This window comes from Pleurodeles waltl, chromosome 4_1 (genome assembly GCF_031143425.1).
Source record: "Pleurodeles waltl isolate 20211129_DDA chromosome 4_1, aPleWal1.hap1.20221129, whole genome shotgun sequence".
Lineage (NCBI taxonomy): Eukaryota > Metazoa > Chordata > Amphibia > Caudata > Salamandridae > Pleurodeles > Pleurodeles waltl.
In genome coordinates this window covers 611,130,800-611,202,888 of record NC_090442.1, presented here as the reverse complement: position 1 = coordinate 611,202,888, position 72,089 = coordinate 611,130,800, and the positions used below count along the sequence as shown (strand labels likewise).

Genomic DNA, 72,089 nt, shown 5'->3' with positions numbered 1-72,089 from the left:
TCCTGTTGGGATGTACCTAGGTAGATACAATTATTACTGCCACCTGTTTTAGTAGGACATAGACTTTGCTCTGCTGCTTCTGCATATGTTCAGTGCTTATTAGTTCTGAGGTAAAGATTTGTCTATCAGTGACTAATTTAAGAAGGGTTTTGTAAATCTGCTTTTTTAAACAACTTTATTTAAAGTGTTTACATTGGAAAGGTCACCGTTAAAATTTGGGTCACTGATTGACTGGGATATGAGCCCTGGGCAAGCAGCAACCCCAATTCTAGTCGGGTCAAGATCCAGGCAAACCCTAAATAAATCTGTGTTCACCCTCTGGTAGCTTGGCACACAGCAGTCAGGCTTAACTTAGAGGCAGCGTGTTAAGTATTTGTGCATTACTTCAAACAGTAAACCAGTGAAAACACAAGAAAAAGAGCTTCCACACCAAGTTAGAAACATAGTACAAAATGTAATAAATGAAAGAAAACCCAAATTAAAAAAAAACTAGTGGGAAGAACAGGAGTGGTTGAGTTTCAAATTTTTAAATAAAAATAGCACCAAGAAGCACAAAGCGGTATCAAGGACATCTGGTTGCGCAGGACAGGAACAAAGTCACAAATTCAGGCTGACTGCAATGGGGCCTGTTGTATCAATGTTGAGGATACTGTCCACAGGACTTGCGGTGGGAAGGCCAGTGTAGAGGATGGATTGTTCAGTGTAGGTGATGTGTCAGTTCCAATGAGCAGTGAAGATACGATGCCGAGCTTTGGCTTCATCATCAAGGCTGCCGTAAAAAGCATTGTGCAACAGTGGTTCAGAAGGCGATCCATTGAATCCAAGAACTGGGGATGTGATGGCGATGCAAGTCTTTTGTGACAGGTCCAATCTATGCAGCAGCAGTTATGTGTCAGTCCAGCCCAAGGATGTGTCACTCAGGTGAGGAGATAAGTCTGTTATGTTCCGAGATGCATCGTTCAGAAGAGAAGATGCGTCGGTTCCGCTGAGAAGCATTTTAGGGCCACTCCCAAGAGTCCAAGACTGGGTTGGCACCACCTGGCAGGGTACACATACAGATGGCAGAGTTTAGGTGCAGAGGCAGGGTGGGTGGAAGTATCTTATGTCTATGAGACTTCAGATTATGATTTTCAAGTATTTTGCTCAGACCTGGAAGCAGCGAGATAGGTTTGTAGTTCCCTGGGCAAAAAGGGTCCAAGTTAGACTTGTTTTAGTAAAGCCTTTATCATGGGATGTTTCCATTCCAAGGGTACCATTCCTGTGCTTTTGGGAGATTTAGCATTTCCAATATAGTGGGAAGGATGTACTGTGCTACTTTGGCAAGAATCCTTGGTGGTGCAGGGTCCAGAGGAGAACCTGGTTTCACTTTGCCAACTACAGCTGCCAAGCTATCTGTGGTCATATTGGAGATTTCTGCAAAGGCATTATTCCTATTTTTCGGATTGTGTCAATTGGGAGCAGGGCTTATGTTTTAGAAGTTTCTTGAAATGTTAGATAAATGTCGGTAATTGAAAAACAATCTTGTTTATTCTTTGCACCTGGATACAGATGGTTTGAATTTGTACATTTACAGTTATAGGATAATCACCTCCATTCAATGCATTTTAGTTCAATATGATCTACCTAGGTCAGGGACTTTTAAACATGTGGAGATTGAAGACCTCATCAATCAAATGCCAATGCAAGAAATGTTGATGCTTGCACCCATGCTGACTGTTCTTTTTTCATACTAAGTCCCGTCAACAATTTCTACGATACATCAAATCCATGTAATTTGCTTTCTGTGTGATTTAGCTAGACTGCAGATAGCTTGTCTGTGGAGATTGACAGGGGCGTAGCTTTTGAGAGGAGGGTGTTTGGGGTGCTACACCCCCCAAATAAATGTATTTTGTGACAAATAGTTGAGTACAGGTGCTTTCAGTTGGGTATGTTTAGGTGCCTGTCAGATTTCAGTAGGTATTTGTACACACAGACAAAAATGCACACACACTCTCTCTATTTGGAAAATCTTCAAAGATTATGGTTATTTCACAAAATAATGTGCTTTCTCTCACTTAGTGCCGCTGCCTATCCCCATTTCTCTTTCTTCCACTGCCCCTTAAGCCCCTCTTGTGTGCCCTGAATGTTGTCATATATATTTTAACATTATGTGCCAGCGTGATTATTGGGAAATCTGGAGCTCACACACCTCCAATCTTACTGACCAAGCTATGCTCTTGTAGATTAGGGTTTCTCTACTGATTACTGCCACAGTTTTATAATTTAACATTTTTGGATAGTATCCAACTTTCATCACACTCCATCTAAACTGAGGTTGTGGCATAAGAAAGCAGTTGTGGATTACCACCAATTTGTTTGCCCTGATGCAGCTTAATTACATGTGTTTTGATAACTGTAGGAAATCTGCTTTTTCACATGGCTCAAGTCCTTTTGCTTTGCTGTGTTAAACAGTGTTGGTATTATAACTCTGCATATTAAGAAAGAGCCAACAAGCATATTTGTCAAATCTGGCGGAGTCAGAGGCCCCTCATCACATTCTGCAATGGGACACCATCATGTTGCATTATGCCACTGAGCACTTTGTCTAATTTGAATATGAGTTGCAAAAGTGTGTGATTCATTTATACAGTGTCTTCATGGGAGAGATCCATGGGGAGAAAATGGATGATTTGTTTGGTTATACCCCAAATCTGTCTATCACATTTGCACTGGAGGTGGTGATTCTGGCTCTGCAGAATAGCTCAAGTCACAAAGCACCTGGTCCAATGCAATCCCAATGGACTTGTATAAAAGCTATTTTAAGCTGTGGGCACCTATAATTCTAAATGTCTTAAATGCAGCAATGAGTCTAGGAATCCCTCCCTCCTGGAAATCTGCGTGCATTGTTCCCGTGTATGAAAAGGGAAACCGCAGTGATCCCAAATCCTATTGCTCGATTTCATTCCTAGACTCCTCAATGAAAATCTTGGGGCGAATTGTCTTATGGCGCATTGAGGAATGGGTTAGAGAGCATGATGTGATGAGTAAGGTGCAGTATGGTTTTAGGAAAGGGTTGGGAACACAGGAGTAATGGCTGAACTTACTTATGTTGAGTGGTAAATATATGCAGGTGAAGAGGGGTACTCTTTATCTTGCCTTGATGGACCTTAGCTGTGCTTTGACAAAGTAAATTGTAGTAAACTATGGGAACGTTTAACCTCGATGGGTATGGAGTCCCAAATCATGGAGCCGCTCTGTTACTTCTACTCTGGAACAAATGCTTCAGTGAGATATAGGACCCATGGGGATTGCACGGAATCTTTTAATTTAAAAAAGAGGCGTGAGAGAGGGTTGTGTTTTGGCCCCCACTTTGCTCCTTTTATATACAAATGGTTTGCATAACTTTTTGGTGGATAGATGCAATCATGTTCCTAAAATAAATGGAAAGAGTGCGCCGTCCCTGATATATGCGGATGATGCAGTGCTTATGGCCCGTACTATGAAAGGTCTCCATGAGATAGTTAAGGCGTATGTTGACTTTATGTCGGATTTAGATTTAGAGGTCAACAACAGCAAAACCCACTCCATGGTCTGTGGCAAACCATTGAGCAAAGTAGGGGCTTTGGTGATAAATGGCCAAATCATCAGCTGTGTGCAGGAATTCTAGGTGTGACTTTTGATGACAAAGGAACATGGAAGCCCTGCATAGCGAGGCGATGTGCACGATTCAATGCCTCTGTAGGGGCTACTTTTGATTTTGCAATAAGAGTGGGGATCAAGCCCATACTGCCTCTGCCTGAGGTGTATAGACGTAAATGCCTCACTGTTCTTTTGTACGGGGCACCACTTTGGGGTTATTTGGGCAGCATAGCTGTTCAGATAGAGGAAAATCACTTCCAATGTTGTGGCTACGTATGGTCCCTGATGTGTTGCTGTGTCGGGGTGAATTCTTTTTTTAAAGGGGCTTTATGTTGGCGAAATAGTGTAAAATGTTTAATTTATTTAATATTTTTATCTTTCAAATTAAGACTGCAAATGGAATTGGAAGTTTTATGATTTTAATATATGAGTTTTATTCTTTAAATGTATGTGTTTAACATTTCATGTATTTATGTGATTTATGGTAATTATTTCTCAACCGAATAAAGAAGAATTGATTGATTGAATACAAAATAATAGAAATAGAGGTTTAGCTGGAGTATTTTTTTGTTCTTTATTTGGTACAACAACGTCCCAAACTTGCAAAGGAATTATTTGGGCTACCCTTTTCTAAAGCTTTGAGTTCTTGGTAGTCCTAATGCCCAGGTGACGAAATACAGTGTATTAGTAAATTTCCATTGTCACTCTGCTGTCTGCCCTGCATCTCACTTCTTAGTCTCTGGCAATCAGGCACCACTATCACCATTACTACCACTGCAGTCACCACTACAATGTTCTTGCGTGTTTATGTGTGTAACAACACTGTGCATTTGGCAGTGTTGTGTAGGTGTATGTAAAGAGAAAAAATAATGCAGGGATGTTTCAGAAATTATATGTGTTATCAAAAAAGGACAGCCCTGTTGGCTTTGCCAATGCTTGTTGAACGTGAGGTGATGTAAGACTAATCTAGCCCCATTAGGATGGTTCACTGAACTGAAAGCTTGTCACTGACAATTGAATTGATTTGAAGGTCACATAACTGCAGCCTAAAAATCAAGCCTTTCATACAAATTCAGCAAATCGAAGGACTAGAAATGGAATAATAGTAACATTTGTCATGGAAAGTGCGGTAAGAAGTGGTGTCTAAAGGCCATATGTAGCAAGCATTTTGCATGGTGCAAACTGCGAGAATCGCAGTTTGATCCATGCAAAATGCACATCGCGATGCACATTCACATTTTGCGAGTCGATACCGACTCGCAAAATGTGAATGCGACTCACAAATAGGAAGGGGTGTCCCCTTACAATTTGAGACTCGCACCGCAATGCTAAATTGTTTTGTGACTGCGAACGCGGTCGCAAAGCAATTCGCAGTTACCACCAGTGTCACACTGGTGGTAACCCATTTGCAAAAGGGAAGGGGTCCCCACGGGACCCCTTCCCCTTTGTGAATGATGTCAAAAATGTTTTTTCAGAGCAGGCAGTGGTCCAATGGACCACTGCCTACTCTGAAAAAACCAAAACCAAATGGTTTCGTTATTTTTTTTGTTTTGCAACACATTTTCCTTTAAGGAAAACGTGCTGCAAAACAAAAAAAAAACTGCTTTATTTAGGCAGTCACAGACATGGAGGTCTGCTGTCTTCAGCAGGCCACCATCCCTGTGAGTGCAGGAACTCGCTATGGGGTCGCAAAATGCGACCCACCTCATTAATATTAATGAGGTGGGTCTTTGCGACCCCACAGCGATTCGCAGACGGTATCTAAGACACCATTTTGCATCCGCATTTGCGATTCGGAAATTGCGAGTCGCACCGACTCGCAATTTCTGAATCGCAAATGCGGAAATTGCTACATCTGGCCCTAAGTGTGTTATGTCAACAATCAGATACTGTAATAGCCTCTACCTACGTCTACACAAAGTTACTTTGGGCAAATTATAGACAATCCAGATTTGACCTGCATGATATACATTGCCGGATTGTAAATGTTGCGGCACGGGCAGGATGCAAGGTCTTCCTGTCAAGCAGAGAACTGAAGTTAAGGTACTTTGCATTTTGGTTTAAAATATGTTTTTGCCTGACAGAAGAATCCTGTCTCTGCCACTACAAGCCACACATGCATGAGCCTCTGGTCTAACTCTCTTCTACTCTTAATCCTTCGCAGTAAAGATTGTCCTCTAGGAGGTGCTCCCTTCACTTCCTCTGCCCTCTGTTATGCAGTAAGCTTCCCTTACACATGCAAGTCACCCCCTCACGTGTTATCTTCAGGATAGCCCCAGGCTTATTTATAATATTAAATTCTGTTGGTTTTCAGTTCTGATTCTTTTAGCTATCACCAAAAGATTTTATTCAGATCGTTTAAGTGTTCATAGCAACAAAATGCCTGTATGTATGTACCTGCCGTCTACAAGAATAACTCAAACCAAATCACAAAAGAAAGTATTTTGACTTCCAAAGGTTTTTGTTCGCGATAACAACCACAGATATTTCTCTTAAAGCCAATTCCTCTGTTCACCTTCCTGGTTCCTGTGGAGCCGCTTAATGTGACACCTTAAACGCAGTGCAACATGCCATCTTAGCCTCGTAGCTGCGTGAGGCAAGTGTTTGCAAAACAGAGATGGCTGACCCCTTCCGCCGCCCAACTAATCATGGAACACTGATTGGCAGTCCTGTATGTTTTAGCAAAGTGCTCATAAATGTACATTATTACTGTTACTGTCAGAGTTGAAAAGCACGGCTGATTGCAGAGGGCCCATGACTGCCACTGCTTCATTTGTAATTGCGCGACCAGATGTGTTGATGTCATTGTACCTCTAAACTGTTGCCCTTCATCCCGTCTTAATCTGCTTCCAGCTTTCTCAATTTGCTTACTTCCATCTTGACATGTTTTCAGCACCATTGCATAAACCTGCAGCCTAATCCAAACTGCTTTGCTGATGGTTACTGCCCTGCGAAATAAGCGCGTGATATTACCAGCGGAGTAAGCTTTCAAATATCCGGCCATTATCATTATACGCTGGACAGTTTGCAAGAAAGCGTTTGGCGCGTGCCACCTAGAAACTCATCCTCGGTACGCTTAGCGGCAGCACAGGAAAGAGGACTGAACAAACACACTCTTCTTTAAAAAAAAAAAAAAAAACACTTTTATCCAGATCATCGACAGTCCAGAAAAAACAACCTGAGATTCTCAATCCAAACACTACTAAACGCTGAAATATGGAAATAGCAGACAGAGATCCCCCTAAATCTGTGATAGTGGCACAAAGTTCTTCTTTCTTAGTGGGATCAGTCCATCATGTGATCTCATTGTGATTTCGGACTCTGATCTCCTGAATTCTACTTTAAGGCTGGGGCAGTATTTTTTGGTTGGTGTCGTTATAAAAAAAAATAAAAAAAATGCACAACTGCGTTTATAGATGAGATTTTAGGAGTTCTTTGTTTCATCCTGTTAAGGGACATTTTAAAAGGATAGATAACCTGTGACAGTGAAATGTCTAAATTGCTATGTAAGTTATTTCATCATTGATGTGTGATCATCTTGCTCCTAAAAGTCACTTTGGGCCAGATTTTTTTAAAAAGTGGCATTGCACCCAATGCAGAGCCACTTTTCTTGTGCCCATTAGCGCACCCCTAACGCCACCATGTTTGCGCTGTATGTAAGATACAGCTCACAATGGCAGTAGTTAGGGAACTAGTGTAAAAACTCTTGATGCTAGCTCGGTGCTTTGCTGAATTAGTGTTAACAATTTAAACGCTAATCCTGCAAAGCGCACTGAGCCCCACTGTAAACAGTGGTGTGCCTCCTTTTAACACATGGCCTAAGCAAGCATTAAAAATGCCAAAAATCTCTTAGATTTCTTTGTGCCATTTTTTCAGGCTCCCTAATGGGGGAACACCCACGTTGCATACATTATTCCTGGCGCAGGCATAATGCAGCACAAAGGGTTACAAAGTGGCGCAATGCATGCATTGCGCCACTTTGTAAATTTGGCCCAGTGATTTTGGCTTCTTTGCTAATGTGGTGCAAGGAGGAGCTAGGGGCTCTTAAATGTGCCCCTTTGTATCTAAATACCTTAGGAGAACAGTGGTCTGTGCTCTAGAACCTTCTGTTTAAGACTTGAGGAAAACCCAAAGTATTCCTAAAGCTTCAGACTGAACTTGCTTCAATGCTACTGAAGCCATTCAATGTGTATGGCAGTCAAGCTGTGGATTCTCTCTTGGCTGTCATCAGCAGGAGTCTAGTAGCCGTGCTCCAGCTACTGTGGTACTGTAGAATCCAGCAAGGTTTGATGGCTACAGTAAGGCAATATGTTTCTGCACGAACAGATTGTCTCAGACATTTGAAAGAATTTTTCAGGATGATGTTGGAACACCAAGTTTTAATTCTTTATCCCAAATCCAGTGGGCAAATTTGTTCCATTATGAGCTGATGTTTGTTCCCAGACTTTCATGGAGTATATTTTCTTAGGCATTGTAAGAAAATTGGAGCCTTAGTTTAGTGGGTGAGTAATTATCTCAAGTAATAATCACAACCCTACTCGGGGTAAACGACAACAGTCACTAAATAAACCTGATCTCAACCCCTCTGGTAGCCAAGTTACAGTAGCAAAGTCAAAACATAGGACAAGAAAAATCCCTGCTTGACCTGCACATTAAGGTTGACTATGATGGAGCGCAAGTCTGATATAGAAACTCGATTTGAAATGGTCGAAGTTTTACCTTTGGACTAAATCTCTGAAATGGAAATCAAAATTCCTCAAAGATGCAAGGTAGCAGGCTGTGACCAATGAGGAGGACTCCATGACATTGGATAGCTGCTGGATGAGACCTCGGTGAAGCCGTTGACTTCTAGAGGAAAAGCACAGAGCAGGAGAAATTTTGAAATTTGCTCCCATAGAAAGCCTGTAGGTGGTCGGCACCTTCACTGGGTGAAGATTTCTACACTCTAACATAATCACTTTTTTGGAGCTCGGATTCTGACAGCAGGGCAAGGCTGCAGTCTATAATCAAAGTGGGTTTCACAAGGCCTGATACCTTTTCCGTGAGGTCCTGCTTAATTGGATTTGCTCCTGAAATGCTCTGAGAGGTAGCAACCTGATTCTTTAGCTAAGTAGCAACACACCTTTCTTGGAATGGTTTGGCAGGTTGATTCTGGTCCTCTGGAGATCCCGGGAACCAATAGGTTTCCAGTCCCAAACTCATGATATTGTAGGTCATGGGTACTCACAAACATTTTTCCAGGGACCAAAAAGTTTGGTCTGTGATGTGCCCCAGGGCCGCATCAATGCCAGCGGAATGGAGGTTGGGTGAGAGGGTTGGGAGCATTGTCAGTTAAGTATCGGTAGGCTAAATTGAGCAATATGAAACTAGAAAACCTGGGGTTAATGTTGGCTTCCCCAATTTCCAAATTGTGTAATCCTAGGCAATTGCTTGATTTCACTTCCCCTCCTTTTTCTTCATTATCATATTTGTGTTCATCGAAATCCGGGTCCGCACCGTACAAAGCTGCTCCTGTGTTTAATTTAATAAACTATAATGTTGTTCATGTATAATAGGAACCCAGGCCACTCAAAAAGTGCACATAACACCTGACTTGCTTGTTTAATTCCCTATTGGCATATTTGTCAGGATAGGGGTAAAATGTAATGTTTCTAAATTCATGTTGGAAAACTATCACATTTAAATGAATACTTCTCATTGTACTGATACAATAAATTATGCTAAGGTGAAATGGACTGCATGTTAACTTAACACACTTTTAGAATTTTGAAGTGACTGTTATATTTTTACACTTTTGCTGCACGATGTCTTTAAAAATTAACGTGCCTCTAAAGTGAAGCTCAGGAATCCCTGGTTACTTCCTCTTCTTAACACAGTTAACCTTGGAATAAGTGATTGCCTCTCTATGTATGATCTTTATATTGTTAGAGCTGAATCGAGTGAACAACCATGTGCTCCTGTTGCCCAGGGGGCCGCATGTAAAGGTCAAGGGGGCTGCATGAGGCCCCCGGGCTGTACTTTGAGTACCCATGTTCTAGGTGGAGTATATTGTGACACCAGCCAAGGGTCCAGGACCTTATGGGCAGTACTTTAACAGTAAGACTCACTCCAGCAGAAACCAGCAGAAGTGTCCAGGGCAGGTTCAGTTGGTAATGGTCCACTGGGCAGTTGCAGAAAAGGCCTCTTGTAGTTTGTTGTGCCCCTTATGACACTTGGAGTACACTTTTTGTCCTGGGTACAAGAAAGAGAGCACGTCCAGTCTTCTGGGCTCTTCTGGACACTGCTGAGGTTGTAGACAGCAGGTCCAGTTCTCTTCTGCTCTTCCACAGGTCCAGAAAAGTTTCTGAAGTGAATGCCTGAAGATGCCACATTTATGCCTGGGACCAGCCTGTGGGTGGAGGTGACTCCTGGCTCCTCCCTAGCCACAGTGGAAAAAGAGAAAAGAGCAACCATCTGTTATTACTCTAAACCAGTGGTGGGTTAGCTCCATTCCTAATGGGATTTTTACACAAATGGCTGGGTGAGCAATGAAGGGCCCTGCACACGTGTCAGCTAACATTTGCCCGCAAAAGACTAGGCCTCTGAAGATAATCAAGGTTCTGGAAACAGAGAAACAGAACACTTCCCTACAGCCATGCCTTTGTTCTGCTTTGGGAGCAGTTTTCAAACCATATCAAGGAGGGTATTCAACTTCCAGGTGACAGTTTGAGCTCATACAAATGGGACTCCAGAGATTTTAAATGGGGAAAAGGTAACTTTACCTTTTACAAAATATGTATTACAAATTTGACTTCACAAGTAAACTGAACTTGTAATAAATATCTCAAAAGACCATGAATACAATGTGTAGGTATTTCCTAGCTTGATATAACACCTAATATAGTATCCCATTGCTTAACTATGGAATGACCAACCCTTCTACAGTGAAAATAGCTCTTGGGGCCTTTTCACTGTTTACCATTAAACATTTACATGTCCTACTTTTAAATACCATGCATCCTGCCTTATAGACAGTAAGGCCTACTTAAGGGTGACTTTTCAATTTTGAAAAGAAGGCATTAGGCCTATCAAAAAGGTGTATTTTGAGAGGTTGAATTTTCAGTTTTAAGACTGTACAGCCAGCTACAATTGTCGGTCTGCAGACATTTTTGAACTGTCGCTTCAGTGGGTGGCACAATGGGTGCTACAGTTCACTCTTGATATTTAGCTTACAGGCTTTCGGTCACCTTTTCAGGGACTGATAGGTAAATCACCTATGCCTGTTGGCAGTATGCCACCTTTATCAGAGTGAAAGGAGAAGCACAAACACTTTACCTCTGGTTATCAGGAGTAACATTCACAGCATTCTACGGCCAGTTTCAGTGCATTTTAGGCAATGGAAACCACCACCTACATTGCCACATTCAGTTTTTTTTTTTTTATCATGCAATGATTGCCATGTTCAGAATATTACATTAGTGTTGAGACAGGACCACTCACTTGAAAAGCAGGATGTCTGCAGGGGCGATGGTATGCCCCCGACCTCCTGGAACATCTCTTGGCACTTCCTGGTGGACACAGAAACCCCAGCAGGTGTCCCAAAAGGAAAGGGGGAGTGGAAGAGAAAGAGACAAAACACTGCCACATATTTCCGGTCTGGCCAGGCACCTTGTATCTTCGGGGGTCAGGTCGTTGTTGACAGAATGATAATAGAGTTAGTGCACTCAACTTCCTTGAAACTGAATCTCTCTTTCTGATATGGGCACGGAAGCGGTAGAAGAACACCGGGATGCTCCAGTACTTTTCTTGGATAATAATAACTGTTTGCACAATTACTAACACAGCATTACCAAAAACCCAAAATGAATAACATAACAATAAGTACTAGGGCTGGCTTCACAGAGATTCATTGTTGCACACTACAATTAGAACTGTGGTTGCACTTATCATGTACAAGAAAGACAAAGGGCATTAATTACATCATGTATAACTTTTCTGCATTCATAGGGTTAAAATAAACGGAACAAAAACAATCCAAGAAATACAAATGTCCACTCTGGGTTTAAACAGTTAGGGTGGCACAGTTTGGTTTGGTTTCACTGTGTGTGTGAAAAACCCTTCAGAAGCAAATTCCTCAAACCTGAAACACAGGCATGAGTGACACAATTTAAATCCAAGAATTATGCTATTAGAGAAAGAAAAGTCATGTAAATGCTCTTTTAAAATTGCATTGTCACTTTTTGTAGTACTTGAGCTCAAGCAGATTTCCTGAAGCACAGTTAGGCAAGTAACTACAATAATAATGTAGAATGTTCAGAAAAGCATTTGTCTCTTCAAGATAAGCACTCTGCCAAAATACGAGGTATGAAATACACCAGCTGTTCTAGGAAAGAGCGGCACTCAAAGAACAAACTCCCCCGAGAATACTAGTCACTTAGCTGCAGTCTTTTCCGGAGTGCTGGAAGAATGCCTGGTGTCACCTGGTACAGGAACGAAGAAAATAATTGCCTCAAAAGTCCTGAATACGAGGATGACAGCAGCAGCTGGACTGCCAAATCAGATGCTGAGATCAGGAAGCAAAACAAAGCCAAGCAGGGAGGCATGCTTCACTCTGCTCTTTATAGCCAATCAGGAAAGCAGTTGAGCTTCCATATGTGGATGAGTCACCACACCCAATTAGAAGCACATGTCTACACACGCTCACATTAGCAAACAAGTATTGGTAAAACAAGCATTGCTAAAAACCAATTGTGTAACACAGCACATTATGTTTACTTAGAAACATAAAGGTTTAACCAAGAACAGAGATATGATTTAACCCTAATACCTGCGGATGCTGACAGATAACGTAGGAGGCACCTTGGGGATTCCTGACAGTCCTCCCCACCAAGGACCCTCTCAAAGGGCGGGGCTTGAAAGTGTGCCAGAGATGGAATTTTTAGTAAGACTTGGAGCATGAACTGTGGACGCGGGTTCCCAGGAATTGTCCTCAGGCCCATAGCCTTTCCAAGCCAATAAATAGTGTATAACTCCACGGACGTGCCTGGAGTCAATAATTTTGGCCACTTCAAATTCCCATTGCCCGTGTACTTTTACCATGGGAGGTGGTAGGGCATCATGGATATCAGGGGAATAGGGACAGAGTAACGACACATGAAACACGGGGTGTACCTTGAAATCATCTGGCAATGTCAGTTCTAATACCACAGGATTGATGATTTTGGCAATAGGAAAGGGGCCTAGAAATCGGTGGTTTAATTTTCTGGAATCTGCAAGATGGAGATTTTTTTATGAGAGCCACACCTGATCTCCTATCTGACAAGAGGGAGCAGGTCTCCTTCTTTTGTCTGCTTGTTTTTTTACTTGAACTTGGTTGAGTTTTAAATGGTGTTGTACTTGTTTTTGAATCTCCTGTAACTCTTTATGGTGTTTCTTTACTGATAGGCCTCTTGTGGATGTTTGGGACCCAGTTATAGGTAGCATTCTTGGGTGCAGGCCCAAAAAACTGTAAAGTGGTGATACTCCTGTAGCCATGTGGACACTGTTGTTACATACAAATTCAACAAGAGGTAAAGCCTTATCCCACTCAGTAGACCATGTGTCAATGTAATATCTCAGGATTTGCTCCAGCGATTGGTTGGCCCGTTCTGTCTGCCCATCCGTTTGTGGATGATATGCAGAGGACAAGCCGACGTCCATACCGACAGAGGAACAGAAGCTACGCCAAAACCGTGATATAAATTGGGGGCCACTATCAGAAACAATTGTGGTGGGCAACCCATGAAGCCGTACAATGTGTTGGACAAACAAATCAGAGAGCGTGGAAGCCATAGGGAGGCATTTTATTGGAACAAAATGAGCCATTTTAGTTAGGTGATCTACAACCACACACATGACAGTGTGTCCATTGGAAGCTGGGTGATCAGAAATAAAATCCAGACTTATGGTATGCCATGGGGCCACCGGAATTGGCATGGGAAGTTACAATCCTGTGGCTGGAGTATGTGGGGTTTTAGCCCAAACACAGGTAGAACAAGGATGGACGTAGCTTGTGACATCCTGCACAAGTGAGGGCCACCAAAACCATCTTTGACAGAGATCTAACTTTTTTTTCTCACCCGGTGACCTGCGAGGACAGAATCATGTCCCCAGTGTAACTCTGTATCCCGTAATTCTTTGGTAGGGACGTACAACTGATCAGCATGGTATAGTAAACCCTCTTTTTCATACACATCAATTGAACAGGGAACCTTGTGTTGGGCTACCAGTATTTTCTCAAGCAACTCTTAGGAAGAGCACACAGCCATGATTTTCTCTGGGGGTATAATGCTTCTGACCTGTTCTAGCACAACATCAGAGGAGAAACCCATCCTAGACAACCTGTATGACTTTTGTTGTATAGTACCGGGCCTATAGGTGATTACAAAGTCAAACTCTTCAAGAATAGAAGCAAGCGTAATTGACGAGGTGTCAGGGCCTTGGTCGCTTGAAAAAACTGTAAATTACGGTGATCTGTGTAAATAGTTACGGTGTGTCTAGCTCCTAGTAGGTGGTGACTCCTTCCTGGAAGGCAAGCTTGATGGCCAGAAGTTCCTGCTCCGCCACAGTGTAATTTTGCTCTGCGGGTAGCAATTTCTTAGAGAAGTAAGCTACTGGATGCAAATGCCCAGACTCAGGACCTCGTTGGGACAAGACACCACCCACTGGCATTTGGGAGGCATCTGCTTCCACAAAAACTGGCTGAGCCAGGTCGGGATGATGGAGAATGGATGCATAAGTGAATGTGGATTTAAGATGTTGGAAGGCTTTCTCAGCTTCTGTATCCCAGAGGAACTTAACCCCCTTTTGTAGGAGATGAGTTATGGGAGATTCCACAGTAGAAAAGTGGGGTATAAATCTCCAATAAAAATTTGCGAAGACCAAAAACTGTTGCACTTCCTTGATGGATCTTGGGGCTATCCAATCCAGGATGGCCTGTACCTTGGACCTATCCATGGACATTCCATCAGCAGTAATCACATATCCCAGGAATTCTACAGTTGTAGCGTGAAAAACACATTTTTCCAGCTTGGCAGAGAGATGATGCTCACAAATCTGTTGTAAAACCATTCCTACATGCCCTATTTGTTCCTCATTGGAAGACGAATAGATCAAAATGTCATCTATGTATACCACTACACAGATATCCAGAAACTCCTGCAGCACTTCATTGATGAAAATTTGAAACGCTGCAGGAGCGTTACACAACCCGAAGGGCATCATTGTGTACTCGAAGAGTCCGAATTTAGTTCAGAACGCCATCTTCCACTCATCCCCCTTTATCACTCGGATCAAGTGGTAGGCGCCCCGGAGGTCGAGTTTAGTATAAATGGTCGACTGACGTACCTGATCTAAAAGTACTGGGATCAACGGAAGTGGCTAACGATTTTTTATGGTCACTTTGTTCACTACGCGATAATCTATACAGGCATGCAACTCGCGATTCTTCTTGGGCACGAAGAACAAAGACAACGATACTGGTGATATTGAAAGATGAATGAAACCCTTAGCCAATAGATCATCTAGGTAGTCTTGCAGGCATCGATTCTCAGGCTCAGAAAGAGCATACACCCTACTACATGATAGCGTTGCCCCTGGAATCAAGTTTATACGACAATCATATGATCTATGTGGTGGCAGCTGGGTGGCCTTCTATTCACTAAAGACATCATGGAAGTCTTTATAGGGTGCAGGAATGGACAGTGTGTCGTCCGTCTTGATAGCCGTACTATGCGTGGACCTACAATGTAAGGGTGTCACTAGTAATGGTTTGTCTTGGTAACAGGAGTGCCAGCAATGTTTAGAGTCTAATGTCACTGTCCTTGCTGCCCAGTCAATTTTGGGATTGTGTAACTGAAGCCAGGGTATCCCCAAAATGGCTCCAAATACTGGGGTATCTATGAGGTCAAACTGAATTTGTTCTGTATGGTTGTTTGCACAAAGCATGGACAAGGGTGTTGTTTGATAAACGATAAGCCCGGAGGACAATTCTGAGTCATCCACGGCTCTGACTGGTTCAGGGGCGTCTTTTCTGACAGTTGTAATATTTAGGGTTTTAGCCAAACCCAAGTCTAAAAAGTTTCCGGTAGCCCCAGAGTCAAGCAATATGGGAATGACCTTACAACCTGGGGGGACAACATTAACATCACAGTAAGAGTTAGATGTTGAAGTACTGGACTGGTGGTATTAGCCAGAAGATGTGAGACCATATTGAAAGAAGCGCTCGATAAAATGGTCTCAGAAGTTATCGAGCCAGTTAGTTTTCTGACTGGTCAGGAAGAGAGAATTCAGGCCCTGTTGCCGCTCCAATGGCTTTCTTTGGAGCAGTAGGTTTGTTAGGACATTCCTGAGCAAAATACCCTGCCTTACCGCAGTATAATCACAGTTTCTATTTTTTCCTACATTCTTTCTCTTCCTTAGATAGTGGGCCCAGCACACTGCCAATTTGCATGGGCTCGGGTGTATCATGAGTGGGAATGGTGGACTCTTTTTTCTCAGTTTTGAGCACCACTAAGCATGTGTTACCCCAGAGTTTTTCTTCATTACGTTCACGGGGTGATCCAATCGTACCACTAGATCAATAAACTCGGAACACTCCATAAGAGGTTCCACAATTTGGAAGCAGGATGTCTGCAGGGGCGATGGTGTGCCCCCCGACCTCCTGGAACACCTCTCGGCACTTCCTGGTGGACATAGAAACCCCGGCAGGTGTCCCAAAAGGAAAGGGGGAGTGGAAGAGAAAGAGACAAAACACTGCCATGTCTTGCCGGTCCAGCCAGGCACCCTGTACCTTCGGGGGGCAGGTTGTTGTTGACAGAGTGATAGTAGAGTTAGTGCACTCAACTTCCTTGAAACTGAATCTCTCTTTCTGATATGGGCACGGGAGCGGTAGAAGAACACCGGGATGCTCCAGCACTTTTCTTGGATAATAATAACTGTTGGCACAATTACTAACACTGCATTACCAAAAACCCAAACTGAATACCATAACAATAAGTACTGCGACACTAGGGCTGGCTTCATAGAGATTCATTGTTGCACACTACTATTAGAACTGTGGTTGCACTTATCATGTACAAGACAGACAAACAAGGGCATTAATTATATAATGTATAACTTTCCTGCATGCATAGGTGTTGGACTTTTTGTTTTACGCAGGGTCATCCCCAGTCTTTTTGCCTCCTTCCTCCTGGTTTTTCTGACCTCTCGCTGTTGGCTCTAGGACTCTGAGCACTTTATCACTGCTGACCAGTGCTAAAGTGCAGGTGCTCTCCCATCTAAAGTTGATATAATTGGCTTATACCTAATTGGCATATTTAATTTACCTATAAGTCCCTTGTACAGTGGTATCTCTATGCCCAGGGCCTGTAAATTAAATACTACTAGTGGGCCTGCAGCGCTGCTTGCGCCACCCACTGAAGTAGACTTTCGAACCTGTCTCAGGCCTGCTAGCGCAGGGCCTGTGTGTGCAGTTTTCTGCCACAGGGACCTGGCATCTAAATTTACTTGCCAGGCCCAGAACTCCCCTTTTACTACATGTAAGTCACCCCTAAGATACGCCGTAGGTAGCCCTATGGGCAGTGTGCCATGTACGTAGAAAGGCAGGACATGTGCCATATTGCATGGCCTGTCCTAGTAGTGACAAACAGCCTAACTTGGTGTCTCACTGCTGTGAGTGCTGCCTTCTCATAGGATTGCATTAGAAATGCCCTGCCTTATGTGTAAAAGGTATTGTCTGATTTATGAGGGGTAGCGTAGGCGTGTTTGGTATGGTTGTGATGGTGATAATAAATGAGGCTTACTGGTGTGGGTGTATTTTTTATTACTATCACAGAAATGCCACTTCTAGAAAGTGCGCATTTATCGGTGCTTATGACTTTGGTGTTTTGCAGCTTGACTCCAATCCACGTCTGGGCAGAGTGACAGTTGGGGCTTTGTGCATACTTTTCAGACAGCCTGTACACAGGGAGGGTGGAGGTGTCACAGAGGTGCATCTGCATCCTGAATAGTCTTCCTGGGCTGAGAGAAGGGAGAGGCGGGGCACACCTGCATTTGTAAAGACTGTGCCCTGGCCTCACACAATAGGGTTGTTAACCCCCCACTGATGTTTGGAGCCTGTGCTGAAAGGAGAGAGGGGACACTCCCAGAACCAGTTGTAACTGGCTGGAACCTCCTCTCCCTACCATTGTAAAACACTGTAAGAACTGACTATAAGTACAGGGAAATTTTCCCCACAATTTGGAAACTCTTGGAATCATCATGGAACTGGACACCAAAGGCTGAAAGGACTCACCAGGAACCGCCATGGACTGCTGCTGCTGTGCTGACCTGTGACCTGCCTGGTCACTGTGAAGGACTTGCCACTTGCTGCCTTTCCCTTGTGCTGGCCTGTAGCTGGGCCCTCCACCTGAGGACCTTGTCTTAAGATTCTGCTCCCCAGGGGCAGGGTGCTGTGGCCCCTGACCCCTGCATCCATTTCTTCACGAGGGGTGCTTCTCCGTGGTTGCGGCTGCCATAGCGCTGATTGCAGCGTGCTTATGGAGCCTTGGGAGCTCATAGGCTCCTTGCCGCATTGTGCCCCTTTAAATAAGATCACCGTAGCGGCCCGGGAAGCTGGAAGAACACTCGCGCACCACATCGGGTGCAGGTGAGTGTCTGCTCGGGCCCCAGGAGGGGTCCGATCTTCTTGTAGCTTCACGACAGGACCAGGGGAAGGCGCGGGGAGTGCCCCCTTCCCCCTGGCCTCTGCGTTAGGAGCAGGATGCTCCTTTTCTGCTGTTAGGTAAAACGGGCATTATTGTGGCCCCCCCTTGGTGGAAGGGCCAGTGGAGGCCCAGGGGGCCCCCCAGAAATCGCGTGTCCCAGGAGGGGCCTGTCATCAAACCGGAGGGGGTACGTGGTGCCCCCCCTCCTGCCCTAAGTTGTTTTTGCTGGCTTTGGCCCCCCTCGTGAGGTCCGGTTGAGGCCCTGGGGGGCCCCCAGTAATCACGGTCCCCGGACGGGCCTGTCTATAAAAGAGAGGAGGTGCATGTCACCCTCCTCTGACCCCAGAGTATAAGGGAGGCCCCCGTTTTGTACTTAGGAGCGCCGGGGGCCCTATTGTTCACTGGAGGTGCCTTCATCCAACCAGGTACTGGTTAAAGGACCAAAATAGTTGCAATCCAAAGTTCTTCCTACAGACTTTTTTTTAATTCATATATTACCTACCTGCGTTTGCTGTTTTTACATATGTGTATGCAAATGTTCCTTTTAAGGACATGCTTGCTAATATGTTTTTCTAACTTGCCATATGTTTTCTAATGTTCCTACTATGGGCATTTTATGATATTCTTATGACAAGTGCTGTGATGTAATAACGTGTTTTCCTCCTGACTACTGCTTATGTTGCAGAATACTGAGTAACCTGTGTGTTATGTGTGACTACTGCTAGGTTGCAGAGTAACTCATGTGTAACGTTCCGACAACTGCTAAGGTAGCAGGATAGTACTGATATGTGATGTTTGGTCTGATAATTGCGTTGTGTACAATACAGTATATTTTCATATAATCTGGTGTTGTGTTTCCTTTGTGGTGGGGATATTGTGTCACATGTGTTGTGTGTGTTGTGCAAACGCTTTACACATGGCCTCCGGGTTAAGCCTGACTGCTCGTGCCAAGCTACAAAGGGGGTGAGGAGGGGTTATCTTGGACGTGTAACTCCCTTGCCCTGACTAGAGTTGGTAAGTTCTGCCTGGCTGAGGTGCATACCCTAGCCAACCAGAAACCCCATTTCTAACAATAGGGTTAAACTAAAAGGAACAAAAACAATCCAAGAAATACAAATGTCCACTCTGGGTTTAAACAGTTAGGGTGGCACAGTTTGGTTTGGTTTCACTGTGTGCGTGAAAACCATTCAGAAGCAAATTTCTTAAACCTGAAACACAGGCATGAATGACACAATTTAAATCCAAGAGTTATGCTAGTAGAGAAAGAAAAGTCACGTAAATGCTCTTTTAAAATTGCATTGTCACTTTTTGTAGTACTTGAGCTGAAGCAGATTTCCTGAAGCACATTTAGGCAAGTATGTACAATAATAATGTAGAATGTTCAGAAATGCATTTGTCTCTTCAAGATAAGCACTCTGCCAAAATACGAGGTCTGAAATACACCAGCTGTTCTAGGAAAGCGCGGCGCTCAAAGAACAAACTCACTGGAGAATATTAGTCACTTAGCTGCAGTCTTTTCAGGAGTGCTAGAGGAATGCCTGGTGTCAGTTGGTACAGGAACGAAGAAAAGAATTGCCTAAAAAGTCCTGAATACGAGGATGACAGCAGGATCTGGACTGCCAAATCAGATGCTGAGATCAGGAAACAAAACAAAGCCAAGCAGGGAGGCATGCTTCACTCTGCTATTAATAGCCAATCAGGAAAGCAGTGGAGTTTCAAAATGTGGATGAGTCACCACACCCAATTAGAAGCACATGTCTACACCTGATCACATTAGCATACAAGCACTGGTAAAACAGGCATTGATAAAAACCAATTGTGTAACACAGCACATTATGTTTACTTAGAAACATGAAGGATTACCAAGAACAGAGATATGATTTAACCCTAATCCCTGGGGATGCTGACAGATAACGCAGGAGGCACCTTGGGGATTCCTTACAATTAGACTAGCACCTTCCAGGTGAAATTTAATCCCAAAGTTTATATTGCGTTAGGCAAAGTGTTTTGCCGCAACTGATATTTCTCTTCAAATTGACCACACAAGATAGGTAACAGTTTTATAAACCCTTGTTTTGCATATTGCCTGAAACTACCAGAGGAGAGAGAGGTTTCTAACAAAACACATATCACAAAATTTGTGAGCATATTGGAGGTTATTAATGAAGCAGCAAACAAAGAGGTAATAACCTTCCTTTGAATAATATACAAGTATGTGAATGGGGAAAGGTGACAGATGTATCTTTGCTTACAAAATGTAGGCAATTTGGCAAGTTTCACATTAGTTAATGTAAAGTATGTTTGGTCATTCTGTAAAATGTATCTATCTGCGCCCCCCAACCTGGATGGGCTGTATTATAACTCTGGAATGTTGACTGGAAAACAGATGGGGAGGTAAAGGTATGGAAAAGAGGTGTGGCTGCAGTTAGGGCAGAATGAAGGGTTGAGAGGTGGGGCAGGCACTCCAGGACTTTGTATAATGGAGATATGACTGTCCCTCAGAGACAGGAAGAGCAGGGAGGGGTGTGGTGATGCAGAGGATGAGGGGTGGGGTAGGAGAGGTGCTGAGAGTGTCAAATCTGACAGGTCTATCACTGAGATATAACCGCCCACTAATGGTCTTTTGTGCCACTGGCACTAAGGGCTCTTTAAACTGCTCCTATCTATTTTAAACTTTGCAAGCTTCACACTTTGAAACTTCTGACATTGTCGTTGTGACCTGGTTGAATCTGAGTCAGTATATGCTTCAATGTCTAGTTGAACAAAACAAGTAATATAGAATGTTGTGACATACAACAAAGAAAGAGCCATCTATCTCAAAGGAGGTACTGGGGTAACCGAGGGCTCATGATTACTCAGAATTAATTTGAGTGTGCAACAGAGGCAACAACAGTGGGAGTAATCATATATTCCATGGTATTTTCCTTGTTCATGTGCTGCATTACAAATGGTATAACTCTGCTTACAATATTCCCATGGATGAATAGCAAGTTCCATCATTATTATGTTCTGGTGCATGAGACCGCTTGTCTCAGGTCATTATAGTGATAAACTTGTTGGCAGCTCCATTATCAAACTTTACCACACTCTTTACAGTGAGTAACTAATTACAACTGCATAAAACTCATTACATTTCAATTAAAATTGCTTTCCTTCCATGTTAGTTTCTCTTTACATGCTTCTAGAAGGGCAAGGATGATTTGTCTACAACAACACAAAACTTACTCAGCAAATCAGTACTCAGTCATTCAAATAAAAGCTGTCAGGAGCTTGGTAGTGTTAAAATCCATGTGTGATATTTCACTGCTATCCCAAAACATGCACTTCTCCCAGGACGCAGATGCACCATTACAATCTACGCTCTTCCTTCACCATCTTAAGTCTGCTCACTCTTCTTCCCATGTATAATGCCTCAGCATGTCTATTGTAGTTTCAAGTGCCTCTTTTACTCTCACCACTCATTCTATGTACTGCATGAACAGGTTCTGAGAAATAAAAAAGGGAACTGAGAGAAGGAGAACTTTAATAATCTAGTTCTAGTCTGCAGCATAATTAGGATGCTATGCCAGGATAAGCAAGCACATATTATCCCCTGTGTAGTAAAACACTATTTTGAAACTACAACAGACACTTTCCCTATCTTTTATCTCCTTGTTTGAGAGGATAAACTCACACAATTCAAAGTCACAGAATTTAGATGAATGTAGATGAATTGTTGCAACATCAAGGTAAACAACTGTCATAGAGCGCTCCTCATCCAACTCCCCACAGGGGAGTGCCAGTAGATGCGCCCTAAACAGTATGCCAAGGAACCCCCTTGGTTAGTACTTACTACATAGGTTCAGGCAGTCATTTCACCTTGAGCATCGTGGGTCCATCTATCACCAGTGAGCAGAGCATGGGTTGAAGCTGATCCTCATCTTTTAAGACAGTGGTGGAGCTGTGTATGTCCTTGGATTCTTCAACTGCAATCTGGAAATGTTCTTCTAAATATGGAGTCTTGTCAATTTTGCAATCAGCTTGGCAAACACTGCTACCAATAGGGCCACCAGAGGAGATGCAGCAGAAAGAATGTAATAAAAATGTGCAAATGCTTCTGATGGAATAGCCACTGCCGTATTGGACCGGTGCAGGGGAGCAGTGGTCCCAGCTAAGCAGCTTTGCAATTCAATGATTGCGATGTCATGCCTAACAGGTTGAGAAGCTAAACATAAAGAGAATGGATAAGCACTTAGCTACCACAGGGTGTTCCTTTTGTTTGCAGTAGTGTCAAACGAGATAAAGAAGTACTAGTTCCTAAATGCCTTTGTCCTGTTTACTGCTGCTACCATAATGCAGCTGGCGTTACATTATTAGTAGTGAGGTTTCACCTTCACTGCTCAGAATGTATTTAGCCAGAGCATGCTGTGTCACTAACGCTATTTATACACCGTACAATGCAACAGCAGCAGAGCAGTTTTACATAGGACGTTGTACATTATTGTCACATTCTGCTTGCTACGGTTTGGTGTTTCTCCAGTCAAATATAAAAACTGCGACGTTGCACTAACGAAGCTGAACTTCACTGTAAAGAAATAACTGTATCATTATATTTGGGAGACCAAATGGAGATATTTAGACAAAAAGATACCCAAAATTTTTATTGTTATTGTAAATGTGACAATTTCTATCACTTTTATAAGCTGTGAACGGGAGGATGAACCTACAAGAAACAGTAATAGCTGAAGAAAGACCTTCCCTGGCAAAAATGTTTCCTTTTACATGTGCCTGCTGCGAGAGGACTTTCTTAGCTACACTTCCAGCTTGGCCCAAACAAAGGCCTGCTTAAAAGGGGTATCAGTCCACCTTATGTATGAGTGTAATAATGGAAGAGAGCTATGGGAGCCTAAGACCTAGATGCCAAAACAAGAGAAGAAAACAAAGACACAGCATTTTATAACTTCACTAGTTCCTAATAAAATCCATGCTTTTTAAGGCAGGTTTTTAGCTTTGTCCAACTCTCTATTTAAGAGATGTGCTTGCACTGTAAGAATGCCAGATTTATCTGTCTGTATGAATAATTACACAAATATTGACGTAAGTGGCACTTACTTTTGAAATGCCTTTAATAGCTCTAGACATCCCAGTGTAAGGTGTGAGAGCACTTTACATCACAAACAGTGGTACAATAAACATACTTGTGTGCCTCAAAGCACAAGAAATGTTCCATAAGACACTGAGAGTTATAATTTATAAGGTGTAGGAATCACTAACTGTCCATAGATGTAGACATTACATGTTGAGAGTGAAGTGACGAGAGAAACACAAAGTCATCCAATAAACCGTAATGCAGTGACTGTGGTCCTTTGCACTGATAAGACTTTATTACTTCCCAAAGGAACCTTTGTTTGCAATCTAAGAATAGCAACAGATTGAGAAAATCATAATAAAGATCAAAACCCATGACTTACAGTTTGCATGCAGCTCCTTCATGCTGGTAAATACATCAATGTGCCATGCTGGAATGATTGCAATTTATGAACTTGAAGTAACAAATAATCTCAGTGTCAAAAGCAGTCGCCCACTTACCTATGTAAATAAAACAAAATCTCCAATCTGAATGTTAAATGATGTGCTTTGTAGCACAGTAGCAGGCACATTAACAATCTGCTTTTTATGAGTCAAAACTGTGACTGGACAAAGCTCAAAACTCTCCCAAAACACTGTGATATTAACCCAAAGTGAGGCAGGATGGTGCTTTGGCGAGCTGCTTCTCTGGGCACCTTAGACCGAGGGATAAGATGACGTCATTGAGGGCGGATGCGGAAGCAGCCATGGAAATGCCAAGCTGCACCTGTGTGCACGTGCTGCCACGGTAAACATAATTTGATAAGAAAGAGAAGCTCCTCGCGGCCTTGGGGTGGATGGTAGTGCAAAATCATAAATCACTCTGTACAAGGAAAGAACGGGTAAAGTTCCTTTTTGTGTGTTGTCGCCAGGATATCCAGGCGAGCATGCAGTAGGAGTTACTCTGTCCTCATTTACGCATCCCCGTCTCTCCACTGGTAGAAAAACAAAACTTCCCTGAAGGAAAGGAAGACCCAGGGCCAGTACGAGTAAAACTGGGGGAAAGTCAGCTGGAAGCAGGTGAACCAAGATGTACTCCACTATGGAAAGCCCGAGAGCCCCGAGAAGTCCTATAAATCGGCTAAAGGAGTGTTCCCAAAGCAGAGACTCCCAGACTCACGACCGAGAAAGGCCCATTGGAAAGAAAACCAGAAGACCAGAATGACTTTCAAGACCTCAGCATGCGCAATTGTGGTAAGAAACTCCTAGTTGTAAAAACCCTTTGCTTTCTATGAAATAGCAAAATAATAATCTGCTTTCAGCATAAACGTATACCATGTATACCATACCATACCATACCTATACCGTAGGTTTAGAAATTCTTTCATCGACTAGTTATGCCACTTAACAACGGTGTGATCTTAGGTAAACACGTTCTACCGCAAATTTACTTTCTTTGAGGTGCACATCCGGTCAGGCCCAGAATAGTCACATCCACGTGGAAGCCAGGCTGCTGTTACGTTTCCTTCGGTTTCTGTGCTGTCAGACAAAGATGACCTGCAGTGGTGGAATGTTAGGGCTCTTTGCAGGTCGGGCCACAGCAGTGTCTGTAATTAATATGGCCAAATACTATAGAATTGAGGCCTTTTCAAATCAACTCTTTCTATATCTGTACTCTGCTGGTGATAAATTCTGAATATCTGAATTAAAAACTAGGAATAATGACAACTTTGCGTGTTATCTGTTTTAGCAAGAAGTAAGTACGTTGAGGAGGGTTGTGTTGACGCACTGAGCGTGTATTTAACACACAGTGAACGACTAAGACAATTTGCAGACCTTACAAAACTGTTCTTTATTGAAGACGTTTTCACTTTAAGACGATGCTAAATACGGTTTTCTTAGAATATGTTTCTACTAATAGGGTGCAGTGCTGCAGAATGGAAGTCCTTGGTGGGAGGCAGATATTTGTGCATGGTGTCCGTGACACTGAAAGGCATGCTTCATGAAGTCTTTTTAGCATAAGCCTAGCTTTTTATCACACAGCATTAAGTGACAGCTACCACATAATAAGGAAAACCCTTTTCCAGACAATTCAAATGCTGTATCATTCTTTCCCAAAATAATATTTGTAAAATTATAGTACACGATGTTCGGCCAAATCGTACTTGACCAAAGATTGCCACTTTATTCCTTTAACATTTTACATTTTTATTTCCCCGTTTCCTCTTACAGGCCTTCTCTCTTCTGGCACTTTGTTCCCCAGCAATTTCACTTCCGACCGAACACCTTGACCAAGAGTTGTCTCACGAAAATCATCCAGAAAAAGACTTGGCAGCGAAGAATGGAGAGAGGTGTCCTGGTAACGGGAGTGTCAGGTTCCCTCACAGCGCGAGAATTGACCTCCGGGCCATCGATGTTGGTGCCGAAGACAGGATGCTGACAGACATTAGTAGCCGATCGCTCACACCTTGGGACTCCAGGTACTGATATGATACACCTTGTCCAAATAGGGCCAATGTGTACTTCTTTTGAGGAATACATTACCTAAGAATTCATTAATTGTAATTTTATGTATTTAAAAATTGGTAAAGGCAGCTTGGGCGGATATATATATTGGAGGCACATCCGAGCTGCTGTTAACGATAAACATGTTGAAAGATCCAACAATGATTTGCCAGTGTGATTTCATTATTTATGTTATACTAAACTCTTTCTGAAATAGTCGGGGGCTCCGATACAGGTGGCATCTGCTCCATTTTGCTGCATGAATTTTCATATATCTTTAAGTGGTGAAATCTAATCATCCCATGGCGATAGATGTATCGATTTGTTTATTTATGATTCACTGAATACTCTTGGGAAACAGCTTCAAAAGTATACAGTAAAGAAATGAATTAGGAATGAGAGGACAGGCAGTGACAGGGAGGCTTCATGGGTAGAGGGAGGGAAGGGGCAAGACTAGGGCTAGGACTACCAGGAGATCAGCATTTAACCAGTGGAAGAGGTCGAGGCCCAAGGGATCCCCTGAATGAATAGGAAAAGCATTTGTGGATACACAATAAACATTCAGCTCCATGACAGTTTTGATATTTTCCCACATACAGAGGATAAGGAGGTATACCAAAGGCCAGAACCTTAGTCATCTCCCATGCCACTCTTGTTTTGTTCCCACTGAGGTGAGGAGGAAACTGAATACAAGAGTAGGGGAAGCAACCTACCCGTTTTATTCTTGCTTATGCATAATGATTGCAGCCACTTCTGAGTCTGGTGCTTGTTGACATCTAAAAATAGGAATCATGTCAGATACACGTGCAGCATAAAGCAGCATTATGGTTGAGCATAAAGTAACTGTTGTTTCAACAATGGAGCACAAAGCAGACCTGATCGACTTACCTTTTATTGCATATAAACAGCTAGTCTTAAGAATTTGCATCTGCATCAGTATATCTTACAGCACCAAAGTACGTTTTTAATGAACAAATGCTTTAAAGTGCCCACAAACTTTCTTCACTGAATTCCCTTGTTAGAAATTGTGGAAAGTTCTTTGGAAAGAAATACAAAATGGGTCGATTTTCTTTCTATAAAATCAAATGCTACACTAAAATTTCAAAAAAACTATAAGTTATATTTTGTACGTTGGGTATTCACAGTATATTCTAGAAAGAATAATGATTTCGCTGGATGGGGGGAGTTGATGTTCAGCAAATATGCTGATAATATTATTATTTAAAACATTTATGTCACTTAAAATACCTCTTTTTCTCAGACTAGTGAAGTGATACTCCACTCCATGACATGGAGACAACAGATCCTACTTGCTGAGCCAATCTGGTGGCCACCACTGCCAGTGTGTAGTCATGCATCAATCATCTGCCAGCTCAGCTTCCACAAACTGATAACCCTAACATTGAGTGCCTTTTTAATTCTTTGAGGTGGCTAAATGTGTGCAAGTAGAGTAAGCCAAATTTATTAATAAAACCCTTAATTTGTCAAATGAGGTTCCTGATTAAATTGCCTACTAGGTTTTTTGAGTGAGTCTGTATGTCAGAACATGCACACTGAAACAAAGGATTAAAGCAAAAAAACAAAGGAAAGATATCACATAGGGCGACGAACAACCAACACATTGTAATGCCACTTGCCTATGTAGGCCAATCTTTAAATAGTTAAGGGTGAAAGACACCTAACATCTTAGCGAAACCTCCTAACTCTTTAACTCGTTAACTCTGGGTTTCACTAGTTCTTTAGAAAGATGAGCAATATTCTGGCAAAATGGAGTAATGCGGCTGCAGAGGTGTACTCATGAAAGAGTGCTGGGATCTGTGCTTGCTTGGCTGAGAAGCCTTCAGTAGCAGTAGCCCAGAAACCTACAACCACAGAAGAGCGACCATCCCATGTAATGGTCTCATTCCTGGAAATGGATTCTTTCTTTGTGAGGAGCTGTTGTATCATCAATGTGACACAGCTTGAGGTTTCCGAGAACATTATTTGTGTTAAACAGCACCTCGAATGAGGTAATGTAACCCACTCTAGCTAATGGGGGATTAAACATTTGTAAAAGTATATACTCTCTTGAATAAAACACAGGACTGTAATACCAGCTGTAGAACAAGGGTGAACTTGGGGAGCAAGTGAAAAAGACGATCATAGCTCATAATTTGTTCCCAATGGGCACCTGCGGTGGGGATGAAACAGTGAAAACGGGGCCAGATATGGTGGTCACAAAATACCATTCATTTGTGGTACACTATAAAAAGGGAAGACAGGAAGGTAATAGAGGACCAAGGAAGCAACAAAGGTGGAATGAATACATAAACAGGATTATAAATTAGGACGGGAATACAGAGGCAGGCAATGTGGGAAAGAGCAAAAGAGCGATGAAAACGGTAGGTTAAAGTAAAGAGGGGAGGCAAGGAGGGGGCGACAGACAGAAGGTAAAATGACAAATGAAGAAGCAAGAAGAAAGGAGGAAGTTTCTAAATGAGTAAAGGAAACAGGGAAGCAAGGACCACCACAAGCCTCTTACTGGAATCTTATTGCATAAAGTAACCAATGACCAGGATGAATGATATTTCTCCACACTTGTAAGGTACACCGCTATTACTACATGTGCTGGGAAAGTCTCATGATGCGCCATCATTTTAAACTTTAAATTGTTCTTTCTTTGCAGTGTAGATACGGATGTGAACAGAAACCCTGAGGTCATCGTGCAAGCCAACTGCCTCCACTCCATGTGCCTCGACTCTGAGGGGCAGAAGGACCTCCGTTTAAACTCCATTCCTATCAGGCACCAAATCCTTGTGCTGCGCCGGGAACAGAAGGGCTGCAGCCTGAAGTACAAACTGGAGAAGCAATGGGTGACTTTTGGATGCACTTGTGTCCGGCCTGCCGTCAGCTATGTCTCATACTGAGGCCCTGTAGGTGTTTCTACCGTAGCGCCGGCCTCAGATCTGCTCAATACCCGTCGTCATTTTTCACAGAAAATGTGATTAATATCAACATCAACATTTTAAAAACCCGAAACAGAGACGCTCGATAATGACAAGTACCTGTCAATGAGGGCTCCTTATATCCATTCTAGTGAGTCTTGCTAGGACATTGACAACACTCAGACCTCATCAAAGTTTTTCGGGTCTCATTAAAGAACCCATGCTGAGCTTCCATTTTGAAATCATTTTAGTTGTCAGTGGCAACTAAAATGTTTCAGAAGGTTGATCCTACAATGGGTTTTTATACTTTTATATATAGGAAACATTCCCAGGAAGCTTTTTGACAGAGTATGACAGAGTTTGAATATGAAAGTCCACAACTTTATCCTTTTAAATGTTAGTAGTTTAGTTACCTTCTTATTTTTGGACCACGATTTGTACATATTTATATATTTATTTTTCTTTACAAGTGTTTATTATGTTTTATTAACTTTTTTAAATAATTAATGTGTGTCCCACTAAGTCTGTACACAAGACAGTGCAAATAGTTTTAAAAATATTTTGTGAAATAAACGTTTTATAAGCTACTTATTGTGAACAAAGTTTTTTATGTATGCATTGAAGGATCAGATAAAACAGATTCAAAGGGCAGAATTCCTACGATAAGCAGCATCAGATTGAAATTACTTTCAACGTTATGCTGCACTTAGTCTAGTCCTGTATGCTCGTACTGTAAAAACATAAAGACGATGCTTACAAAATCCAAGACTGGATGCTTCGCCAACCCTCTCACTTGCAGGTGTTACAATGATATAAGAAATAGTTTTCCATTCTTTTTTTACCAACTATTTTTTCATTGGTATTTTTAAGTACATAACAAGACACAGACAATAGCATCCAGGTAAGATCACAGTATGCATGCATATAAGAGATGGGAATCAGCTGTGGGTGGACAGGCCATAAGGCATCCGCCCATGCATCTGCCATGATTCGTATGCAGTGGCATAGGAGGGAGACACCAAAGAGAACCATTTGAGTGGACAACTGGTGAAGTGGGATGTTGGGGGGGCTCTTATCAGTGGCCTCCAACTACTGAAATTAGAAACGCTATACATAATAGTCAACACTGTCTAGGTAAGTAAATAGATTAAGAGTGGAGCTACACGGCCTTCATGAAAAACAGAAGACGGATACAAATTAATGTGTCCATTCTAATTAAAGAAACGCCTTATTGGCAAAGCTATTTTTGTCAAATGAACCTGATGAATGCCAATTTCATCAAAATGGACTTGTTTTAGACCGGATTTCTACAAGAAGATAACCACTTCCATGCCTTAAACTCTTTTACACTTTAAAGCCTTCTTTCCTTCACATTGGCCATAATACTCTTCCTTTTCCCCGAATCTTTGTTTTTTCATTTCTCTGGATACCACTTGTGTACTCCTTTAGACCCTTCTTCAAGGTTCACTGTGTTTAATATTGCAAGTACCTGGCCCCTCGACCAAGAATCCTTCTCCATGGCATGTTTTATTTATCCCCTCCTCCATCCCTCTTGCTCCTTGGTCTCTTCATGGTGCTTCTCTTTCTTACTTTGGGTTCATCAGATCGAGGTTCTCTAATATGGAAAATTGTAACATTGAGCGACTCCCTATAAAACACGATCATTAAAGCATCTACATTTTATCCATAAACTGTCACATACGCTTAAAGAAGCATTGAGTATGATTTGTTTAGGGGAGGGACAAATAGCTCCAAGCCAAAGTGAATGTAATCCTCTCCACAGGCCATTTTAAGTTGGTGTACTAAACAAAGTAACTTTTCCACTGTTTTAAATAGAGGATTTCCAATGTATTCATTCAATATATTTAGTTGAAATATATTAGGTGCCAGAACTGTTCGTAGTTTAGTTGTTTGGATTGGTGACAAAAACCCTGATTTCCAAATATATTGTGTCACCGCACAACCTACGGACCCCGCAGATTCTTAATTACATACATTAATGATCTGAATGTAAAATAAATCCATTCACATCCAAACTGAAGCTTAACTTAAATTTTTGGAGCCATTTTTAAACATTGAGCTATCAGACAGTCCACTTACCTAACAAAACACAGAAAAAAGTTTTTATCATCACAAACAATGTAGCCAAATATCAGGCACATCGAGGAAATATACACAATGCTAGAAATGAATAATATTACTTTTAACTCTTTGACAAGATGAAACTGTGGGTTGTTGGGCACGGCCTAGGGGACTCACTGCACCGAAATTAGATATTGGCATTGCCATGAGAAGCACTTAAGCTTCTGCCTAAGTGGATTCCAAGTTGCAACAAGACAAATATGTGAATGGGGAAACTCGAGTTTATAATGAAGGAGAATGATACATTATTAAATGCAGTAGCTACATGCAAAGTCTCAGCATAACTGTTTCTTCTGGCACCCATAAACTCTGAAAATACGTGGCTTTGTGGCTGCTTTGGATATTTGTTTTTCTGAATTGTATGTCTTTTTACTTTTGATAAAAAGGAGTGCTGTCAATTTTGCTTAGTTATTTTTTTCTGAGCATTAACAGAATATAGTAGATGCGAAAATTACTTTTTACCATGCTAAGAACTACCATGTCAATTTCTAAAACAACATTCCAATGTTAGTTGCATTTCAGAGAAAGGTGCAATGATTATATCCTTTTTGATGTTGAAGCGCATTGCTTAGGCTCCTGTTAGGATGTACCTAGGTAGATACAATTATTACTGCCACCTGTTTTCGTAGGAGATAGACTTTGCTCTGCTGCCTCTGCATATGTTCAGTGCCTATTAGTTCTGAGGTAAAGATTTGTCAATCAGTGACTAATTTAAGAAGGGTTTTGTAAATCTGCTTTTTTTAAACAACTTTATTTAAATTGTTTACATTGGAAAGGTCACCGTTAAAACTTGGGTCACTAATTGACTGGGATATGAGCCCTGGGCAAGCAGCAACCCCAATTCTAGTCGGGTCAAGGTCCAGGCAAACCTTAAAAAATCTGTGTTCACCCTCTGGTAGCTTGGCATACAGCAGTCAGGCTTAACTTAGAGGCAGCGTGTTAAGTATTTGTGCATTACTTCAAACAGTAAAACAGTGAAAACACAATAAATAGAGCTTCCACACCAAGTTAGAAACATAGTACAAAATGTAATAAATGAAAGAAGACCCAAATGAAAAAAATCTGGTGGGAAGAACAGGAGTAGTTGTGTTTCAAATTTTTAAATAAAAATAGCACCAAGAAGCACAAAGCGGTATCAAGGATATCTGGTTGCGCCGGACAGGAACAAAGTCCCAAATTCAGGCCGACTGCAATGGGGCCTGTTGTATCAATGTTAAGGATACTGTCCACAGGACTTGCAATGGGAAGGCCAGTGTAGAGAATGGATTGTTCAGTGTAGGTGATGCGTCAGTTCCAATGAGCAGTGAAGATGTGATGTTGGCTTTGGCTTCATCATCAAGGCTGCCGTAAAAAGCATTGTGCAACAGTGGTTCAGAAGGCGATCCATTGAATCCAAGAACTGGGGATGTGATGGCGATGCAAGTCTTTTGTGACAGGTCCAATCTACGCAGCAGCATTGATGTGTCAGTCCAGCGCAAGGATGTGCCACTCAGGTGAGGAGATAAGTCTGTTATGTTCCGAGATGCATCGTTCAGAAGAGAAGATGCGTCGGTTCCGCTGAGAAGCATTTTAGGGCCACTCCCAAGAGTCCAAGACTGGGGTGGCACCACCTGGCAGGGTACACTTACAGATGGCAGAGTTTAGGTGCAGAGGCAGGGTGGGTGGAAGTATCTTATGTCTATGAGACCTCAGATCCTGATTTTCAAGTATTTTGCTCAGACCTGGAAGCAGCGAGATAGATTTGTAGCTTCCTGGGCAAAAAGGGTCCAAGTTAGACTTTTTTTAGTAATGCCTTTATCATGGGATGTTTCCATTCCAATGGTACATTCCTGTGCGTATGGGAGATTTAGCATTTCTAATATAGTGGGGAGGATGCATTGTGCTACTTTGGCAAGAATCCTTGGTGGTGCAGGGTCCAGAGGAGAATCTGATTTCACTTTGCCAACTACAGCTGCCAAGCTATCTGTAGTAATATTGGAAATTTCTGCAAAGGCATTATTCCTATTTTTCGGATTGTGTCTATTGGGAGCAGGGCTTATGTTTTAGAAGTTTCTTGAAATGTTAGGTAAATGTCGGTAATTGAAAAACAATCTTGTTTATTCTTTGCACCTGGATACAGATGGTTTGAATTTGTACGTTTACAGTTATAGGATAATCACCTCCCTTCAATGCATTTCAGTTGAACATGATCTACCTAGGTCAGGGACTTTTAAACATGTGGAGATTGAAGACCTCATCAATCAAATGCCAATGCAAGAAATGTTGATGCTTGCAACCATGCTGACTGTTCCTTTTTCAAACCCAGTCCTGTCAACAATTTCTGCAATACATCAAATCCATGTAATTTGCTTTCTGTGTGATTCAGCTAGACTGCAGATGGCTTGTCTGAGGAGATTGACAGGGGCGTAGCTTTTGAGGGGAGGGTGTTTGGGGTGCTACACCACCCAAATAAATGCATTTTGTGATAAGTAGTTGGGTACAGGTGCTTTCAGTTGGGTACGTTTAGGTGCCTGTCAGATTTCAGTAGGTATTTGTACACACAGACAAAAATGCACACATACGCACACTCTCTCTATTTGGAAAATCTTCAAAGATTATGGTTATTTCACAAAATAATGTGCTTTCTCTCACTTAGTGCCACTACCTATCCCCATTTCTCTTCCTTTCCACTGCCCCTTAAGCCCCTCTTGTGTGCCCTGAATGTTGTCATATATATTTTAACATTATCTGCAAGCATGATTATTGGGAAATCTGGAGCTCACACACCTCCAATCTTACTGACCATGCTATGCCCTTGTAGATTAGGGTTTCTCTACTGATTACTGCCACAGTTATATAATTTAACATTTTTGGATAGTATCCAACTTTTATCACACTCCATCTAAACTGAGGTTGTGGCATAAAAAAGCAGTTGTGGATTAACACCAATTTGTTTGCCCCGATGCAGCTTAATTACATGTGTTTTGATAACTGTAGGAAATCTGCTTTTTCACATGGTTCCAGTCCTTTTGCTTTGCTCTGTTAAACAGTGTTGGTATTATAACTCTGCACATTAAGAAAGAGCCAACAAGCATATTTGTGTCATATCTGGCGACTCAGAGGCCCCTCATCACATTCTGCAATTGGGCACCATCATGTTGCATTATGCCACTGAGCACTTTGTCTAATTTGAATATGAGTTGCAAAAGTGGGTGATTAATTTATGCAGTGTCTTCATGGGAGGGGTCCATGGGGAGAAAATGGATGATTTGTTTGGTTATACCCCAAATCTGTCTATCACATTTGCACTTGAGGTGGTGATTCTGGCTCTGCAGTATAGCTCAAGTCACAAAGCACCTGGTCCAATGCAATCCCAATGGACTTGTATAAAAGCTATTTTAAGTTGTGGGCACCTATAATTCTAAATGTCTTAAATGCGGCACTGAGTGTAGGAATCCCTCCCTCCTGGAAATCTGCGTGCATTGTTCCCGTGTATAAAAAGGGAAACCGCAGTGATCTCAAATCCTATTGCCCGATTTCACTCCTAGACTCCTCAATGAAAATCTTGGGACAAATTGCCTGATGGCGCATTGAGGAATGGGTTAGAGAGCATGATGTGATGAGTAAGGTGCAGTATGGTTTTAGGAAAGGGTTGGGAACACAGGAGTAATGTCTGAACTTATGTTGTTTGGTAAATATATGCAGGTGAAGAGGGGTACTCTTTATCTTGCCTCCATGGACCTTAGCTGTGCTTTGACAAAGTAAATTGTAGTAAACTATGGGAAAGTTTAACCTCGATGGGTATGGATTCCCAAATCATGGAGCTGCTCTGATACTTGTACTCTAGAACAAATGCTTCAGTGAGATATAGGACCCATGAGGATTGCACAGAATCTTTTAATTTAAAAAAGAGGCATGAGAGAGGGTTGTGTTTTGGCCCCCACTTTACTCCTTTTATATACAAATGGTTTGCATAACTTTTTGGTGGATAGATGCAATCATGTTCCTAAAATAAATGGAAAGAGTGTGTCGTCCCTGATATATGCGGATGATGCAGTGCTTATGGCCCGTACTATGAATGGTCTCCATGAGATAGTTAAGGCATATGTTGACTTTATGTTGGATTTAGATTTAGAGGTCAACAGCAGCAAAACCCACTTCATGGTCTGTGGCAAACCATTGAGCAAAGTGGGGGCTTTGGTGATAAATGGCCAAAACATCAGCTGTGTGCATGAATTCTAGGTGTGACTTTTGATGACAAAGGAACATGGATGCCCTGCATAGCGAGGCGATGTGCATGATTCAATGCCTCTGTAGGGGCTACTTTTAATTTTGCAATAAGAGTGGGGATAAAGCCCATACTGCCTCTGCCTGAGGTGTATAGACGTAAATGCCTCACTGTTCTTTTGTACTGGGCACCACTTTGGGGTTATTCGGACAGCATAGCTGTTCAGATAGAGGAAAATCACTTCCACTGTTGTGGCTACGTATGGTCCCTGATGTGTTGCTGTGTCGGGGGTGAGTTATTTTTTTAAAGGGGCTTTATGTTGGTGGAATAGTGTAAAATGTTTAATTTATTAAATATTTTTATCTTTCAAATTAAGACTGCAAATGGACTGGAAGTTTTATGATTTTAATATGTGAGTTTTATTCTTTAAATGTATGTGTTTAACATTTCATGTATTTATGTGATTTATGGTAATTATTTCACAACCAAATAAAGAAGAATTGATTGATTGAATACAAAACAATAGAAATAGAGGTTTAGCTGGAGTATTTTTTTGTTCTTTATTTGGTACAACCCCTGTCTCAAACTTGCAAAGGAATTATTTGGGCTACCCTTTTCTAAAGCTTTGAGTTCTTGGTGGTGCTAATGCCCAGGTGATGAAATACAGTCGATTAGTACATTTCCATTGTCACTCTGCTGTCTGCCCTGCATCTCACTTCTTAGTCTCTGGCAATCAGGCACCACTATCACCATTACTACCACTGCAGTCACCACTACAATGTTCTTGCATGTTTATGTGTGTAACAACACTGTGCATTTGGCAGTGTTGTGTAGGTGTGTGTAAAGAGAAAGAATAATGCAGGGATGTTTCAGAAATCATATGTGCAATCAACAAATGACAGCCCTGTTGGCTTTACCAATGCTTGTTGAATGTGAGGTGATGTAAGCCTAATCTAGCCCCATTAGGACGGTTCACTGAACTGAAAGCTTGTCACTTGACAAATGAATTGATTTGAAGGTCACATAATTGCAGCCTAAAAATCGAGCCTTTCAAATTCAGCAAATCGAAGGACTAGAAATGGAATAATAGTAACATCTGTCATGGAAAGTGCGGTAAGAAGTGGTATCGAAGGGCCAGATGTAGCAAGCAGAGGGCCCATGACTGCCACTGCTTCATGTGTAATTGCGTGACCAGATGTGTTGATGTCATTGTACCTCTAAACTGTTGTCCATCCCGTCTTAATCTGCTTCCAGCTTTCTCAATTTGCTTACTTCCATCTTGACATGTTTTCAGCACCATTGCATAAACCTGCAGCCTAATCCAAACTGCTTTGCGGATGGTTACTGCCCTGCGAAATAAGCGCGTGATATTACCAGCGGATACGCTTTCAAATATCCTGCCATTATCATTATACGCTGGACAGTTTGCAGAATGAGCTTTCTGCGCGTGGCACCTAGAAACTCATCCTCGGTGCACTTAGGGGCAGCACAGCAAAGGAAAAAGAACTGGACAAACACACACTTCTTTAAAAAAAAAAAACTTTTATCCAGATCATCGACAGTCCGGAAAAAACAACCTCAGATTCTCAATCCAAACACTACTTAATGCTGAAATATGGAAATAGCAGGCAGAGATCCCCCTAAATCTGTGATAGTGGCACAAAGTTCTTCTTTCTTAGTGGGATCAGTCCATCATGTGATCTCATTCTGATTTCGGACTCTGATCTCCTGAATTCTACTTTAAGTCTGGGGCAGTATTTTTTGGTTGGTGCCGTTATGAAAAAAAACAACAACAAAAAAACGCACAACTGCGTTTATAGATGAGATTTTAGGAGTTCTTGGTCGAGCATGTTTCATCCTGTTAAGGGACATTTTGAAAGAATAGATACCACCTGTAAGAGCGAAATGTCTAAATTGCGATCTAAGTTATTTCATCATTGATGTGTGATCATTTTGCTCCTAAAAATCACTTTGGGCCTGATTTAAAAAAGTGGCATTGCACCCAATGCAGAGCCACTTTTCTTGTGCCCTTTAGCGCACCCCTAACGCCACCATGTTTGCGCTGTATGTAAGATACAGCTCACCATGGCAGTAGTTAGGGAACTAGCGTAAAAACTTTTGATGCTAGCTCAGAGCTTTGCTGAATTAGTGTTAACAATTTCAATGCTAATCCTGCAAAGCGCATTGAGACCCATTGTAAACAGTGGTGTTCCTCCTTTTAACACATGCTCTGAGCAAGCATTAAAAATGCCAAAAATCTCTTAGATTTCTTTGTGCCATTTTTTTAGGCTCCCTAATGGGGGAACACCCACGTTGCATACCTTATGCCTGGCGCAGGCATAATGCAGCACAAAGGGTTACAAAGTGGCACAATGTATGCATTGCACCACTTTGTAAATTTGGCACAGTGATTTTGGCCTTGTTGCTAATGTGGGGCAAGGAGGAGCTATGGGCTCTTAAATCTGCCCTTTTGTATCTAAATACCTTAGGAAAACAGTGGTCTGTTCTCTACAACCTTCTGTTTAAGACTTGAGGAAACCCCAAAGTATTCCTAAAGCTTCAGACTGAACTTGCTTCAATGCTACTGAAGCCATTCACAGGGTTCGGCAGTCAAGCTGTGGATTCTCTCTTGGCTGTCATCAGCAGGAGTGTAGGGGCCGTGCTTCAGCTACTGTGGTACTGTAGTGTCCAGCAAGGTTTGATGGCTACAGTAAGGCAATATGTTTCTGCACAAACAGGTTGTCTCAGACATTTGAAAGAATTTTTCAGGATGATGTTTGGATACCAAGTTTTAGATGTAGCCATTTTAATTCTTTATCCCAAATCCAGAGGGCAACTTTGTTCCATTATGAGATGATGTTTGTTCCCAGCCTTTCATGGAGTATATTTTCTTAGGCATTGTAAGAAAATTGGAGCATTAGTTTAGTGGGTGATTAATTATCTCATGTAATAATCACAACCCTACTCAGGGTAAACCACTACAGTCACTACATAAACCTGATCTCAACCCCTCTGATAGCTAAATTACAGTAGTAAAGTCACAACATAGGACAAGAAAATCCCTGCTTGACCTGCACATTAAGGTTGACTACGACGGAGCACAAGTCTGATATAGAAACTCGGTTTGAAATGGTCAAAGTTTTACCTTTGAACTAAATCTCTGAAATGGAAATCAAAAATCCTCAGAGATGCAAGGTAGCAGGCTGTGACCAAAGAGGAGGACTCCATGACATTGGATAGCTGCTGGATGAGATCTTGGTGAAGCCTTTGACTTCTAGAGAAAAAGCACAGAGCAGGAGAAATTTTGAAATTTGCTCCCATAGAAAGCCTGTAGGTGGTCGGCTCCTTCGCAGGGTGAAGATTTCTACACTCTAACATAATCACTTTTTTGGAACTTGGATTCTGACAGCAGGGCAAGGCTGCAGTCTATAATCAAAGTGGGTTTCACAAGCCCTGATACCTTCTCCGTGAGGTCCTGCTTCATTGGATTTGCTCATGAAATGCTTTGAGAGGTAGCAACCTGATTCTTTGGCCAAGTAGCAACACACTTTTCTTGGAATGGTTTGGCAGGTTGATTCTGGTCCTCTGGAGATCCTGGGAACCAAATGATTTCCAGTCCCAAACTCATGATATTCTAGGTCATGGGTACTCGCAAACATTTTTCCAGGACCAAAATGTTTTGTCTGTGATGTGCCCCAGGGCCGCATCAATGTCAGCGGAATGGAGGTTGGGTGAGAGGGTTGGTAGTGTTGGCAGTTAAGTATCAGTAGGCTAAATTAAGCAATATGAAACTAGAAAACCTGGGATTAATGTTGGCTTCCCCAATTTTCCAAATTGTGTGATCCTAGGCAATTGCTTGATTTCACTTCCCCTCCTTTTTCTTTTTTATCACATATGAGTTCATCGAAATCCGGGTCTGCACCGTACAAAGCTGTTCCTGTGTTTAATTTAATAAACTATAATGTTGTTCATGTATAATAGGAACCCAGGCCACTCAAAAAGTGCACATAACACCTGACTTGCTTGTTTAATTCCCTATTGGCATATTTGTCAGGTTAGGGGTAAAAATGAATGTTTCTAAATTCATGTTTGAAAACTATCACATTTAAATGAATACTTCTCATTGCACTGATGCAATAAGTTATACTATGGTGAAATGGACAGCATGTTAACCTAACACACTTTTTGAATTTTGAAGTGACTGTTATATTTTTACACTTTTGCTGCACGATGTGTTTAAAAATGAACGTGCTTCTAAAGTGAAGCTCAGGAATCCCTGGTTACTTCCTTTTCTTAACACAGTTAACCTTGAAATAAATGATTGCCTCTCTATGTATGATCTTTATATTGTTAGAGCTGAATCGAGTGAACAACCCTGTGCTCCTGTTGCCCAGGGGGCCGCATGTAAAGGTCAAGGGGGCCGCATGAGGCCCCCGGGCTGTACTTTGAGTACCCATGTTCTAAGTGGAGTATATTGTGACACCAGCCAAGGGTCCAGGACCTTATGGGCAGTACTTTAACAGTAAGACTCACTCCAGCAGAAACCAGCAGAAGTGTCCAGGGCAGGTTCAGTTGGTAATGGCTCACTGGGCAGTTGCAGTAAAGGCCTCTTGTAGTTTGTTGTGCCCCTTATGACACTTGCAGTACACTTTTTGTCCTGGGTACAAGAAAGAGAGCACTTCCAGTCTTCCGGGCTCTTCTGGACACTACTGAGGTTGTAGACAGCAGGTCCAGTTCTCTTCTGCTCTTTCACAGGTCCAGAAACGTTTCTGAAGTGAATGCCTGAAGATGCCACATTTATGCCTGGTACCAGCCTGCGGGTGGAGGTGACTCCTGGCTCCTCCCTAGCCACTGTGGAAAAAAAGAAAAGAGCAACCATCTGTTATTACTCTAAACCAGTTGTGGGGTAGCTCCATTCCTACTGGGATTTTTACACAAATGTCAGGGTGAGCAAAGAAGGGCCCTGCACGTGTCAGCTAACATTTGCCCGCAAAAGACTAGTCCTCTGAAGATAATTAAGGTTCTGGAAACAGAAAAACAGAACACTTCCCTACAGCCATGCCTTTGTCCTGCTTTAGTAGCAGTTTTCAAACCATATCAAGGAGGGTATTCAACTGCCAGGTGACAGTTTGAGCTCATACAAATGGGCCTTCAGAGATTTTAAATGGGGAAAAGGTAACTTTACCTTTTCCAAAATATGTATTACAAATGTGACTTCACAAGTAAATTGAACTTGTAATAAATATCTCAAAAGACCATGAATAAAATGTGTGGTTATTTCCTAGCTTGATATAACACCTAATATAGTATCCCATTGCTTAACTATGGAACAACCAACCCTTCTACAGTGAAAATAGCTTTTGGGGCCCTTTCACTGTTTACCATTAAACATTTACATGTCCTACTTTTAAATACCATGCACCCTGCCTTATAGGCAGTAAGGCCTACTTAAGGCTGACTTTTCAATTTTGAAAAGAATGCTTAGGCCTATCAAAAAGCTGTAATTTGAGAGGTTGAATTTTCAGTTTTAAAACTGCACAGCCAGCTACAATGGTAGGTCTGCAGACATTTTTGAACAGTCGCTGCAGTGGGTGGCACAATGGGTGCTACAGTTCACTCTTGATATTTAGCTTACAGGCTTTAGGTCACTTTTGCAGGGACTGATAGGTAAATCACCTATGCCTGTTGGCAGTATGCCACCTTTATCAGATTGAAAGGAGAAGCACAGACACTTTACCTCTGGTTATCACGAGTAACATTCACAGCATTCTACAGCCAGTTTCAGCGCATTTTAGACAATGGAAACCACCACCTACATTGCCACATACAGTTTTTTTTAATCATGCAGTTATTGCCATGTTCAGAATATCACATTAGTGTCGAGACAGGGCCACTCACCTAAAAAGCAGGATGTCTGCAGGGGCGATGGTATGCCACCGACCTCCTGGAACACATCTCGGCACTCCCTGGTGGACACAGAAACCCCGGCAGGTGTCCCAAAAGGAAAGGGGGAGTGGAAGAGAAAGAGACAAAACACTGCCATGTCTTGTCGGTACAGCCAGGCACCCTGTACCTTCGGGGGGCAGGATGTTGTTGAAAGAATGATAGTAGAGTTAGTGCACTCAACTTCCTTGAAACTGAATCTCTCTTTCTGATATTGGCACAGGAGCGGTAGAAGAACACCGGGATGCTCCAGCACTTTTCTTGGATAATAATAACTGTTGGCACAATTACTAACACTGCATTACCAAAAACCCAAACTGAATACCATAACAATAAGTACTGTGACACTAGGGCTGGCTTCATAGAGATTCATTGTTGCACACTACAATTAGAACTGTGGTTGCACTTATCATGTACAAGAAAGACAAACAAGGGCATTCATTATATCATGTATAACTTTCCTGCATGCATAGGGTTAAACTAAAAGGAACAAAAACAATCCAAGAAATACAAATGTCCACTCTGGGTTTAAACAGTTAGGGTGGCACAGTTTGGTTTGGTTTCACTGTGTGTGTTAAAAACCCTTCAGAAGCAAATTCCTCAAACCTGAAACACAGACATGAATAACACAATTTAAATCCAAGACTTATGCTATTAGAGAAAGAAAAGTAACGTAAATGCTCTTTTAAAATTGCATTGTCACTTTTTGTAGTATTTGAGCTTGAGCAGATTTCCTGAAGCACATTTAGGCAAGTAACTACAATAATAATGTAGAATGTTCAGAAATGCATTTGTCTCTTCAAGATAAGCACTCTGCCAAAATACGAGGTCTGAAATACACCAGCTGTTCTAGGAAAGCACAGCACTCAAAGAAGAAACTCACTGGAGAATACTAGTCACTTAGCAGCAGTCTTTTCCGGTGTGCTGGAGGAATGCCTGGTGTCAGCTGGTACAGGAACGAAGAAAAGAATTGCCTCAAAAGTCCTGAATACGAGGATGACAGCAGGATTTGGACTGCCAAATCAGACGCTGAGATCAGGAAGCAAAACAAAGCCAAGCAGAGAGGCATGCTTCACTCTGCTATTTATAGCCATTCAGGAAAGCAGTGGAGGTTCAACATGTGGATGAGTCACCACACCTAATTAGAAGCACATGTCTACACCAAAACCAATTAGAAGCACATGTCTACACCTGCTCACATTAGCAAACAAGCATCTGTAAGAACAGGCATTGATAAAAACCAATTGTGTAACACAGCACATTATGTTTACTTAGAAACATGAAGGTTTTACCAAGAACAGAGATATGATTTAACCCTAATCCCTGGGGATGCTGACAAATAACACAGGAGGCACCTTGGGGATTCCTTACAATTAGACTAGCACCTTCCAGGTGAAATTTAATTCCAAAGTTTAGATTGCGTTAGGCAAAGTGTTTTGCTGCAACTGATATTTCTCTTCAAATTGACCACACAAGATAGGTAACAGTTTTATAAACCCTTGTTTTGCATATTTCCTGAAACTAGGAGAGAGAGGTTTCTAACAAAACACATATCACAAAATTTGTGAGCATGTTGGAGGTTATTAATGAAGCAGCAAACAATGAGGTAATAACTTTCCTTTGAATAATATACAAGTATGTGAATGGGTAAAGGTGACAGTTTTATCTTTGCTCACAAAATTTAGGCAATTTGGCAAGTTTCACATTAGTTAATGTAAAGCATGTTTGGTTGTTCTATAAAATGTATCTATCTGCACCCCCCTACCTGGATGGGCTGTATTATAACTCTGGGATGTTGACTGGAAAACAGATGGGGAGGTAAAGATATGGAAAAGAGGTGTGGCTGCAGATAGGGCAGAATGAAGGGCTGAGAGGTGGGGCAGGAACTCCAGGACTTTGTTTAATGGAGATATGACTGTCCCTCGGAGACAGGAAGTGCAGGGAGCGGTGTGGTGATGCAAAGGATGAGGGGTGGGGTAGGATAGGTGCTGAGAGTGGCACATCTGACAGGTCTTTAACTGAGATATAACAGCCCACTAATGGCCTTTTGTGCCATTGGCACCAAGGGCTCTTTAAACTGCTCCTATCTATTTTAAACTTTGCAAGCTTAACACTTTGAAACTTCTGACATTGGCGTTGTGCCTGATTGAATCTGAGTCAGTATATATTTCAATGTCTAGTTGAACAAAACAAGTAATAAAGAATGATGTGACATACAACAAAAAAAGAGCCATCTATCTCAAAGGAGGTACTGGGGTAACTGAGGGCTCATGATTACTCAGAATTAATTTGAGTGTGCAACAGAGGCAACAACAGTGGGAGTAATTATATAGTCCATGGTATTTTCCTCTTTCATGTGCTGCATTGCAAATGGTATAACACTGCTTACAATATTCCCACAGATCAATAGCAACTTCCATCATTATTATGTTCTGGTGCATGAGACCGCTTGTCTCGGGTCATTAAAGTGATGAACTTGTTGGCAGCTCCATTATCAAACTTTACCACACTCTATATGGTGAGTAACTAATTACAACTGCAGAAAATTCATTACATTTCAATTAAAATTGTTTTCCTTCCATGTTAGTTTCTCTTTACATGCTTCTTGAAGGTCAAGGGTGATTTGTCTACAACAACACAAAACTTACTCAGCAAATCAGTACTCAACCATTCGAATAAAAACTGTCTGGAGCTTTGTAGTGTTAATATCCATGTGTGATATTTCACTGCTATAACAAAACATGCACTTCTCCCAGGACGCAGATTTGCCATTACAATCTACGCTCTTCCTTCACCATCTTAAGTCTGCTCACTCTTCTTCCCATGTATAATGCCTCAGCATGTCTATTGTAGTTTCAAATTCCTCTTTTACTCTCACCAGTCATTCTATGTACTGCATGATCAGGTTCTGAGAAAGAAAAAAGACAATTGAGAGAAGGAGAACTTTAATAATCTAGCTCTAGTCTGCAGCATAATTAGGATGCTATGCCAGGATAAGCAAGCACATATTATCCCCTGTGTAGTAAAACACTATTTTGAAACTACAACAGACACTTTGCCTATCTTTTGTCTCCTTGTTTGAGAGGATAATCTCACACAATTCAAAGTAACAGAATATAGATGAATGTAGATGAATTGTTGCAACATCAAGGTAATCAACTGGTGTAGAGCGCTCCTCATCCAACTCCCCACAGGGGAGGGCCAGTAGATGCGCCATAACCAGTATGCCAAGGAACCCCCTTAGTTAGTAATTACTACATAGTTTCAGGCAGTCATTTCACCTTGAGCATCGTGGGTCCATCTATCACCAGTGAGCAGAGCATGGGTTGAAGCTGATCCTCATTTTTTAAGACAGTGGTGGAGCTGTGTATGTCCTTGGATTATTCAACTGCAATCTGGAAATGTTCTTCTAAATTTGGAGTCTTGGCAATTTTGCAATCAGCTTGGCAAACACTGCTACCAAAAGGCCCACCAGAGGAGATGCAGCAGAAAGAAATTAATGAAAATGTGCAAATGCTTCTGATGGAATAGCCACTGCCGTATTGGACCGGTGCAGGGGAGCAGTGGTCCCAGCTAAGCAGCTTTGCAATTCAATGATTGCGATGTCATGCCTAACAGGTTGAGAAGCTAAACATAAAGAGAATGGATAAGCATTTAGCTACCACAGGGTGTTCCTTTTGTTTGCAGTAGTGTCAAACGAGATAAAGAAGTACTAGTTCCTAAATGCCTTTGTCCTGTTTACTGCTGCTACAATAATGCAGCTGGCGTTACATTATTAGTAGTGAGGTTTCACCTTCACTGCTCAGAATGTATTTAGCCAGAGCATGCTGTGTCACTAACGCTATTTATACACCATACAATGCAACAGCAGCAGAGCAGTTTTACACAGGACTTTGTCCATTATTGTCACATTCTGCTTGCTGCGGTTTGGTGTTTCTCCAGTCAAATATAAAAACTGAGACGTTGCACTAACGAAGCTGAACATCACTGTAAAGAAATAACTGTATCATTATATTTGGGAGACCAAATGGAGATATTTAGACGAAAAGATGCCCAAAATTGTTCTAGTTATTGTAAATGTAACAATTTCTATCACTTTTATAAGCTGTGAATTGGAGGATGAACCTAAAAGAAACAGTAATATCTGAAGAAAGACCTTCCCTGGCAAAAATGTTTCCTTTTACATGTACCTGCTGCGAGGGGACTTTCTTAGCTACACTTCCTGCTTGGCCCAAACAAAGGCCTGCTTAAAAGGGGTATCAGTCCACCTTATGTTTGAGTGTAATAATGGAAGAGAGCTATGGGAGCCTAAGACCTAGATGCCAAAACAAGAGAAGAAAACAAAGACACAGCATTTTATCACTTCACTATTTCCTAATAAAATCCATGCTTTTTAAGGCAGGTTTTTAGCTATGTTCAACTCTCTATTTAAGTGATGTGCTTGCACTGTAAGAATGCCAGATTTATCTGTCTGTATGAATAATTACCCAAATATTGACATAAGTGGCACTTACTTTTGAAATGCCTTTAATAGCTCTCTATACATCCTAGTGTAAGATGTGAGAGCACTTTACATCACAAACTGTGGTACAATAAATCATGTGTGTGCCTCAAACCACAAGAAATGTTCCATAAGACACTGAGAGTTATAACTTACAAGGTGTAGGAATCACTAACTGTCCATAGATGTAGACATTACATGTTGAGAGTGAAGTGACAAGCAAAACAAAGTCAGTCAATAAAACCTAATGCACTGATTGCGGTTCTTTCTACTAATAAGACTTTATTACTTGCTAAAGGAACCCTTGTTTGCATTCTTAGAATAGCAATAGATTGAGAAAAATCATAATAAAGATCAAAACCCAAGACTTACAGTTTGCATGCAGCTCCTTGATGCTGGTAAATACATCAATGTGCCACGCTGGAATGATTGCAATTTATGAACTTGAAGTAACAAATAATCTCAGTGTCATAAGCAGTCGCCCACTTACCTATGTAAATAAAAAAAAATCTCCATTCTGAATATTAAATGATGTGTTTTGTAGCACAGTAGCAGGCACATTAACAATCTGCTTTTTATGAGTCAAAACTGTGACTGGACAAAGCTCAAAACTCCCCCAAAACACTGTGATATTAACCCAAAGTGAGGCAGGATGGTGCTTTGGCGAGCTGCTTCTCTGGGCCCCTTAGACCGAGGGATAAGATGACGTCATTGAGGGCGGATGCGGAAGCAGCCATGGAAATGCCAAGCTGCACCTGTGTGCACGTGCTGCAACGGTAAATATAATCCGAAAAGGAAGAGAAGCCACTCGCGGCCTTGGGGTGGACGGCAGTTCAAAATCATAAATCACTCTGTACAGGGAAAGAACGGGTAAAGTTCCTTTTTGTGTGTTGTCGCCAGGATATCCAGCCGAGCATGCAGTAGGAGTTACTCTGTCCTCATTTACGCATCCCCGTCTCTCCACTGGTAGAAAAACAAAACTTCCCTGTAGGAAAGGAAGACCCAGGGCCAGTACGAGTAAAACTGGGGGAAAGTCAGCCGGAATCAGGTGAACCAAGATGTACTCCACTATGGAAAGCCCGAGAGCTCCGAGAAGTCCTATAAATCGGCTTAAGGAGTGTTCCCAAAGCAGAGACTCCCAGACTCACGACCGAGAAAGGCCCACTGGAAAGAAAACCTGCAGACCAGAATGACTTTCAAGACCTCAGCATGCGCAATTGTGGTAAGAAACCCTTAGTTGTAAAAACCATTTGCTTTCTATGAAATAGCAAAATAATAATCTGCTTTCAGCATAAACGTATACCATATATACCATACCATACCTATACCGTAGGTTTAGAAATTCTTTCATCGACTACTAGTTAGGCCACTTAACAAAGGTGTGATCTTTGGTGAAAACTTTCTACCGCACCTTTACTTTCTTTGAGGTGCACATCCGGTCAGGCCCAGAATAGTCACATCCACGTGGAAGCCAGGCTGCTGTTACGTTTCCTTCGGTTTCTGTGCTGGCAGACAAAGATGACCTGCAGTGGTGGAATGTTAGGGCTCTTTGCAGGTCGGGCCACAGCAGTGTCTGTAATTAATATGGCCAAATACGATAGAATTGAGGCCTTTTCAAATCAACTCTTTCTATATCTGTACTCTGCTAGTGATAAGTTCTGAATATCTGAATGCAAAACTAGAAATATTGACAACTCTGCGTGTTATCTGTTTTAGCAAGAAGTGAGTTGAGGAGGGTTGTGTTGACGCTCTGTGCGTGTATTTAACACGCAGTGAACGAGTAAAACAATTTGCAGTCCTTACAAAACTGTTCTTTATTGAAGACGTTTTCACTTTAAGACGATGCTACATACGGTTTCTTAGAAGAGGCTTCTACTGATAAGGTACAATGCTGCAGAATGGATGTCCTTGGTGGGAGGCAGATATTTGTGCATGGTGTCCATGAGCGCTGACGTGACACTGAAAGGCATGATTCATTAAGTCTTTTTAGCATAAGCCTAGCTTTTTATCACACAGCATTAAGTGACAGCTGCCAAAAAATAAGGAAAAGCTTTTTTTCAGACAATTCAAATGCTGTACTTTTCCTTCCCAAAATAATATTTGTAAAATTATAGTACACGATGTTCGGTCAAATCGTACTTGACCAAAGATTGCCACTTTATTCCTTTAACATTTTACATTTTTATTTCCCCGTTTCCTCTTACAGGCCTCTCTACTGGCACTTTGTTCCCCAGCAATTTTAATTCCGACTGAACCTCTTGGCCAAGAGTTGTCTCACGAAAATCATCCAGAAAAAGACTTGGCAGCGAAGAATGGAGAGAGGTGTCCTGGTAACGGGAGTGTCAGGTTCCCTCACAGCGCGAGAATTGACCTCCGGGCCATCGATGTTGGTGCCGAAGACAGGATGCTGACAGACATTAGTAGCCGATCGCTCACACCTTGGGACTCCAGGTACTGATATGATACGCCTTGTCCAAATAGGGCCAATGTGTACTTCTTTTGAGGAATACATTAGCTAAGAATTCATTAATTGTAATTGTATGTATTAAAAAATTGGTAAAGGCAGTTTGGGCGGATATATATATATTGGAGGAACATCCGAGCTGCTGTTAACGATAAACATGTTGAAAGATCCAACAATGATTTGCCAGTGTGATTTCATTATATAAGTTATAATAAAACTCTTTCTGAAATAGTCGTGGGCTCCGATACAGGTGGCATCTGCTCCATTTTGCTGCATGAATTTTCATATATCTTTAGGTGGTAGGTGGTGGTGGTGGTGACATCTAATCATCCCATGGCGATAGATGTATCGATTTGTTTATTTATGATTCACTGAATACTCTTGGGAAACAGCTTCAAAAGTATACAGTAAACAAATGAATTAGGAATGAGAGGACAGGCAGTGACAGGGAGGCTTCATGGGTAGAGGGAGGGAAGGGGCAAGACTAGGGCTAGGACTACCAGGAGATCAGCATTTAACCAGTGGAAGAGGTCGAGGCCCAAGGGATCCCCTGAATGAATAGGAAAAGCATTTGTGGATACACGATAAACATTCAGCTCCATGACAGTTTTGGTATTTTCCCACATACAGAGGATAAGGAGGTATACCAAAGGCCAGAACCTTAGTCATCTCCCATGCCACTCTTGTTTTGTTCCCACTGAGGTAATGAGGAAACTGAATACAAGAGTAAGGGAAGCAACCTACCCGTTTGATTCTTGCTTATGCCTAATGATTGCAGTCACTTCTGGGTCTGGTGCTTGTGAAGATCTAAAAATAGAAATCATGTCAGATACACGTGCAGCGTAAAGCGGCGGTCTAGTTGAGCATAAAGTAACTGTTGTTTCAACAATGGAGCACAAAGCAGACCTGATCGACTTACCTTTTATTGCATATAAACAGCTAGTCTTAAGAATTTGCATCTGCATCAGTATATCTTACAGCACCAAAGTAAGTTTTTATTGAACAAATGCGTTAAAGTGACCACAAACTTTCTTCACTGAATTCCCTTGTTAGAAATTGTGGAAAGTTCTTTGGAAAGAAATAAATAATGGGTCGATTTTCTTTCTATAAAATCACATGCTACACTAAAAGTTAAAAAAAACTACAAGTTATATTTTGTACGTTGGGTATTCACAGTATATTTTAGAAAGAATAATGATTTCGCTGGATAGGGGGAGTTGATGTTCAGCAAATATGCTGATAATATTATTATTTAAAACATTTATGTCACTTAAAATACCTCTTTTTCTCAGACTAGTGTAGTGATACTCCACTCCATGACATGGAGACAACAGATCCTACTTGCTGAGCCAATCTGGTGGCCACCACTGCCAGTGTGTAGTCATGCATCAATCATCTGCCAGCTCAGCTTCCACAAACTGATAACCCTAACTTGAGTGCCTTTGTAATTCTTTGAGGTGGCTGAATGTGTACAAGTAGAGTAAGCCAAGTTTATTAATAAAACCCGTAATTTGTCAAATGAAGTTTCTGATTAAATTGCCTACTAGGTTTTCTGAGTGAGTCTGTATGTCAGAACATGCACCCTGAAACGAAGGATTAAAGCAAAAAAACAAAGGAAAGATATCACATCGGGCGACGAACAACCAACACATTGTAATGCCACTTGCCTATGTGGGCTAATCTTAAAATAGTTAAGGGTGAAAGACACCTAACATCTTAGCGAAACCTCCTAACTCTTTAACTCGTTAACTCTGGGTTTCATTAGTTCTTTAGAAATACGAGCAATACTCTGGCAAAATGGAGTAATGCGGCTGCAGAGGTGTACTCATGAAAGAGTGCTGGGATCTGTGCTTGCTTGGCTGAGAAGCCTTCAGTAGCAGTAGCCCAGAAACCTACAACCACAGAAGAGCGACCATCCCATGTAATGGTCTCATTCCTGGAAATGGATTCTTTCTTTGTGGGGAGCTGTTGTATCATCACTGTGACACAACTTGAGGTCTTCGAGAAAACTATTTGTGTTAAACAGCACCTCGAGTGAGGTAATGTAACCCACTCTAGCTAATGGGGGATTAAACATTTGTAAAAGTATATACTCTCTTGAATAAAACACAGGACTGTAATACCAGCTGTAGAACAAGGGTGAACTTGGGGAACAAGTGAAAAAGACGATCATAGCTCCCAATTTGCTCCCGATGGGCATCTGCGGTGGGGATGAAACAGTGAAAAACGGGGCCAGACATGGTGGTCACAAAATACCATTCATTTGTGGTACACTATAAAAAGGGAAGACAGGAAGGTAATAGAGGACCAAGGAAGCAATAAAGGTGGGATTGAAGACATAAAAAGGATTATAAATTAGGACGGGAATACAGAGGCAGGCAATGTGGGAAAGAGCAAAAGAGCGATGAAAACGGTAGGTTAAAGTAAAGAGGGGAGGCAAGGAGGGGGCGACAGACAGAAGGTAAAATGACAAATGAAGAAGCAAGAAGAAAGGAGGAAGTTTCTAAATGAGTAAAGGAAACAGGGAAGCAAGGACCACCACAAGCCTCTTACTGGAATCTTATTGCATAAAGTAACCAATGACCAGGATGAATGATATTTCTCCACACCTGTAAGGTACACCGCTATTACTACATGTGCTAGGAAAGTCTCATGATGCGCCATCATTTTAAACTTTAAATTGTTCTTTCTTTGCAGTGTAGATACGGATGTGAACAGAAACCCTGAGGTCATCGTGCAAGCCAACTGCCTCCACTCCATGTGCCTCGACTCTGAGGGGCAGAAGGACCTCCGTTTAAACTCCATTCCTATCAGGCATCAAATCCTTGTGCTGCGCCGGGAACAGAAGGGCTGCAGCCTGAAGTACAAACTGGAGAAGCAATGGGTGACTTTTGGATGCACCTGTGTCCGGCCTGCCGTCAGCTATGTCTCATACTGAGGCCCTGTAGGTGTTTCTACCGTAGCGCCGGCCTCAGATCTGCTCAATACCCGTCGTCATTTTTCACAGAAAATGTGATTAATATCAACATCAACGTTTTAAAAACCCGATACAGAGACGCTCGATAATGACAAGTACCTGTCAATGAGGGCTCCTTATATCCATTCTAGTGAGTCTTGCTAGGAAATTGACAACACTCATACCTCATCAAAGTTTTTCGGGTCTCATTAAAGAACCCATGCTGAGCTTCCATTTTGAAATCATTTTAGTTGTCAGTGGCAACTAAAATGTTTAAGAAGGCTGATCCAACAATGGGTTTTTATATTTTTATATATAGGAAACATTCTCAGGAAACTATTCGACAGAGTATGACAGAGTTTGAATCTGAAAGTCCACAACTTTATCCTTTTAAATGTTAGAAGTTTAGTTACCTTCTTATTTTTGGACCACGATTTGTACATATTTATATATTTATTTTTCTTTACATGTGTTTATTATGTTTTATTAACTTTTTAAAAGAATTAATGTGTGTCCCACTAAGTCTCTACACAAGACAGTGCAAATAGTTAAAAAAATATTTTGTGAAATAAACGTTTTATAAGCTACTTAGTGTGAACAAAGTTTTTTATGTATGCATTGAAGGATCAGATAAAACAGATTCAAAGGACAGAATTTCTACGAATAGCAGCATCAGACTGAAATTACTTTCAACGTTATGCTGCACTTAGTCTAGTCCTGTATGCTCGTAGTGTAAACACATAAAGATGATGCTTACAAAATCCAAGACTGGATGCTTTTCCAACCCTCTCACTTGCAGGTGTTACAATGATATAAGAAATAGTTCTCCATTCTTTTTTTACCAACTATTTTTTCACTTGTATTTTTAAGTACATAACAATACACAAACAATAGCATCCAGGTAAGATCACAGTGTACATGCATATAAGAGATGGGAATCAGCTGTGGGTGGACAGGCCCTAAGGCATCCGCCCATGCATCTGCGATGATTCGTATGCAGTGGCATAGGAGGGAGACACCAAAGAGTACCATTTGAGTGGACAACTGGTGAAGTGGGATGTTGGAGGGGCTCTCCTCAGTGGCCTCCAACTACTGAAATTAGAAACGCTGTGTATAATAGTCAACCCTGGCAAGTTAAGTAAATAGGATAAGAGTGGATCTACACGGCCTTCATGAAAAACAGCAGACAGATACAAACTAATGTGTCCATTCTAATGAAAGAAACGCCTTATTGGCAAAGCTATGTTTGTCAAATGAGCCTGATGAATGCCAGTTTCATCAAAATGGTCTTGTTTTTGGACTAGACTTCTACAAGAAGATAACCACTTCCATGCCTTAAACTCTTTTACACTTAAAAGCCTTCTTTCCTTCACGTTTGCCATAATACTCTTCCTTTTCCCCAAATCTTTGTTTTTTAATTTATCTGGATACCACTTGTGTACTCCTTTAGACCCTTCTTCAAGGCTCACTGTGTTTAATATTGCAAGTACCTGGCCCCTCGACCAAGAATCCTTCTCCATGGCATGTTTTATTTATTCCCTCCTCCATCCCTCTTGCTCCTTGGTCTCTTCATGGTGCTTCTCTTTCTTACTTTGGGTTCATCAGATCGAGGTTCTCTAATATGGAAAACTGTAACATTGAACGACTCCCTATGAAACACGATCATTAAAGTATCTACATTTTATCCATAAACTTCCACATACTCTTAAAGAAGCATTGAGTATGATTTGTTTAGGGGAGGGACAAATAGCTCCAAGCCAAAGTGAATGTAATCCTCTCCACAGGCCATTTTAAGTTGGTGTACTAAACAAAGTAACTTTTCCACTGTTTGAAATAGAGGATTTCCAATGTATTCATTCAATATATTTAGTGGAAATATATTAGGTGCCAAAACAGTTCGTAGTTTAGTTGTTTGGATTGGTGACAAAAACCCTCATTTCCAAATATATTGTGTCACCGCACAACCTACGGACCCCACAGATTCTTAATTACATACATTAATGACCTGAATGTAAAATAAATCCATTCACATCCAAACTGCAGCTTAACTTACATTTTTTGAGCCATTTTAAACATTGAGCTATCAGACAGTCCACTTACCCAACAAAACACAGAAACAACGTTTGAATCATCAGCAAACAATGTAGCCAAATATCAGGCACATCGAGGAAATATACATAATGCTAGAAATGAATAACATTACTTTACACTCTTTGACATGATTAAACTGTGGGTTGTTGGGCACGCCCCAGGGGACACACTGCACCGAAAATAGATATTGGCATTGCCATGAGTAGCACTTAAGCTTCTGCCTCAGTGGATTCCAAGTTGCAACAAGACAAATATGTGAATGGGGAAACTCGAGTTTATAATGAAGGAGAATGGTACATTATTAAATGCAGTAGCTACATGCAGTGTCTCAGCACAACTGTTTCTTCTGGCACCCATAAAGTCTGAAAATACGTGGCTTTGTGGCTGCTTTGGATATTTGTTTTTCTGAATTGTATGTCTTTTTACTTTTGATAAAAAGGAGTGCTGTCAATTTTGCTTAGTTATTTTTTTCTGAGCATTAACAGAATATAGTAGATGCGAAAATAACTTTTTACCATCCTAAGAACTACCATGTCAATTTCTAAAAACAACATTCCAAAGTTAGTTGCATTTCAGAGAATGGTGCAATGATTATATCCATTTTGATGTTGAAGCGCATTGCTTAGGCTCCTGTTGGGATGTACCTAGGTAGATACAATTATTACTGCCACCTGTTTTCGTAGGAGATAGACTTTGCTCTGCTGCTTCTGCATATGTTCAGTGCTTATTAGTTCTGAGGTAAAGATTTGTCAATCAGTGACTAATTTAAGAAGGGTTTTGTAAATCTGCTTTTTTAAACAACTTTATTTAAATTGTTTACATTGGAAAGGTCACCATTAAAACTTGGGTCACCGACTGACTGGGATATGAGCCCTGGGCAAGCAGCAACCCCAGTTCTAGTCGGGTCAAGGTCCAGGCAAACCTTAAAAAATCTGTGTTCACCCTCTGGTAGCTTGGCACACAGCAGTCAGGCTTAACTTAGAGGCAGCGTGTTAAGTATTTGTGCATTACTTCAAACAGTATAACAGTGAAAACACAAGAAATAGAGCTTCCACACCAAGTTAGAAACATAGTACAAAATGTAATAAATGAAAGAAGACCCAAATGAAAAAAATCTAGTGGGAAGAACAGGAGTAGTTTCGTTTCAATTTTTTAAATAAAAATAGCACCAAAAGCACAAAGCGGTATCAAGGATATCTGGTCGCGCCGGACAGGAACAAAGTCACAAATTCAGGCCGACTGCAATGGGGCCTGTTGTATCAATGTTGAGAATACTGTCCACAGGACTTGCAATGGGAAGGCCAGTGTAGAGGATGGATTGTTAAGTGTAGGTGACGCGTCAGTTCCAATGATCAGTGAAGATATGATGCCGGCTTTGGCTTCATCATCAAGGCTGCCATAAAAAGCATTGTGCAACAGTGGTTCAGAAGGCGATCCATTGAATCCAAGAACTGGGGATGTGATGGCGATGCAAGTCTTTTGTGACAGGTCCAATCTAAGCATCAGCAGTGATGTGTCAGTCCAGCCCAAGGATGTGCCACTCAGGTGAGGAGATAAGTCTGTTATGTTCCGAGATGCATTGTTCAGAAGAGAAGATGCGTCGGTTCCGCTGAGAAGCATTTTAGGACCACTCCCAAGAGTCCAAGACTGGGGTGGCACCACCTGGAAGGGTACACTTACAGATGGCAGAGTTTAGGTGCAGAGGCAGGGTGGGTGGAAGTATCTTATGTCTATGAGACTTCAGATCATGATTTTCAAGTATTTTGCTCAGACCTGGAAGCAGCGAGATAGGTCTGTAGTTTCCTGGGCAAAAAGGGTCCCAGTTAGACTTTTTTTAGTAAAGCCTTTATCATGAGATGTTTCCATTCCAACAGTACATTCCTGTGCATATGGGAGATTTTGCATTTCTAATATAGTGGGGAGGATGCATTGTGCTACTTTGGCAAGAATCCTTGGTGGTGCAGGGTCCAGAGGAGAACCTGATTTCACTTTTCCAACTACAGCTGCCAAGCTATCTGTAGTAATATTGGAAATTTATGCAAAGGCATTATTCCTATGTTTCAGATTGTGTCTATTGGGAGCAGGGCTTATGTTTTAGAAGTTTCTTGAAATGTTAGGTAAATGTCGGTAATTGAAAAACAATCTTGTTTATTCTTTGCACCTGGATACAGATGGTTTGAATTTGTACGTTTACAGTTATAGGATAATCACCTCCCTTCAATGCATTTTAGTTTAAAAGGATAGATAACCTGTGAGGGCAAAATGTCTAAATTGCGATGTAAGTTATTTCATCATTGATGTGTGATCATTTTGCTCCTAAAAGTCACTTTGGGCCAGATTTTTAAAAAAGTGGCATTGCACCCAATGCCGAGCCACTTTTCTTGTGCCCATTAGCGCACCCCTAACGCCACCATGTGTGCGCTGTATGTAAGATACAGCTCACCATGGCAGTAGTTAGGGAACTAGCGTAAGAACTTTTGATGCTAGCTCAGAGCTCTGCTGAATTAGTGTTAACAATTTCAACGCTAATCCTGCAAAGCGCATTGAGACCCATTGTAAACAGTGGTGTTCCTCCTTTTAACACATGCTCTGAGCAAGCATTAAAAATGCCCAAAATCTCTTAGATTTATTTGTGCCATTTTTTCAGGCACCCTAATGGGGGAACACCCACGTTGCATACATTATGCCTGGCGCAGGCATAATGGAGTACAAAGGGTTACAAAGTGGCACAATGCATGCATTGCGCCACTTTGTAAATTTGGCCCAGTGATTTTGGTTTCTTTGCTAATGTGGTGCAAGGAGGAGCTAGGGGCTCTTAAATGTGCCCCTTTGTATCTAAATACCATAGGAAAACAGTGGTCTGTGCTCTAGAACCTTCTGTTTAATACTTGAGGAAACCCCAAAGTATTCCTAAAGCTTCAGACTGAACTTGCTTCAATGCTACTGAAGCCATTCACAGGGTTCGGCAGTCAAGCTGTGGATTCTCACTTGGCTGTCATCAGCAGGAGTGTAGGGGCCATGCTTCAGCTACTGTGGTACTGTAGTGTCCAGCAAGGTTTGATGGCTACAGTAAGGCAATATGTTTCTGCACGAACAGGTTTGGCTTCAGACATTTGAAATAATTTTTCAGGATGAGGTTTGGATACCAAGTTTTAGATGTAGCCATTTTAATTCTTTATCCCAAATCCAGAGGGCAACTTTGTTCCATTATGAGCTGATGTTTGTTCCCAGCCTTTCATGGAGGATATTTTCTGAGGCATTGTAAGAAAATTGGAGCATTAGTTTAGTGGGTGAGTAATTATCTCAAGTAATAATCACAACCCTACTCAGGGTAAGCCACTACAGTCACTAAATAAACCTGATCTCAACCCCTCTGGTAGCTAAGTTACAGTAGTAAAGTCAAAACATAGGACAAAAAAAATCCCTGCTTGACCTGCACATTAAGGTTGAATATGACGGAGCACAAGTCTGATATAGAAACTCAGTTTGAAATGGTCAAAGTTTTACCTTTGGACTAAATCTCTGAAATGGAAATCAAAAATCCTCAGAGATGCAAGGTGGCAGGCTGTGACCAAAGAGGAGGACTCCATGACATTGGATAGCTGCTGGATGAGATCTTGGTGAAGCCGTTGACTTCTAGAGAAAAAGCACAGAGCAGGAGAAATTTTGAAATTTGCTCCCATAGAAAGCCTGTAGGTGGTCGGCTCCTTCACCGGGTGAAGATTTCTACACTCTAACATAATCACTTTTTTGGAACTTGGATTCTGACAGCAGGACAAGGCTGCAGTCTATAATCAAAGTGGGTTTCACAAGGCCTGATACCTTCTCCGTGAGGTCCTGCTTCATTGGATTTGATCCTGAAATGCTCTGAGAGGTAGCAACCTGATTCTTTGGCCAAGTAGCAACACACCTTTCTTGGAATGGTTTGGCAGGTTGATTCTGGTCCTCTGGAGATCCTGGGAACCAAATGGTTTCCAGTCTCAAACTCATGATATTCTAGGTCATGGGTTCTCGCAAACCTTCATCCAGGACCCAAAAAGTTTTGTCTGTGATGTGCCCCAGGGCCGCATCAATGCCAGCGGAATGGAGGTTGGGTGAGAGGGTTGGGAGTGTTGGCAGTTAAGTATCGGTAGGCTAAATTAAGCAATATGAAAGTAGAAAACCTGGTATTAATGTTGGCTTCCCCAATTTTCCAAATTGTGTGATCCTAGGCAATTGCTTGATTTCACTTCCCCTCCTTTTTCTTTATTATCACATATGAGTTCATCGAAATCCGGGTCTGCACCGTACACAGCTGTTCCTGTGTTTAATTTAATAAACTATAATGTTGTTCATGTATAATAGGAACCCAGGCCACTCAAAAAGTGCACATAACATCTGGCTTGCTTGTTTAATTCCTTATTGGCATATTTGTCAGGGTAGGGGTCAAAATTAATGTTTCTAAATTCATGTTTGAAAACTATCACATTTAAATGAATACTTCTCATTGTACTTATACAATAAATTATACTAAGGTGAAATGGACTGCATGTTAACCTAACACACTTTTTGAACTTTGAAGTGACCGTTATATTTTTACACTTTTGCTGCAAGATGTCTTTAAAAATTAACGTGCTTCTAAAGAGAAGCTCAGGACTCCCTGGATACTTCCTTTTCTTAACACAGTTAACCTTGAAATAAATGATTGCCTCTCTATGTATGAGCTTTATATTGTTAGAGCTGAATCGAGTGAACAACCCTGTGCTCCTGTTGCCCAGGGGGCTGCATGTAAATGTCAAAGGGGCCGCCTGAAGCCCCCGGGATGTACTTTGAGTACCCATGTTCTAGGTGGAGTATATTGTGACACCAGCCAAGGGTCCAGGACCTTATGTGCAGTACTTTAACAGTAAGACTCACTCCAGCAGAAACCAGCAGAAGTGTCCAGAGCAGGCTCAGTTGGTAATGGTCCACTGGGCAGTTGCAGTAAAGGCCTCTTGTGGTTTGTTGTGCCCCTTATGACACTTGGAGTACACTTTTTGTCCTGGGTACAAGAAAGAGAGAACGTCTGGTCTTCTGGGCTCTTCTGGACACTACTGAAGTTGTAGACAGCAGGTCCAGTTCTCTTCTGCTCTTCCACAGGTCCAGAAACATTTCTGAAGTGAATGCCTGAAGATGCCACATTTATGGCTGGTACCAGCCTGCGGGTGGAGGTGACTCCTGACTCCTCCCTAGCCACTGTGGAAAAAGAGAAAAGAGCAACCATCTGTTATTACTCTAAACCAGTTGTGGGGTAGCTCCATTCCTACTGGGAGTTTTACACAAATGGCAGGGTGAGCAAAGAAGGGCCCTGCACAGGTGTCAGCTGACATTTGCCCGCAAAAGACTAGTCCTCTGAAGATACTCAAGGTTCTGGAAACAGAGAAACAGAACACTTCCCTACAGCCATGTCTTTGTCCTGCTTTGGTAGCAGTTTTCAAACCATATCAAGGAGGGTATTCAACTGCCAGGTGCCAGTTTGAGCTCATACAAATGGGCCTTCAGAGATTTTAAATGGGGAAAAGGTAACTTTACCTTTTCCAAAATATGTATTACAAATTTGACTTCACAAGTAAATTGAACTTGTAATAACTATCTCAAAAGACCATGAATAAAATGTGTGGGTATTTCCTAGCTTGATATAACACCTAATATAGTACCACATTGCTTAACTATGGAATAACCAACCCTTCTACAGTGAAAATAGCTTTTGGGGCCCTTTCACTGTTTACCATTAAACATTTACATGTCCTACTTTTAAATACCATGCACCCTGCCTTATAGGCAGTAAGGCCTACTTAAGGGTGACTTTTCAATTTTGAAAAGAACGCTTAGGCCTATCAAAAAGTTGTAATTTGAGAGGTTGAACTTTCAGTTTTAAAACTGCACAGCCAGCTACAATGGTAGGTCTGCAGACATTTTTGAACAGTCGCTGCAGTGGGTGGCACAATGGGTGCTACAGTTCACTCTTGATATTTAGCTTACAGGCTTTGGGTCACTTCTGCAGGGACTGATAGGTAAATCACCTATGCCCGTTGGCAGTATGCCACCTTTATCAGATTGAAAGGAGAAGCACAGACACTTTACCTCTGGTTATCACAAGTAACATTCACACCATTCTACAGCCAGTTTCAGCGCATTTTAGACAATGGAAACCACCACCTACATTGCCACATACAGTTTTTTTTTTATCATGCAGTTATTGCCATGTTCAGAATATCACATTAGTGTCGAGACAGGGCCACTCACCTGAAAAGCAGGATGTCTGCAGGGGCGATGGTATGCCCCGACCTCCTGGAACATCTCTTGGCACTTCCTGGTGGGCACAGAAACCCCAGCAGGTGTCCCAAAAGGAAAGGGGGAGTGGAAGAGAAAAAGACAAAACACTGCCACGTATTTCCAGTCTGGCCAGGCACCTTGTATCTTCGGGGGGCAGGTCGTTGTTCACAGAGTGATAATAGAGTTAGTGCACTCAACTTCCTTGAAACTGAATCTCTCATTCTGATATGGGCACGGGAGCGGTAGAAGAACACTGGGATGCTCCAGTACTTTTCTTGGATAATAATAACTGTTAGCACAATTACTAACACTACATTACCAAAAACCCAAAATGAATAACATAACAATAAGTACTAGGGCTGGCTTCACAGAGACTCATTGTTGCACACTACAATTAGAACTGTGGTTGAACTTATCATGTACAAGAAAGACAAACAAGGGCATTAATTACATCATGTATAACTTTCCTGCATGCATAGGGTTAAACTAAGAGGAACAAAAACAATCCAAGTAATATAAATGTCCACTCTGGGTTTAAACAGTTAGGGTGGCACAGTTTGGTTTGGTTTCACTGTGTGTGTGAAAAACCCTTCAGAAGCAAATTCCTCAAACCTGAAACACAGGCATGAGTGACACAATTTAAATCCAAGAATTATGCTATTAGAGAAAGAAAAGTCATGTAAATGCTCTTTTAAAATTGCATTGTCACTTTTTGTAGTACTTGAGCTCAAGCAGATTTCCTGAAGCACATTTAGGCAAGTAACTACAATAATAATGTAGAATGTTCAGAAAAGCATTTGTTTCTTCAAGATAAGCACTCTGCCAAAATACGAGGTCTGAAATACACCAGCTGTTCTAGGAAGCGCGGCACTCAAAGAACAAACTCCCCGGAGAATACTAGTCACTTAGCTGCAGTCTTTTCTGGAGTGCTGGAAGAACGCCTGGTGTCAGCTGGTACAGGAACGAAGAAAAGAATTGCCTCAAAAGTCCTGAATACGAGGATGACAGCAGGAGCTGGACTGCCAAATCAGATGCTGAGATCAGGAAGCAAAACACAGCCAAGAAGGGAGGCATGCTTCACTCTGCTATTTATAGCCAATCAGGAAAGCAGTTGAGTTTCCATATGTAGATGAGTCACCACACCCAATTAGAAGCACATGTCTACACCACACCCAATTAGAAGCACATGTCTACACATGCTCACATTAGCAAACAAGTATTGGTAAAACAAGCATTGCTAAAAACCAATTGTGTAACACAGCACATTATGTTTACTTAGAAACATGAAGGTTTAACCAAGAACAGAGATATGATTTAACCCTAATCCCTGGGGATGCTGACAGATAACGTAGGAGGCACCTTGGGGATTCCTGACAGTCCTCCCACCAAGGACCCTCTCAAAGGGCAGGGCTTGGAAGTGTGCCGGAGATGGAATTTTTAGTAAGACTTAGAGCATGAACTGTGGACACGGGTTCCCAGGAATTGTCCTCAGGCCTATAGCCTTTCCAAGCCAATAAATAGTGTAGAACTCCACGGACGTGCCTGGAGTCAAGAATTTTGTCCACTTCAAATTCCCATTGCCCGTGTACTTTTACCATGGGAGGTGGTAGGGCATCATGGGTTTCAGGGGAATAGGGACAGAGTAACGACACATGAAACATGGGGTGTATCTTGAAATCATCTGGCAATGTCAGTTCTAATACCACAGGATTGATGATTTTGGCAATAGGAAAGGGGCCTAAAAATCGGTGGTTTAATTTTCTGGAATCTGCAAGATGGAGATTTTTTGAAGAGAGCCACACCTGATCTCCTTTCTGACAAGAGGGAGCAGGTCTCCTTCTTTTGTCTGCTTGTTTTTTTACTTGAACTTGGTAGAGTTTTAAATGGTGTTGTACTTGTTTTTGAATCTCCTGTAACTCTTTATGGTGTTTATGTACTGATAGGACTCTTGTGGATGTTTGTAACACAGTTATAGGTAGCATTCTTGGGTGCAAACCAAAACAACTGTAAAATGGTGATACTCCTGTAGCCATGTGGACACTGCTGTTATATATAAATTCAACAAGAGGTAAAGCCTCATCCCACTCAGTAGATCATGTGTCAATGTGACATCTCAGGACTTGCTGCAGCGATTGGTTGGCCCGTTCTGTCTGCCCATCCGTTTGTGGATGATATGCAGAGGACAAGCCGACGTCCATACTGACAGAGGAACAGAAGCTACACCAAAACCGTGATATAAATTGGGTCACTATCAGAAACAATTGTGGTGGGCAACCCATGAAGCTGTACAATGTGTTGAACAAACAAATCAGAGAGCTTGGAAGCCATAGGGAGGCATTTTATTGGAACAAAATGAGCCATTTTAGTTAGGTAATCTACAACCACACATATGACAGTGTGTCCATTGGAAGCTGGGTGATCATAAATAAAATCCAGACTTATGGTATGCCATGGGGCCACCAGAATTGGCATGGGAAGTAACAATCCTGTGGCTGGAGTATGTGGGGTTTTAGCCCAAACACAGGTGGAACAAGCATGGACGTAGCTTGTGACATCCTGCACAAGTGTGGGCCACCAAAACCATCTTTGACAGAGATCTAACATTTTTTTCTCACCCGGGTGGCCTGCGAGGACAGAATCATGACCCCAGTGTAACACTGGATCCCGTAATTCTTTGGTAGGGACGTACAACTGATCAGCATGGTATAGTAAACCCTTTTTTCCATATACATTAGTTGAACAGGGGACCTTGTGTTGGGCTACCCGTACTTTCTCAAGGAACTCTTAGGAAGCGCACACAGCCATGATTTTTTCTGGGGGTATAATGCTTCTGACCTGTTCTAGCGCAACATCAGAGGAGAAACCCATCCTAGACAACCTGTCTGACTTTTGTTGTATAGTACCGGGCCTATACGTGATTACAAATTCAAACTCTTCAAGAATAGAAGCAAGCGTAATTGAGGAGGTGTCAGGGCCTTGGTCGCTTGAAAAAACTGTAAATTACGGTGATCTGTGTAAATAGTTACAGTGTGTCTAGCTCCTAGTAGGTGGTGACACCTTCCTGGAAGGCAAGCTTGATGGCCAGAAGTTCCTGCTCTGCCACATTGTAATTTTGCTCGGGGGTAGCAATTTCTTTAAGAAGTAAGCTACTGGATGGAAATGCCCAGACTCAGGACCTCATTGGGGCAAGACACCACCCACTGCCGTTTGGGAGGCATCTGCTTCCACGAAAACTGGCTGAGCTGGGTCGGGATGATGGAAAATGGATGCATAAGTGAATGTGTTTTTAAGATGTTGGAAGGCTTTCTCAGCTTCTGCATCCCAGAGGAACTTAACCCCCTTTCGTAGGAGATGAGTTATGGGAGATTCCACAGTAGAAAAGTGGGGTATAAATCTCCAATAAAAATTTGCAAAGCCCAAAAACTGTTGCACTTCCTTGATGGATCTTGGGGCTACCCAATCCAGGATGGCCTGTACCTTGGACCTATCCATGGAAATTCCATCGGGAGTGATCACATATCCCAGGAATTCTACAGTTGTAGTGTGAAAAACACATTTTTCCAACTTGGCGAATAGATGATGCTCACAAAGCCATTGTAAAACCGCTCTTACATGCCCTATTTGTTCCTCAGTGAAAGACGAATAGATCAAAATGTCATCTATGTATACCACTACACAGATATCCAGAAACTCCTGCAGCACTTCATTGATGAAAATTTGAAACGCTGCAGGAGCGTTACACAACCCGAAGGGCGTCATTGTGTACTCAAAGAGTCCGAATTTAGTTCAGAACGCTATCTTCCACTCATCCCCCTTCATCACTCAGATCAAGTTGTAGGCACCCCGGAGGTCGAGTTTAGTATAAATGGTCGACTGACGTACCTGATCTAAAAGTAATGGGATCAACAGAAGTGGATAACGATTTTTTATGGTCACTTTGTTCACTGCGCGATAATCTATACAGGCGTGCTACTCGCGATTCTTCTTGGGCACGAAGAACAAAGACAACAATACTGGTGACGTTGAAAAGCGAATGAAACCCTTAGCCAGAAGATCATCCAGGTAGTCTTGCAGGCATCGATTCTCAGGCTCAGAAAGAGCATACACCCTACTACATGATAGCGTTGCCCCTGGAATCAAGTCTATATGACAATCATATGACCTATGTGGCGGCAGCTGGGTGGCCTTCTGTTCACTAAAGACATCATGGAGGTCTTTATAGGGTGCAGGAATGGACAGTGTGTCGTCCGTCTTGATAGCCATACTATGGTGGTCATTCTGACCCTGGCGGTCTTTGACCGCCAGGGCGGAGGACCGCGGGAGCACCGCCGACAGGCCGGCGGTGCTCCAATGGGGATTCCGACCGCGGCGGTAAAGCCGCGGTCGGACCGGCACCACTGGCGGGGTCCCGCCAGTGTACCGCGGCCCCATTGAATCCTCCGCGGCGGCGCAGCTTGCTGCACCGCCGCGGGGATTCCGACCCCCCCTACCGCCATCCAGATCCCGGCGGTCGGACCGCCGAGATCCGGATGGCGGTAGGGGGGGTCACGGGGCCCCTGGGGGCCCCTGCAGTGCCCATGCCACTGGCATGGGCATTGCAGGGGCCCCCGTAAGAGGGCCCCTACATGTATTTCACTGTCTGCTGCGCAGACAGTGAAATACGCGACGGGTGCAACTGCACCCGTCGCACAGCTTCCACTCCGCCGGCTCGATTCCGAGCCGGCTTCATCGTGGAAGCCTCTTTCCCGCTGGGCTGGCTGGCGGTCTGAAGGCGACCGCCCGCCAGCCCAGCGGGAAAGTCAGAATTACCGCCGCGGTCTTTCGACCGCGGAACGGTAACCTGACGGCGGGACTTTGGCGGGCGGCCTCCGCCGCCCGCCAAGGTCAGAATGAGGGCCTATGTGTGGACCCACAATGCAAGGGTGTCACTAGTAATGGTTTGTCTTGGTAACAGGAGTGCCAGCAATGTTTAGAGTCTAATGTCACTGTCCTTGCTGCCCAGTCAATTTTGGGATTGTGTAACTGATGCCAGGGTATCCCCAAAATGGCTCAAAATACTGGGGTATCTAGGAGGTCAAACTGAATTTGTTCTGTATGGTTGTTTGCACAAAGCATGGACAAGGGTGTTGTTTGATAAACGATAAGCCCGGAGGACAATTCTGAGTCATCCACGGCTCTGACTGGTTCAGGGACGTCTTTTCTGACAGTTGTAATATTTAGGGTTTTAGCCAAACCCAAGTCTAAAAAGTCTCTGGTAGCCCCAGAGTCAAGCAATATTGGAATGACCTTACAACCTGGGGGGACAACATTAACATCACAGTAAGAGTTAGATGTTGAAGTACTGGACTGGTGGTATTAGCCAGAAGATGTGAGACCATATTGAAAGAAGCGCTCGATAAAATGGTCTCAGAAGTTATCGAGCCAGTTAGTTTTCTGACTGGTCAGGAAGAGAGAATTCAGGCCCTGTTACAGCTCCGATGTCTTTCTTTGGAGCAGTAGGTTTGTTAGGACATTCCTGAGCAAAATGCCCTGCCTTACCGCAGTATAATCACAGTTTAAATTTTTCCTACATTCTTTCTCTTCCTTAGATAGTGGGCCCGCACACTGCCAATTTGCATGGGCTCGGGTGTATCATGAGTGGGAATGGTGGACTCTTTTTCTCAGTTTTGAGCACCACTAAGCATGTGTCGCCCCAGAGATTTTCTTCCTTACGTTCACTCAAGCGGTGATCCAATTGTACCACCAGATCAATGAACTCGGAACACTCCATAAGAGGTTCCACAATTTGGGCTAGAACATCCTTGAGATTGTCCCGAAGGCCACAATAGAAAAGGGAGGTCCTTTTCTCCTCGGGCCACTCGGTCTCTGCCACCAACCGATTGAAAGAGGTGATGTAGGACAGTAGATTCTTGTTTCCCTGGCGCAAATTCAGCAACTCATTGTCACTGGCTTGCACAAAGAGGTGTTTGTCAAACAGTTTCCGCAAGGCTTCCTTGAACAGGTTGAAATCATATGGTATAGGGTCATTGCGCTCCACCAGCGGAATAGACCAGTTAGCTGCATTGCTTCCCAAATAAGAGATAATAAAAGCTACCTTTGCAGCATTGTCGGAGAATGCAGCTGCCCGACACAAAAACTGTAGCTGGCACTGGTTAAGAACAAAGTTGAACTTGACACTATCTCCCAAAAATGTTTCTGGAGGAGCTAAGGGCACAGGGGTTGGTGTTGTGACCATTACCTGCATGGGTTGGGTATAGGAACGTGATTAGACGGGTCAAAACGAGGGGCCTGTAGTACTGGAGATCTTTGTCTTAGTTTGACTCCTCCCCAGGGTGTGTCTTGTGGTTTATACTGCTGTAGTTCAGTATGCAACTCCAGGTTCTCTTGCTTTGAGGAAAGAACTTCCTTCTGTAATCTCGCTAGGGCCCTAGTTAAATGTAATAAATAAGGAGCATCCTGATCAGCTGGTAAAGCCTGTGCTAAACCTTTGAAAGTACCCATTGAGGAATCCATCGCCCAGGCCCTGTATGTTCTGGCTTGGCTTTATGTTGAGATGGGGCCACTCACCTAAAAAGCAGGATGTCTTCATGGGCGATGGCATATCCCCCGACCTCGTGGAACACATCTCAGCACTTCCTGGTGGATACAGAAAACCCAGCAGGTGTCACAAAAGGAAAGGGGGAGTGGAAGAGAAAGAGACAAAACACTGCCATGTCTTGTCGGTCCAGCCAGGCACCCTGTGCCTTCGGGGGCAGGTTGTTGTTGAAAGAGTGATAGTAGAGTTAGTGCACTCAACTTCCTTGAAACTGAATCTCTCTTTCTGATATGGGCACAGGAGCAGTAGAAGAACACTGGGATGCTCCAGCACTTTTCTTGGATAATAATAACTGTTGGCACAATTACTAACACTGCATTACCAAAAACCCAAACTGAATACCATAACAATAAGTACTGTTACACTAGGGCTGGCTTCATAGAGATTCATTGTTGCACACTACAATTAGAACTGTGGTTGCACTTATCATGTACAAGAAAGACAAACAAGGGCATTCATTATATCATGTATAACTTTCCTGCATGCATAGGGTTAAACTAAAAGGAACAAAAACAATCCAAGAAATGCAAATGTCCACTCTGGGTTTAAACAGTTAGGGTGGCACAGTTTGGTTTGGTTTCACTGTGTGTGTGAAAAACCCTTCAGAAGCAAATTCCTCAAACCTGAAACACAGGCATGAATGACACAATTTAAATCCAAGACTTATGCTATTAGAGAAAGAAAAGTCACGTAAATGCTCTTTTAAAATTGCATTGTCACTTTTTGTAGTGTTTGAGCTCAAGCAGATTTCCTGAAGCACATTTATGCAAGTAACTACAACAATAATGTAAAATGTTCAGAAATGCATTTGTCTCTTCAAGATAAGCACTCTGCCAAAATACGAGGTCTGAAATACACCATCTGTTCTAGGAAAGCGTGGCACTCAAAGAAGAAACTCACTGGAGAATACTAGTCACTTAGCAGCAGTCTTTTCCGGTGTGCTGGAGGAATGCCTGGTGTCAGCTGGTACAGGAACGAAGAAAAGAATTGCCTCAAAAGTCCTGAATACGAGGATGACAACAGGATTTGGACTGCCAAATCAGACGCTGAGATCAGGAAGCAAAACAAAGCCAAGCAGGGAGGCATGCTTCACTCTGCTATTTATAGCCATTCAGGAAAGCAGTGGAGTTTCAACATGTGGATGAGTCACCACACCCAATTAGAAGCACATGTCTACACCACAACCAATTAGAAGCACATGTCTACACCTGCTCACATTAGCAAACAAGCATTGGTAAGAACAGGCATTGATAAAAACCAATTCTGTAACACAGCACATTATGTTTACTTAGAAACATGAAGGTTTTACCAAGAACAGAGATATGATTTAACCGGAATCCCTGTGAATGCTGACAGATAACGCAGGAGGCACCTTGGGGATTCCTTACAATTAGACTAGCACCTTCCAGGTGAAATTTAATTCCAAAGTTTATATTGTGATAGGCAAAGTGTTTTGCTGCAACTGATATTTCTCTTCAAATTGACCACACAAGATAGGTAACAGTTTTATAAACCCTTGTTTTGCATATTGCCTAAAACTAGGAGAGAGAGGTTTCTAACAAAACACATATCACAAAATTTGTGAGCATGTTGGAGGTTATTAATGAAGCAGCAAACAATGAGGTAATAACCTTCCTTTGAATAATATACAAGTATGTGAATGGGGAAAGGTGACAGGTTTATCTTTGCTCCCAAAATGTAGGCAATTTGGCAAGTTTCACATTAGTTAATGTAAAGCATGTTTGTTTGTTCTGCAAAATGTATCTATCTGCGCGCCCCTACCTGGATGGGCTGTATTATAACTCTGGGATGTTGACTGGAAAACAGATAGGGAGGTAAAGGTATGGAAAAGAGGTGTGGCTGCAGATAGGGCAGAATGAAGGTCTGAGAGGTGGGGCAGGCACTCCAGGACTTTGTTTAATGGAGATATGACTGTCCCTCGGAGACAGGAAGAGCAGGGAGGGATGTGGTGATGCAAAGGATGAGGGGTGGGGTAGGAGAGGTGCTGAGAGTGGCAAATCTGACAGGTCTTTAACTGAGATATAACAGCCCACTAATGGCCTTTTGTGCCATTGGCACCAAGGGCTCTTTAAACTGCTCCTATCTATTTTAAACTTTGCAAGCTTCACACTTTGAAACTTCTGACATTGTTGTTGTGCCTGATTGAATCTGAGTCAGTATATATTTCAATGTCTAGTTGAACGAAACAAGTAATTAAGAATGTTGTGACATACAACAAAGAAAGAGCCATCTATCTCAAAGGAGTTACTGGGGTAACCGAGGGCTCATGATTACTCAGAATCAATTTGAGTGTGCAACAGAGGCAACAACAGTGGGAGTAATTATATAGTCCATGGTATTTTCCTCTTTCATGTGCTGCACTGCAAATGGTATAACACTGCTTACAATATTCCCACAGATCAATAGCAACTTCAATCGTTATTATGTTCTGGTGCATGAGACCGCTTGTCTCGGGTCATTAAAGTGATGAACTTGTTGGCAGCTTCATTATCAAACTTTACCACACTCTATACGGTGAGTAACTAATTACAACTGCAGAAAATTCATTACATTTCAATTAAAATTGTTTTCCTTCCATGTTAGTTTCTCTTTACATGCTTCTTGAAGGTCAAGGGTGATTTGTCTACAACAACACAAAACTTACTCAGCAAATCAGTACTCAATCATTCAAATAAAAACTGTCAGGAGCTTTGTAGTGTTAATATCCGTGTGTGATATTTCACAGCTATCACAAAACATGCACTTCTCCCAGGACGCAGATTCGCCATTACAATCTACGCTCTTCCTTCACCATCTTAAGTCTGCTCACTCTTCTTCCCATGTATAATGCCTCAGCATGTCTACTGTAGTTTCAAATTCCTCTTTTACTCTCACCAGTCATTCTATGTACTGCATGAACAGGTTCTGAGAAAGAAAAAAGACAATTGAGAGAAGGAGAACTTTAATAATCTAGCTCTAGTCTGCAGCATAATTAGGATGCTATGCCAGGATGAGCAAGCACATATTATGCCCTGTGTAGTAAAACACTATTTTGAAACTACAACAGACACTTTGCCTATCTTTTGTCTCCTTGTTTGAGAGGATAAACTCACACAATTCAAAGTAACAGAATTTAGATGAATGTAGATGAATTGTTGCAGCATCAAGGTAATCAACTGGCATAGAGCGCTCCTCATCCAACTCCCCACAGGGGAGTGCCAGTAGATGCACCCTAAGCAGTATGCCAAGGAACCCCCTTAGTAAGTAATTACTACATAGGTTCAGGCAGTCATTACACCTTGAGCATCGTGGGTCCATCTATCACCAGTGAGAAGAGCATGGGTTGAAGCTGATCCTCATTTTTTAAGACAGTGGTGGAGCTGTGTATGCCCTTGGATTCTTCAACTGCAATCTGGAAATGTTCTTCTAAATTTGGAGTCTTGGCAATTTTACAATCAGCTTGGCAAACACTGCTACCAAAAGGGCCACCAGAGGAGATGCAGCAGAAAGAAATTAATGAAAATGTGCAAATGCTTCTGATGGAATAGCCACTGCCGTATTGGACCGGTGCAGGGGAGCAGTGGTCCCAGCTAAGCAGCTTTGCAATTCAATGATTGCGATGTCATGCCTAACAGGTTGAGAAGCTAAACATAAAGAGAATGGATAAGCACTTAGCTACCACAGGGTGTTCCTTTTGTTTGCAGTAGTGTCAAACGAGATAAAGAAGTACTGGTTCCTAAATGCCTTTGTCCTGTTTACTGCTGCTACCATAATGCAGCTGGCGTTACATTATTAGTAGTGAGGTTTCACCTTCACTGCTCAGAATGTATTTAGCCAGAGCATGCTGTGTCACTAACGCTATTTATACACCGTACAATGCAACAGCAGCAGAGCAGTTTTACATAGGACGTTGTACATTATTGTCACATTCTGCTTGCTGCGGTTTGGTGTTTCTCCAGTCAAATATAAAAACTGCGATGTTGCACTAACTAAGCTGAACATCACTGTAAACAAAAACATTGTATCTTTATATTTGAGAGACCAAATGGAGATATTTGGATGAAAAGATACCCAAAATGGTTCTAGTTATTGTAAATGTCACAATTTCTATCACTTTTATAAGCTGTGAATGGGAGGATGAACCTAAAAGAAACAGTAATATCTGAAGAAAGACCTTCCCTGGCAAAAATGTTTCCTTTTACATGTACCTGCTGTGAGGGGACTTTCTTAGCTACACTTCCTGCTTGGCCCAAACAAAGGCCTGCTTAAAAGGGGTATCAGTCCACCTTATGTTTGAGTGTAATAATGGAAGAGAGCTATGGGAGCCTAAGACCTAGATGCCAAAGCAAGAGAAGAAAACAAAGACACAGCATTTTATCACTTTACTAGTTCCTAATAAAATCCATGCTTTTTAAGGCAGGTTTTTAGCTTTGTCCAACTCTCTATTTAAGAGATGTGCTTGCACTGTAAGAATGCCAGATTTATCTGTCTGTATGAATAATTACACAAATATTGACGTAAGTGGCACTTACTTTTGAAATGCCTTTAATAGCTCTAGACTTCCCAGTGTAATGTGTGAGAGCACTTTACATCACAAACAGTGGTACAATAAACATACGTGTGTGCCTCAAAGCACAAGAAATGTTCCATAAGACACTGAGAGTTATAACTTATAAGGTGTAGGAATCACTAACTGTCCGTAGATGTAGACATTACATGTTGAGAGTGAAGTGAGAGAAACACAAAGTCATCCAATAAACCGTAATGCAGTGACTGTGGTCCTTTGCACTGATAAGACTTTATTACTTGCTAATGGAACCCTTGTTTGCAATCTAAGAAAAGCAACAGATTGAGAAAATCATAATAAAGATCAAAACCCATGACTTACAGTTTGCATGCAGCTCCTTCATGCTGGTAAATACATCAATGTGCCATGCTGGTATGATTGCAACTTATGAACTTGAAGTAACAAATAATCTCAGTGTCAAAATCAGTCGCCCACTTACCTATGTAAATAAAACAAAATCTCCAATCTGAATGTTAAATGATGTGCTTTGTAGTACAGTAGCAGGCACATTAACCATCTGTTTTTATGAGTCAAAACTGTGACTGGACAAACCACAAAACTCTCCCAAAACACAGTGATATTAACCGAAAGTGAGACAGGATTGTGCTTTGGCGAGCTCCCTCTCAGGGTCCCTTAGACTGAGGGATAAGATGACGTCATTGAGGGCGGATGCGGAAGCAGCCATGGAAATGCCAAGCTGCACCTGTGTGCACGTGCTGCAACGGTAAATATAATCCGAAAAGGAAGAGAAGCCACTCGCGGCCTTGGGGTGGCTGCAGTTCAAAATCATAAATCACTCTGTACAGGGAAAGAACGGGTAAAGTTCCTTTTTGTGTGTTGTCGCCAGGATATCCAGGCGAGCATGCAGTAGGAGTTACTCTGTCCTCATTTACGCATCCCCGTCTCTCCACTGGCAGAAAAACAAAACTTCCCTGAAGGAAAGGAAGACCCAGGGCAAGTACGAGTAAAACTGGGGGAAAGTTATCTGGAAGCAGGTGAACCAAGGTGTACTCCACTATGGAAAGCCCAAGAGTCCCGAGAAGTCCTATAAATCGGCTTAAGGAGTGTTCCCAAAGCAGAGACTCCCAGACTCACGACCGATAAAGGCCCATTGGAAAGAAAACCAGAAGACCAGAATGACTTTTAAGACCTCAGCATGCGCAATTGTGGTAAGAAACCCTTAGTTGTAAAAACCATCTGCCTTCTATGAAATAGCAAAATAATAAACTGTTTTCAGCATAAACGTATACCATACATACCATACCGTATACCGTAGGTTTAGAAATTATTTAATCAACTACTAGTTAGGCCACTTAACAACGGTGTGATCTTTGGTAAACACGTTCTACCGCAAATTTACTTTCTTTGAGGTGCACATCCGGTCAGGCCCAGAATAGTCACATCCACGTGGAAGCCAGGCTGCTGTTACGTTTCCTTCGGTTTCTGTGCTGGCAGACAAAGATGACCTGCAGTGGTGGAATGTTAGGGCTCTTTGCAGGTCGGGCCACAGCAG

At 42.1% G+C, this 72,089-nt stretch overlaps 3 protein-coding genes across 3 annotated transcripts in view; all 3 read left to right on the top strand.

Moving 5' to 3' along the window:
- Positions 1 to 24,442: 24,442 nt before the first annotated feature.
- LOC138288550 (interleukin-17A-like) lies at positions 24,443 to 29,276 on the top strand. Its single transcript, XM_069230074.1, has 3 exons — positions 24,443 to 24,641; positions 25,620 to 25,867; positions 28,558 to 29,276. Exons 1-3 carry the CDS (start codon positions 24,609 to 24,611, stop codon positions 28,796 to 28,798), a joined length of 522 nt encoding a protein of 173 aa, XP_069086175.1. The 5' UTR covers positions 24,443 to 24,608; the 3' UTR covers positions 28,799 to 29,276.
- Positions 29,277 to 46,492: 17,216 nt separating this feature from the next.
- LOC138288549 (interleukin-17A-like) lies at positions 46,493 to 51,545 on the top strand. The gene is made up of 3 exons (XM_069230073.1): positions 46,493 to 46,831; positions 47,816 to 48,060; positions 50,771 to 51,545. Exons 1-3 carry the CDS (start codon positions 46,799 to 46,801, stop codon positions 51,009 to 51,011), a joined length of 519 nt encoding a protein of 172 aa, XP_069086174.1. The 5' UTR covers positions 46,493 to 46,798; the 3' UTR covers positions 51,012 to 51,545.
- A 19,886-nt stretch (positions 51,546 to 71,431) lies between these two features.
- Positions 71,432 to 72,089, top strand: part of LOC138288548 (interleukin-17A-like) — a 5,056-nt gene continuing 4,398 nt past the window's right edge. Inside the window, exon 1 of the mRNA XM_069230072.1 lies at positions 71,432 to 71,745. Within this exon, the coding sequence (XP_069086173.1) occupies positions 71,713 to 71,745 (33 nt within the window). The 5' untranslated portion in view covers positions 71,432 to 71,712. The remainder of the gene's footprint in view (positions 71,746 to 72,089) is intronic.

Bases quoted from the DNA above. Each gene is read 5' to 3' on its own strand.
- LOC138288550 (XM_069230074.1), top strand. From the start codon at position 24,609: ATGACTTTCAAGACCTCAGCATGCGCAATTGTG. The intron at 24,642-25,619 runs GTAAGAAACTCC...TTCCTCTTACAG, and splicing joins CCTCAGCATGCGCAATTGTG to GCCTTCTCTCTTCTGGCACT. The intron at 25,868-28,557 runs GTACTGATATGA...CTTTCTTTGCAG, and splicing joins CTCACACCTTGGGACTCCAG to TGTAGATACGGATGTGAACA.
- LOC138288549 (XM_069230073.1), top strand. From the start codon at position 46,799: ATGACTTTCAAGACCTCAGCATGCGCAATTGTG. The intron at 46,832-47,815 runs GTAAGAAACCCT...TTCCTCTTACAG, and splicing joins CCTCAGCATGCGCAATTGTG to GCCTCTCTACTGGCACTTTG. The intron at 48,061-50,770 runs GTACTGATATGA...CTTTCTTTGCAG, and splicing joins CTCACACCTTGGGACTCCAG to TGTAGATACGGATGTGAACA.